Source organism: Euphorbia lathyris, chromosome 5, assembly GCF_963576675.1.
Source record: "Euphorbia lathyris chromosome 5, ddEupLath1.1, whole genome shotgun sequence".
Classification (NCBI taxonomy): domain Eukaryota; kingdom Viridiplantae; phylum Streptophyta; class Magnoliopsida; order Malpighiales; family Euphorbiaceae; genus Euphorbia; species Euphorbia lathyris.
The window spans coordinates 30846193-30918281 of record NC_088914.1 but is presented as its reverse complement, the minus strand read 5'-3'; the positions used below and the strand labels follow the sequence as shown (position 1 = coordinate 30918281).

Below are 72089 nucleotides of genomic sequence, written 5' to 3'. Positions count from 1 at the left end.
CTCAGACTCCAGGACTAACAAATGGAGCAGGCCATGGAATGGCGGAGGTGATCGAAATTACTCCTCGTCCGGAAGCGAAAGACGGCCGTGGAACGCCAACAACTCTGAACGTCGACCCTACCTGGGGAACTACTCAGAAAGGAGGAATCCTCCACTTAGGACAACAAGTCCCTACTCACAGACCCAAGGAAGCCTTCCACAAAGGAACCAGTCATATACACCGAGGCCGATGTCATGCTTCCTCTGCACAGGATCGCACAAGGCAGCAGATTGCCCAAAGAGATCATCTCTGGCCTCACTACTTACGATCCAGGAAGAAGGGAGCATCGTAAGGGAAAGGCAACGGGAACCTTCTGAACCCTCGGTAATGGGATCCCTTCGATTCATGGGAGCTCTGGAAAAACAAATAAAGGAGACAGGAGACAGTTCAGAGAAGGGACTCATGTATGTAGAGATGATAATCAATGGCAAGAACACGAGAGCCATGATCGACACCGGAGCGACAGACAACTTCATAACAGACTCCGAAGCCTCCCGCTTAGGACTCCATGTGTTGAGGGAGACAGGAATGATTAAGGCTGTGAACTCACCTGCTCAGTCGATTAGCGGAACAGCCCAACATGTACCTTGCAAGTTGGGACCCTGGACAGGGACGATCGGGTTCACAATAGCACCCATGGATGACTTTGATGTCGTATTGGGGTTGGAGTTTCTGAAACAGAGTTTCGCAGTACCCATGGCGTCAGCAGGTTGTCTTTTGTTCTTGAACCAGGATCCGTGCATGGTCCCGATAACGTTAAGCACAGTCCGAGGGAAGAAATGCATTTCAGCAATACAGTTCAAGAAAGGTATAAAGAGGGGGGAACAATCATATATAGTTGTCCCTAAAGGTGACGACTCAGAAGGTAGTGTCATCGTCCCTCGGATATTGGAAGGGGTGATGAGGGAGTTCCAAGATGTTATGCCAGAGACATTGCCACAGACATTACCTCCACAACGAGATGTTGACCATGCTATTGATCTGCTGCCAGGCACGAAGGCCCCAGCAAAAGCACCATATCGAATGGCTCCCCCTGAGTTGGCAGAGTTGAGGAAACAACTAGATGAGTTGCTGGAGGCAGGTTTCATCCGGCCATCGAAGGCCCCATATGGCACCCCGGTACTGTTCCAGAAGAAAGCAGATGGAAGTCTGCGGCTGTGTGTTGATTATCGAGCACTCAATAAGATTACGGTGCGCAACAAATACCCCATTCCTATGATATCTGACTTGTTTGATCAACTCAGTGGAGCCAAATACTTCACTAAGCTTGACCTACGCTCCGGGTATTACCAAGTCAGAGTAAGGGAGGAGGATGTTCCAAAAACTGCTTGCGTAACTCGGTATGGGTCCTTCGAATATCTTGTTATGCCCTTTGGACTAACAAACGCTCCCGCGACTTTTTGTACTTTAATGAACCAGGTATTCAGGGACTATCTTGACAAATTTGTGGTGGTCTACCTAGACGACATCGTCATATATAGTTCCACCCTCAAGGAGCATCAGGAGCACTTACGTCTAGTTTTTCAGAAACTGCGGGAGAATCAACTTTTCCTCAAGTTATCCAAATGTGCATTTGGTCAGACGAGCATCAAATTCCTTGGCCACATTATTGAGGAAGGGAGGATAAGCATGGACAAGAGTAAAGTACGGGCTATAGTTGATTGGAAGGTCCCTATGAATACAACAGAACTGCGATCCTTCTTGGGATTGGCTAACTACTATCGGAAGTTCATCAGAAGCTACTCAGAGAGAGTTGTCGACCTTACGGATCTGCTGAAGAAAGACAACAAGTGGGAGTGGACAGACCAATGTCAAAAATCCTTCGAAAACTTAAAACAAGCTGTCATTGCAGACCCTGTGTTAGCCATCCCGGATATGAGCAAGCCATTCGAAGTTCACACAGACGCATCCGATTTTGCCTTAGGAGGAGTCATAATGCAAGAGGGTCGAGCAATAGCTTTTGAAAGCAGGAAGCTCAACAATGCAGAGCGACGATATTCCACACATGAGAAAGAGTTACTAGCAGTCGTACATTGCCTGCGGGTATGGCGCCACTATCTGTTGGGATCCAGGTTCATAGTAAAGACAGACAACACAGCGGTTAGTCATTTCCTGACTCAACAGGAATTGACATCCAAACAGGCCCGATGGCAAAGCTTGTTAGCAGAATTTGACTTTGTACTGGAGTATCACTTAGGGAAAATTAATCAAGTGGCAGATGCATTAAGTCGGAAGTCAGAATTAGCAGAGTTGACAAGAATAGCCTCTTTGTCCAACAGTCAACTATCATCCCCATTGCGACAACAGATCCGGGACAACCTACAGAAAGACCCCCAGGCAACTGCTATCATCAACCTGGCAAAGCAAGGGAAAACCAGACAGTTCTGGATGAGCGATGACTTGTTAATAACAATCAAGGAAAGAGTATATGTACCAACCGCAGCTAATCTGAGGAAGACACTGATGAAGGAATGTCACGACACACTATGGGCAGGCCATCCGGGGTGGCACCGCATGCTAGCTCTCCTCCAGCGAAACTATTACTGGCCAAGGATGGAAGATGATGTGAGAGAATATACAAAAACGTGTCTAATCTGCCAACAAGACAAGGCCGAAAGAAAGAAACCTGCAGGGCTGCTGCAGCCACTGCCAGTACCAGACCGACCATGGGAAAGTGTCTCCCTCGACTTCATCTCCAGCCTCCCCCGAGTGGGCGACTTCGATTCCATCTTGGTGGTGGTTGACAGGTTTTCCAAATATGGAACTTTCATTCCGATGCCAAAATATTCAACTGCGGAAGTGACGGCACAGGCTTTCTTCAAGCAGGTGGTCAAGTATTGGGGAATCCCAAAGAGTATTGTCAGCGACAGAGATGGTCGGTTTGTGGGAACCTTTTGGGCCGAATTATTTCGACTCTTGGGGTCGAACCTCGATATGTCCACTAGTTATCACCCTCAGACTGATGGTCAGACAGAGCGATTTAACAGCATGTTGGAAGAGTACCTTCGGCACTTTGTCAATGCCAGTCAACGAAATTGGCCTTCCTTGTTGGATGTGGCGCAATTCTGCTTTAATAGCCAGAAAAGTTCTGCTACTAATAAATCACCTTTTGAAATTGTTACAGGTCAACAGCCGCTGGTGCCTCATTCAGTTGACATTCCATACACAGGCAAAAATCCAAAAGCGTACCTATTCACCAAAGAGTGGAAACAGAACGAGGAGATCGCGAAGGCACATTTGACAAAGGCATCAAGGAGGATGAAGAAATGGGCGGACACAAGCCGACGTCCACAAGAGTTCCAAGTGGGAGACATGGTCCTGCTCAAACTTCGACCTGAACAACTTCGCTGCCTACGGAACAGAGATAGACGACTTGTCAGGAAGTACGAGGGACCCCTCCCAGTCCTAGCTAAAGTGGGACCCGTAGCCTACAAACTGGGTCTCCCACAGTGGATGTCATTCCACCCAGTGTTCCATGTCAGCAACTTGAAGGAGTACCACCCAGACACAGTAGACGATCAGCGCAACAAATCAAAGCGACCTCCAATTACAAAGAAAGCACCTGCGAGCAAAGAAGTGGAAGAAATCCTTGCAGAACGCACAGCAACGGCATGTCACCGCCGCCCGCACACAGAATACCTTGTCAAGTGGAAAGCTCAAGGAATAGAAGAAACAAGCTGGGAGAAAGCAACCGACCTCCAACCTTTCCAAAACAAGATTGAAGACTTCATCAAGACCCGTTCGACAGGGACGTCGAACCTCTGAGTGGGGGAGAGTGTAAGGGGGGATTATCTTTGTAATCAAACTATGTAACAATGGGGAGAGACTTACTCTATTGTGTTATATGGAGCTTTGTAATAGCCATTGTCAGTAGGACTCAAGTTGGTATAAGAAACACTATAGGGGGGAGTGACCTGTCATACTGGACAGTCACTCGGTTGTTGATAGTCTACCATCTCTAGTAGTTGCCCCCCTACTACTATGAGATGGGACCCGTGGTGTAACACTGTTGCTTATCTATGAATAACATCATCCGCGTATTGTTCCTTCTTGAGTGTCCTATATGTTATCCATGTGTGTGTGCCTGATTGAGATGCTTGTCCTTATGTGGCTATCGTATGTATGCTATTATATTCACTACATGTGGTTCCTACCTAACCCTTGCATGTGATCTTTGCAGCTAGAGTGATCTAGTTCCCTTGGCTGGCTTACTTCGGGGGAGACAAGTAAGCGCCGCACGGGTCCGGACGGTAGGCCCCGTGACACATAGCACTAACTATGTCTTGATTCTTAACTTGTAAGAAGTGGGATAGTCCATTTGTAAGCCCCAATAGAAATCCCATCAACTTTCCAACCAACACAAATTCAAAATCCTATATTTTCTTAGCCAAACTATCAGCAGTACCTCGACTTTGTTTATCAGTACCATCATTTGATACTGCTGAAAGCACTTCTATCACTGAATCCCACATGTCAAAAAGACGATTTATCATTCTATAGTGAGAATCCCAACGTGTATCACCTGGGCGAGTTAAATTTATTTATTGATTCTTGCCCTTTCCTATAGAAATTTCATTGTTTTCTATTCGTTGTACTACTTTCTCATGATGCAATTGTAGAAGAGCATCCTTTCTTTTACATGAAACACCAACAATATTCACAATAATAGGAACATAATAAAAAAAGTCACTCACTGGTCGACAATCCCTTGTAGCAGCAACAACAACTAATTGAAGTTGGTGAGCATAACAGTGAATATAATGTGCATGTTTGTTTTCATTTAAAATGAGTGCTTTTAATCCATGAAACTGACCAGACATATTAGAAGCCCCATCATACCCTTGACCTCTAGCCCCCATAATTGATAATCTATTCACAGCAAAGAATGCATCAAACGCTTTTTTCAAACATTGAGCAGATGTCTCACGAACATGCACTAATCCAAGAAACCGTTCAATCACTTCTCCATGATCATTTACAAATCAAAATCACTAAATTAAATCCTCAAATCAAAATCACCAAATTAAAGAATCTAAATTAATTCTACAAATTAAAAACACTAAATCAATAATCCAAAATCAAAACCCCTAAATTAAAGTAAAGTAACCTAAATTGAAAACCCAAAATCATAACCTCTAAGTTAAAGAAGAACCTAAAATAAATTCCATAAACTATAAAAACCCTAAACTAAAATTCTTAAATCAAAACCCTTAAATTAAAGTAAAGTAACCTAAATTAATAAGTTTAAATCACTAAATTAATTCAATAAATTATAAATTAAAAGCCCTAAATTAAAAACCTAAATGAAAATAAATATAATTTCATGGAAGAAATTACATACCTTAGAAAATTTGGAGGCTGGCCGGAATAATTAGAGGAAGGAAGTGGAGGAAAATGAAAAGAAAATGGAAGGGGGTGATGAAATAGGAAATTTGGGGAGGAGAGCAGCTTCTTCGTAAGAAGAAGCTGCTGTGAAAATGCAAAGTGGCTTTTAAAGCCACTTCCCCCCCCCCCCCCCCAACCCAATCCTTGTTTTTTTTTTATTAATTGACCCCGATCTCTTCTATTTTTTTTAATTTGGCCCTAACCCAAAATGATGTCATTTTGTGAGGGCCAAATTATTAAAAAAAAAATAGCCCAGTCCAAGTGGGTTTGGCTGTATCTTTGCTACATCTCCTTCTCCACAGAGAAGGAGATGTAGGGCGGGCGGTGCCCTAAATCCCTCAAGGATGGCGATGACTGGCTGGGGCGGCTAATATTTAGCACTCCCTAAATCCTCCATGGCAGCGCCGGCGCCGTGGGGGCTGGAGCCTCCACGGACGCCGAGCTACCTTCGCCTCTGTATACATGGCCCCAAATTTAACGGTGCCTGATTTTTTATTATTATATAATATCTAATTAAATTATTTTTAATATTTATTATGTAAGAATTTAAGTGAATGTTAACTTATCCATAAAATATTGAGAGTCTAACCGTATTAAGAGGCCCAATTTATATTTTTATTATATAATATCTAATTAAATATTATATTATTATGTCAAAAATCATGTTAAAGTATTTTGATATTTCATTTTATAAAATCATTATTGTTTTATTAAAGTATTAATTGTGTTTAATGAATAAGACCTAATTTTTCATTCAACACAAAGCTTTAAAAAAAATGGTTAAGACGGCCTTGACTATTGGAGCCCTTTATAAGATCTATATATTAGATTAATTAGTGCATTTTTCTCTTTAAAAAAATTCGTGCATTTCCTAGAGTAAGCTTTTTTCTTCATTTTGTAATGCATATTTATGTTGATTCTCTCTCATCCACTCACGATTTTCATCATCATTATAAAAAAAAATAGAATAGATTAGGATGATCAGTACTGATTTCGACCACTCAAATAATGTCACGTCAACTCAATTACTGATATGACATTATCTGGGCGATTGAGACCAGTGTTGATTATCGTCCACAATTGAATTTCTACATAATTATAGTCTATATTAACATCAAAATATGAAGTTAGAATTCCCTTAATTTACATCAAAATATTTGGATCTAATATGTCCAATATTTTTCGGGAGTAAAATGCTATGATTATTTTTCCTTCCATTTTGTTCTTACGATTGTTGCAAGCTTAAGAGACATATGCTCTTAAAGGAACATGCTTACACAAATTTGAGGTCAATTGCTTTTTATCTTATAGATGCATCAGAAAAATTACAAGTTTTTCTATATTGTCTAGGGATGTACAACTTGTGGATCCAGAAATTTCTTAAAGGAGTGACATTTTTAGGGTAAATTACACTTATGGCCACTGAACTTTATCCACTTTAATATTATGGTCACTCAACTTCAATTCTTAACGGTATGACCACTAAACTTTACATGTTTTAACATCGGTGGCCACTCAATGTCTCAAAACGACTGTTGACGGTCTCAAAATAAAAAAAATTAAGAGTTAATAATATTCTAAGAAATTCTTGAAAATCTTTGTTTTGAGGTCATTTGGATGTTGTTTGGTAAGGAAACAGAGAGTGAATTTTTAGAGGGAGAAAGCTCCCAAACAGTGATTTTGGAAAATAAAAAATGTGGTTTCATGGTAAATATCGTTTTGAACAACTTTAATTCTTGAATATTTTTATTTTGAGGTCGTTAACAGTCATTCTGAGAAGTTACTTAAAGTTTGATACGGGGCATCTCCTTGGAGGATCGGGTCCGGACGAGGGAAGTCGGAAGAAGAACCAAGCACGAGCAACAAGCGAGTAAAGAGGCTAAAACAGTTCCACACATCAGGTCAGCAGCTCAGGCACGCTCCGCGTGAAGGAAGGTTTGATCCGAAGAAAGTCCAGCAGCCAATCCACACCCCGCTTGGATTTGGGCACGCTCCGCTTGGATTGGGCATGCTCCGCTTGAGGGAAAGCACGCTCCGCGTCAATGAAGGATTAATCCGGAGAAAAGTTCAGAGACCAATCCACACGGAGCTTCGAATTAGGCACGTTCCGTGTGGATTCATTTTAATGAACTTGTTCCTTACTCGAGCTTCCTTCTTAATTACAATCCTGTCACTCCTTATTTACACCTTTGCCACTCCCTAATTACAACTCTATCACTCCTATATTTACACCTATGCCACCTTCTTATTATTACCTCATTTTACCCCTAACCTTACTCTTTAATTAATTATGTAAGTTAGCCTTTTATGTAATTTTGTTTTAGGGTTTGAGATGGTATAAATACATCTCTTTCTTGTAACTATTCTTTAACTTTTTATCAATCAAATTTATCATCTTCTTCAAGAAGCTTTTGTTAAGTTTTTCACCTTCAACAATGGGGATTTCACTATTCGTATAGATATTTAGTCCATAAAACTGGGATTAACTCCTTCAAGTTTATCTTGAGAAGAAACATCTTTGTTAGTTTACGATTAAAACTAACACGTCCCGAAACCGATCCGTATCATTTGGTATCAGAACCGATCATTTTCCTTAACGGAGACTTCTTTCGACTATGGATCAACCAAGTTCATCTCTACCATCCAAACAAACCGCCAACAAGGGATTTGAAAATCTCAAAGCCACCGTGAGAAGGTATGAAGCGACTTCTAGGGAGGATTTCCGGGTGCTAAACGAGCTAATGAGGAAGTTTATGGCATCTTAGGAGAGTCTCAAGCAAGGATACTGAAATGGTTCCCAACTAACCATAGAAGTTCCTCCTAAAGATCCATCACCAATTTTTTCTCCTTTACATATTGAAGAGGTAAATCCTAAACTTCCAATTTTTCATATTGAAGTTGTGGATAGTCCTATTGCTAGGAAGAGATTGGATGTTTGTGATGTTGTTTGTAATGTTGAAGTGGATTTAGATTCTCATTATGGGTTATTTGATAATGTTGTTGTGAATGAGAATGTGGATTTATGTGTGGATGAGGAGGAAGGAGTGTTGGTAGGTGAGAATATTGAGGAAACCCGTATAGCAAGTAATGCTCCCCAAGTGTTTGATAAAATACCTCTTAAGCATAACGTTGTATGTATGTTTGAGGAAAGTGAAGGCATTAACCTTGAGGAAGGGGAGAGTGACTTTGGGCTTGTTAATCTCTTTAAGGAGCATGACGAAATTAGTCTATGTGTGGAGATTGATGGCTATGGTGATGAGAGAGATGTTGGGGGGGGGGGGGGGGGGGGAGGTTCAACTATAGTTGGGTGTAACATGTCGTTTGGGTCGAGTAGCTATTCAAATGGTTTAGTCGGCTTGAACTATAGGGAGAAGTGGAAGGAAACGAGAGGTCATGGGAAAAGATGGTTCGTGGACGAAGAGGGAAATGGATTTGAGTATGAACATAAAGAAGAGGAGTTAGAAGAGGAGAACCAATCCGATAATGAGCTATAAAGAAATGAGGAATGTGATTATTGTGAAGGCGAATTCGAGGATGAGATTGAAGAGAGAGAGCACGCCTCCGAAGATGACATATGTGAGGATGGTGAACTTTGTCATAGTGCATATGAATTTGGTTATGATGAAGATGGTAGAGTTTACCATGAGGATGTGTTGGAAATTAGGCTAAGGTATAGCAGCGGAAATATAAAAACTTTAACCTATTTCCATTTAACCATAAGATCCGTTAACCGTTATTTCATATAAAGAAGGATAAGAAGAAATACATTTTAGAAGTTCTATCTACCGTTGCAAACGAAGTGCCCACAACTTCAAAAGAGATAGAAACTGTCTACCAATCTTCCTCTATCCGAAACAGACCTTCTAGATATTCGAACGACAATCCCTTCGGTGTAAACGTGGAAGAATATGTCTAGAAGCTCCTGTCCAAAAATCACGACGATCCGACGGTTCAATCTCCGGGAATACGTGAAATCGTGAACTGACCTGATGTAGGAGTAGTAAAACGAATTTCTCCCTTTTGTTTGTTTTTCTTCTTCGAGTTCCCAAACACGAAATAAAACACGGGAAGATTAATTTAGAATCAACCATTGAATAGCAACCAAAGTAGATTGCCTCTAATTAATCAACACAAGATTAAGGATAAAAGAAATAGATGAAAATCAATTGATCAAACGAAGCCGTAGAGAAATCTCGTCCTCGAACTAGGGGTGTCGAATTTTCTCTCTCTTGGACTAGGTGAATTTTGAAAATCACAAGTAGGGTATGGATTGCTTGGATTTCGAAAATCTCAAGGGAAGAGGTATTTATAATCTCTTGTATCTAATCCCTAGTTAGATAGAATTAGGTTACTGAATAGGAATTCCATTCGGAATAGAATTCCTAATTATTATCTCACTATATATCTAATATATTATGGATAATAATAATAACCTTATTGGATAATAATAGGAGTATATTAATCTAATTAAAACTCCTAACTTAATTATCTCTTAATTAATTTAATTCATATTCCTAATCTAATTAGGATTAACAAAATCAAATTAATTATTCATGTATATCACTACATGAATTTCGACCCCCTTATGTCCATGGGCCTTATTGGGCTCAATTGGGCTTCTATTAATTAATTAACATCTATCTCTCTTTTAGGTTCCAAGTCTTATGTGTGATCCATTAGGTTCCTATTGCTTCTAGCCGTATGCAACGTTATTAAATTAATTTTCAAAGAATTATATTTAATCTTTGCATAACGGAATGATGTACAGAGTATGTGATTAGCAAGTCCGTAATCATTCCCCCAGAGCTATAAGAAGACAGGTTGATTCTGCCGTTAACCTTTCCATATTAGTTACAGTATAATTCGATCCTTTATCAACTACATCCTTGAACTGAAGCTTATGACTATGGGTGATGTCAAGTCACATATAGTGAGACGTCCGTTTTACTTGTACAGGCCGAGTCAACTCAAAAAGATAGGTTAAGTGAAATCTGTATTTCTTACTCTTAAGCTATCACCTTGCAAGGATTTAGAGTCGAGTCTTCCACAAGCGATCCATGGATGTATCTCCCATTTATCGGGAGTGATAAATGCTCAATCCAATATATAACGACTCCGCAATTACTTCATATGATACCCAATGTCTACTGTTCACACCCCAGAGTCATCTCTGTTAAGGATCGTGTTACACCAGAGTCAAAGCATCACATTCCGTAATCCAGAATACCAATTAATATTCCTTTGAGTCTGAGGATTAGTTATACCTATTAATACCAATGAGATGAATAGGTGACAAGGATGAATCTACCCATCCTGTTATCTCAAATCGGATCCCCAATCCTAATGAACAACGTTTCATCGGATCTATGTAACTGTCCAGATATCTGTATATATGAAGCTTGTGAGATCAGCTTTCTGTCGGACAGAAGACATTGTTACATACAAGTCTCAATAGTGATATGTCAATCCCAAACATATCACTTGACTTGGGGTGGTTTTAAGTTTATCAGTTTACTATAAAGTTTTGTCTCACTTCATGCTTGTATGAACACTTTATAATCACTTTAAATAAACTTACGGATTTCCTTTTATTAGACTTTATTTAGTGCTTAAAAGGGATTGCCTTTATATAGTTATAAAACATATATCTCATTAAACAAATAATATAAAGAACAATTCATTTACATTAAGTTTGTATCCTAGAACAATTGTCTATAGGACACTAAACCCCAACATACTCCCACTTGGACTAAAGCCAATTGTTTCTAAAACTTATCCCAGTAGAAGTTAAATGACGATCATGTATTCTCCGGGTTAAAGGCTTTGTCAACGGATCTGCAACGTTGTCCTCTGTAGGTACTCTTTCTATTCTCACATCTCCTCTAGCCACAATCTCTCTAATGATGTGGTATCGCTTAAGGTAGCGCTTGGATGCATTATGAGACCGTGGTTCCTTTGCTTGCGCAATGGCTCCTTTGTTATCACAGTACAGTGTAATGGGATTGATAATGTCAGGCACCACACCTAGTTCTATAATGAACTTTCTAATCTAAATCGCTTCCTTTGCTGCTTCCGCAGCTGTGATATACTCTGACTCGGTCATAGAGAAAGCTACGCTTCCCTGCTTGGAACTCTTCCAACTGACCACGCCCCCATTCAAGATAAACAGGTATCCTGATTGGGATTTATAATCATTCTCATCTGTGAGATGACTTGCGTCTGAAAATCCTTCTATTTTCAGATCACCTTCTCCGTACACTAGGAACATATCTTTAGTTCTTCTCAAGTACTTAAGAATGTTCTTGACGGCAATCCAATGCTCGTCTCCCGGATTCCCTTGGTAACGACTCGTTATAGATAACGCGAACGCTACGTCAGGTCTAGTGCATATCATAGCATACATAATCGAACCGATTGCGCTGGCGTATGGGACTACAGCCATGCGTCGTTTATCATCATCGGTTTTAGGACATTGATGATTGTTTAACTTTACTCCATATAACATGGGTAAGTTACCTCGTTTCGATTCAAGCATGCTAAACCGATTTAGCACCTTTTCAATGTATGTAGCCTGTGAAAGACCAAGCAGTCTTCTCGATCTATCTCTATAGATCTTTATACCAAGTATATAAGCTGCTTCACCAAGGTCTTTCATTGAGAAGTTACTAGATAACCATACTTTCACTGACTGTAAGAGAGCAACGGCATTTCCTATTAATAATATATCGTCCACATATAGTATGAGAAATGCTATAGAGCTCCCACTTGCTTTCTTGTAAATGCAAGCTTCTTCGCAATTTTGTTCAAAACCAAATTGTTTTATGGTTTCGTCAAAACACTTATTCCAGCTTCTAGATGCTTGGTTGAGTCCATAAATGGATCTCTGAAGTTTGCAAACTTTATTTGCATCCTTCGATATGAAACCTTCAGGCTGCATCATATATACATCCTCAAGCAGGTTTCCGTTTAGGAAAGCTGTTTTCACATCTATTTGCCAAATCTCATAATCGTAGTGAGCGGCAATTGCAAGCATGATTCTGATTGATTTGGACATAGCCACAGGAGAGAAAGTTTCGTCATAATCAATTCCTTGCTTCTGACGATATCCTTTCGCTACTAACCTAGCTTTGTAGGTGCTAACCTTTCCATCCATGTCTGTCTTCTTTTTGAAGATCCACCTGCACCCAATGGGTATTATCCCTTCGGGTGGATCAACCAAAGTCCACAATTGGTTAGTATACATGGAATCCATTTCAGAATCCATGGCCTCAAGCCATGCTTTAGAATATGGACTAGTAAGAGCCTCTTCGTAGTTTTCGGGTTCGTCGTCTAACACGGGAACCTCATTATCATCTCCCACTAGAAAACCATATCTAACTGGGAGTTCACGAACTCTTTGTGATCTACGAATAGGTGGCACTGGAGTCTCATCTAATGGGACTCCTTCGGGTACCTCAACCGCCTCTGTTGTTTCAGTCGGTGTTTCTTCTTCTTGAACTTCGTCAAGTTCAATCATGCTTCCCTTTTGTGTTTCTTCGAGAAACTCTTTCTCTAAGAAGGTTGTGTGCTTGGATACGATTACTTTCTGATCATCTGGATGATAGAAGTAATATCCCATAGTTTCCTTAGGGTATCCAATGAAGAAACATTTATCAGATTTCGAATCTAGTTTGTCGGACGCAATGCGTTTGACAAAGGCTGAACAACCCCATACTCTCATAAATGAAAACACGGGTTTCCTACCAACGAACAATTCATATGGTGTGGAACTAGCGGATTTAGTTGGTACTCGATTTAGGGTGAAGAGGGCAGTTTCTAAGGCATAGCCCCAGAACATCTTTGAAAGTAAGGCCATGCTCATCATGGATCGTACCATATCTAATAGGGTACGGTTTCTCCTCTCAGACACACCATTGTGTTGTGGTGTATAGGGAGGTGTCCATTGTGAGCATATCCCACATTCAGTTAGATAATTCAGAAAATCATCTGAAAGATATTCGCCACCTCGATCAGATCGAAGCATCTTTATTTTCTTTCCTAATTGATTTTCTACTTCATTCTTGAAGCATTTGAATTTCTCAAAAGCTTCTGACTTGTACTTCATCAAGTAGATGTAACCATATCGGGTATGGTCATCTATGAAGCTTATGAAGAATCTGAATCCTCCTCTTGCTTGGACTGACATAGGACCACATACATCTGAATGAATGAGTCCTAGAGTGTCTGATACACGCTCACCTTTATTGCTAAAGGGTGTCTTTGTCATTTTACCTTTTAAACATGATTCGCATGTTTCCAATGATTCGGGATCGATTGGATCTATAAGCCCATCTGAATGTAGCTTTAGCATGCGTCTCTTGTTTATATGGCCTAAACGATAATGCCACAAGTAAGTTGAATTATCTAGCTTATGTCTTTTGGTATCAATTGCAAAAGCAGGAATTTTGTTATCTAACACATAAATCCCATTTTGTGAAATTCCTGAAAAATAAAAGATCGAATCTTTATAAAAATTGCAACTCTTGTCTTTTATTGAAATATGAAAACCGTCGTCAACAAGACGGCTAATAGAAATAATGTTGCGAGACATTTGAGGAACGTATAAACAATTCCTTAATTCTATTACAAGCCTAGAGGGCAAATTTAAAACATAATCTCCAATTGCGAGGGCGGCAACTCTTGCTCCATTTCCTACTCGCAAGCTTATGCTTTCTTTCTTTAGTTCCCTAGTCTGATTTAGCTCCTGCATATTTGTACAAATATGAGATCCACATCCGGTATCTAATACCCAAGATTCAGACAGTGAAACTGTATTTATTTCAATATAAAACATACCAGATGTTGAAGCACCGCCATTTCCCTTCTTGAGGGAGGCTAGGTACTCCTTGCAGTTCCTCTTCCAATGCCCGTCTTTACCACAGAAGTGGCACTCTCCTTTGGGCTTCTTCACTTCCTTTCCCTTAGCTTTGTAGGGCACGACTTTCTTACCTTTCTTGGGATAATTAGGATTGGGATAGCTCCCTTTCCTTTTCTTTAATCCCTCAATGACAAGAGCTGGTATGGCTTTGTCTTTCTTCATATTGGGCTCAACTGACTTGAGCATATTTGCAAGCTCTTCAAGAGAGGTTTGCAAGTCATTCATCTGATAGTTCATAATGAACTGTGAATAACTTTCTGGGAGGGATTGAAGAATTAAGTCTATACTTAATTCGTTATCCATCGCAAATCCAATACTAGAAAGTTTGGTAATGTAGCCAATCATCTTGACACAATGTGTCATGACAGATGTGCCCTCTTGCATCCTACTACGATATAACAAATTGGATATCTCGTAGCGTTGGCACCTGGTTTGTTTCCCAAACAATTCCTTTAGGTGCATGATGATGGAATAGGCATCCATTTCCTCATGTTGCCTTTGTAATTCCGGTGTCATCGATGCAAGTATGATGCATCCGACATGATCATCATCAGCCTTATGCTTCTAGTAAGCATCAATTTCCTCAATGGGAGCATCATCAGCAGGGAGAGGGGGTATCGATGTATCAAGTACATACCCTATTTTATCGAACTTCAAAACAATTTTGAGGTTAAGAAACCAGTCGATGAAGTTTGAACCATTCAATTTGTTATCGGTAAGAATGTTTTGCAGATTGGTTTTAGTCATGATTATAAGAGTGGGTTTAATTAAACCTGAGAGTGAGAAAAAGTAAACGTATGTCATTCATTTGCTTAAAGTATATCAATCTAAAATTATAGGCCTTTTAGTTTATTTTAGATTGCTCCCACTATTTTGCCAAATTAATAGCCCTCCATATTAATTCGAAGAATTTCACAAATCCTTTAGTGAGTTAGGATCCTAACTCCTGAGATTTCGCCTTGAGTTTACTCAACAAACTAGTCTCATTCATTAGGTAGATTCATGTAATCAATCACATCTTTAATGTGATTCCTAGGTTATTGGGTTACTAACCACATTAGTAACTAATATGCTATTCATATTAATCCCAACCGTCTTGCCCATTAGTTTATGACAACATGAGTTTACTCATCCAATTATCATAATCTAATTTAAGTATTACCCCATATTCATGAAAAATGATTTTCGATAATTCAGGTGTTACCGAAAGGACCCCGAGCTTGAGTTTACTCAACAACCCAAAGGCCCTCAGCACTGCCGGCTGAATTATAATATTAGGGAGGGGCAACCGATTTTAATAACTTGTTTATTTACTTAACTTTTTAATGAGGGATTTTATTTTAGGTCTCATAATCTAACTTAGTCTTGATTTGCTTTAGCATACATCAGACACATACATTCACATACATTGGCGTTATGGACATATTATCTAAATTATTCCGTCGAGCCAGAGACGGAATAAAAGGGCAAACCTAAGGAAATACTAACTATTACATATTTCTCTTTAGGTCCTCCGTCTTCTCCATGGCACCTTGAAATTACATATTAATTTCTATACTACTAAAGAAAACTTCAATTGAATTGAAGGAGAAATTACAATAGATAGTAGAAAGGCAGGACTCGCAAGCCCTATTTCAAAAATACCAAAAGACTAAAGAGGGTCCAAATATGTCCATAACTCCAAACATGCATAGACTCAATTAAATAAATTTAATTGGTTGATTACATAACTATCTTATGTAATATTTATGTTAATCACATTAACATATCAAATTAACTTTCATCCAATTTTACTTCTAATAGTTTCGTATCTTTTATATTAATCTTTAGATTAATATAACTATACAAAACTTTAATTATGCACGTCCCAATTATTTTGATTTTAATTCATTTAACGTTTTGATTTACAAATTGGTAAAACAAACTTTTAAACAAATTTTCATTCGATAATCAAAACAGAAAACTATCAATTTCTGAAACATATATATTTAAATATAAAAACGATTTTAAATATATATATATCAGTTCTAAAACGGTTTTAAAACGATTTTCAGAAAATAGGAAAAACTACTATCGATTTCCGTTTTATCTTTAGAATTAATAAAACTGATTTTATCAATCTAACTATAAAACTAATAGATTTCGTTATAATGATTATCAACAAAATAATTAGGAACATACGCATAATCTATTTTAATTAACAATTAATTAAAACTTATTTATCTTTAGAATCAATTAATCAAAACAATTTGTTAATTAATCCTAACTATAAATATTTATTCAATCCTATTGAAAAACTTCTAAATTTTCATATATGAAATAACGGATTTAACGATGGCTCTGATACCACTGTTGGAAATTAGGCTAAGGTATAGCAGCGGAAATATAAAAATTTTAACCTATTTCCATTTAACCACAAGATCCGTTAACCGTTATTTCATATAAAGAAGAATAAGAAGAAATACCTTTTAGAAGTTCTATCTACCGTTGCAAACGAAGTGCCCACAACTTCAAAAGAGATAGAAACTGTCTACCAATCTTCCCCTATCCGAAACAGACCTTTCAGACCTCCGAACGACAATCCCTTCGGTGGAAACGTGGAAGAATATGTCTAGAAGCTCCTGTCCAAATATCGCGACGATCCGACGGTTCAATCTCCGGGAATACGCGAAATCGTGAACTGACCTGATGTAGGAGTAGTAAAACGAATTTCTCCCTTTTGTTTGTTTTTCTTCTTCGAGTTCCCAAACATGAAATAAAACACGGGAAGATTAATTTAGAATCAATCGTTGAATAGCAACCAAAGTAGATTGCCTCAAATTAATCAACACAAGATCAAGGATAAAAGAAATAGATGAAAATCAATTGATCAAACGAAGCCGTAGAGAAATCTCGTCCTCGAACTAGGGGTGTCAAATTTTCTCTCTCTTGGACTAGGTGAATTTCGAAAATCACAAGTAGGGTATGGCTTGCTTGGATTTCGAAAATCTCAAGGGAATGGGTATTTATAATCTCTTGTATCTAATCCCTAGTTAGATAGAATTAGGTTACTGAATAGGAATTCCATTCGGAATAGAATTCCTAATTATTATCTCACTATATATCTAATATATTAAGGATAATAATAATAACCTTATTGGATAATAATAGGAGTATATTAATCTAATTAAAACTCCTAACTTAATTATCTCTTAATTAATTTAATTCATATTCCTAATCTAATTAGGATTAACAAAATCAAATTAATTATTCATGTATATCACTACATGAATTTCGACCCCCTTATGTCCATGGGCCTTATTGGGCTCAATTGGGCTTCTATCAATTAATTAACATCTATCTCTCTTTTAGGTTCCAAGTCTTATGTGTGATCCATTAGGTTCTTATTGCTTCTAGCCGTATGCAACGTTATTAAATTAATTTTCAAAGAATTATATTTAATCTTTGCATAACGGAATGATGTACAGAGTATGTCATTAGCAAGTCCGTAATCATTCCCCCAGAGCTATAAGAAGATAGGTTGATTCTGTCCTTAACCTTTCCGTATTAGTTACACTATAATTCGATCCTTTATCAACTACATCCTTGAACTGAATCTTATGACTATAGGTGATGTCAAGTCACATATAGCGAGACGTTCATTTTACTTGTACAGGCCGAGTCAACTCAAAAAGATATGTTAAGTGAAATCTGTATTTCTTACTCTTAAGCTATCACCTTGCAAGGATTTAGAGTCGAGTCTTCCACAAGCGATCCATGGATGTATCTCCCATTTATCGGGAGTGATAAATGCTCAATCCAATATATAACGACTCCGCAATTACTTCATGTGATACCCAACGTCTACTGTTCACACCCCAGAGTCATCTCTGTTAAGGATCGTGTTACACCAGAGTCAAAGCATCACATTCCGTAATCCAGAATACCAATTAATATTCCTTTGAGTCTGAGGATTAGTTATACCTATTAATACCAATGAGATGAACAGGTGACAAGGATGAATCTACCCATCCTGTTATCTCAAATCGGATCCCCAATCCTAATGAACAACGTTTCATCGGATCTATGTAACTGTCCAGATATCTGTATATATGAAGCTTGTGAGATCAGCTTTCTGTCGGACAGAAGACATTGTTACATACAAGTCTCAACAGTGATATGTCAATCCCAAACATATCACTTGACTTGGGGTGGTTTTAAGTTTATCAGTTTACTATAAAGTTTTGTCTCACTTCATGCTTGTATGAACACTTTATAATCACTTTAAATAAACTTACGGATTTCCTTTTATTAGACTTTATTTAGTGCTTAAAAGGGATTGCCTTTATATAGTTATAAAACATATATCTCATTAAACAAATGATATAAAGAACAATTCATTTACATTAAGTTTGTATCCTAGAACAATTGTCTATAGGACACTAAACCCCAACAAGATGAACATCAAAGAGTTGAGTGGAACCGGTATGGGGCCGCTTGTGATGAAGAAGAAAATGGGGTCTACTATGATGAGAGTGAGCATTGATGTGTTAAGTGAGATCGACACGGGGCTCCGTATGAAGATGATGAAGGTAGATTCCATTGTGATGATGAGTTGGATGATGTTGAACGGTCCTATAATGAAGGTATTTATGAGTATGATGGAGGTAGAGTCCATTATGACGATGAGTCGGGAAATGTTGGGTAGAACCGAGACGAAGATTCTTATGATAGTGAAGAAGATCGGTTCCAAGGTAAAGATGAGTCGGGAAGTGTTGAGTGGAGCCACGATGTGGATACTTGTGAAGGTGATGATGATGGCGGTGAGCATAATGTGTATTTGGTGACAAGGGTGCCAATGCCTAGTGAAGGTGAGTATAGCCAACGTCATCGATTATTTAGAACTTGATGCTTAATTCTTGGGAAAAAGTGTGAGATGGTGATCGACGGAGGAAGCCAAGTGAATATCATTAGTTAGTCCGCCATGAGTAAGTTTGGGTTGGTTCCTGAGCCACGTCCTAGACCTTACCGCCTTGGTTGGGTCAACAAGGTGGAAAAACTTCAAGTTACTCATTGGTGTAAAGTTCCTTTCACTATTGGAGCTTATGGGGATGAGGCTATGTGTGATGTTGTGGAGATGGGTGCTTGTGATGTGCTACTTGGTAGGCCATGGAAATTTGATTGTGATGCCTCATATATGGGGAGAAGCAACACCTACACCATACACAAAGAAGGAATCTGATATGTCCTTACACCTTTGAAGAGTTCTCCTAGTAAGAAAATGGAGACCACTTTGGAAGATTGTCCAACTCGGGAGTTGAATGTAAATGGGTGCATTGGTGGAACGGGTGAGACATTGAATCATCTTGACTTGGGTTCCATATGTGAGTTAGCTAGCCACTCTCCTAATGAAGTCAAATCCAAAGAGGAGAATGAAGTTGATAAAGGGGAGAGCAAAGTTGAAAGTGAAGAAGTTGAGTCGATGTCCGAGGGTGACAAGCACATGTCTTTCAACAAGCCACATAAAGGGCTTCCTAAAGGGCTTCCCCTTTCGAGAAATCTACCACGAGACATAGCATGGGATTCAGGAGATAGTGCACCTAGTCCTACATATGGTGAGTTGAGCTCTAAAGAGGAGGATGAAGGTTACGCTATGGGGCCTATTGATAGCACCGATATGCCTCACACATGCCACACGCAAAAGGATCAAGTCACTCACTTAGTAAAATCTCAACTTATTCTTTTGTGTTTTGTTGAAATATATGTGTTGGAATCTTGGATGTATATGTTGAGGGAGAACCTTTCCTATGATGAGTCCATGAGGGGTGAATTTGTTGTGAAGGATGTTTAGCTTGATTGAATATTTGTTGATGGGGAGGAAGTCAAGACTTGGTAAATTTGGAACTCCTTATTTTGTGCTTTATTGACATGCATGTGTGGGGTATATGTGGTGCTTGTTGAGGAAGCATTAACCCTATGAGGAATCAATGGGAAGCTATCTTGTGGTGAAGAGAGTGGGTTTTATGAAGTCTTTAATGAATGGGGATAACCGCCCGAGAGATATTGAGAAGATAGAAGAAATTCAAGACTTGGGGAGTGATGGCCAAGTTAGTAAGGTGGCAAGTCTTAAAGTTCCGGGATTGTTAACCCAAGGTGAGGGAGGAGCTAATCTAAGTGGGCTTGAGTTCACTATGAAGTGGGTCTACAAGTGTTGGCGGGATATTCCATTTGATTTGGGCCATGGGCAAGTCGAGGTGGAACATGATAGCTGAGTTAGTGAAGTGAGTGAAAGCAAAGGCCGAGCATATTCAACTCAAAACCATGTTTGGGTTGTGAAGAGTACTCAAGGGGTCGCTCCAATTTGGGTTGATATATGGTGCCGGTACATGCCATTTGAGGCCGGCTATGAGCAAGTGGAGGTTAAAGATAGCATCCGAGTTGATGGCATGAGGTATATTGGGGTCCGAGCATATTCGACTCAAGGCCGTGTTGGGGTTTTGAAGAGTATTTATGGGATTGAGCCTAATTGGGTTGATACGTGTCGTCGGGACATTCTATTCGAGGTAGGCCATGGGCGGAAGAAGGTTGTGTTGATTCCTCAAGTTCGTGATGGGGAGATCAAGAGAATCCAAGGGTGGTTCGTTCAACGAGATGAGGGGCGTTGGAAGGCCATCCAAGCATTTGTGGGGAAGTGGTTTGACAAGCTTCGCCAAGACATTCCATTCGCTGTTGGTAGAGATTGGGAGATGAGTAACACGGAAGATGAAGTCTGGGGTGAGGCATTAGTTGAAATATGGGGAGAAGCTCGTAAGGAGATGGTGAATCCGGCAATATATGGAGTGGACTTCTTGAATTCATCTCGAACAACACCTTAGTTCGATTTGAGGGCTTGGGTCTGCTCAAAGCGAACACGTCTCATTAATATGTGGCAAGAAACTTGGGGTCAAGTTCTTTTTAAGAGAGAGTGTATGATGCGGGGCATCTCCTTAGAGGATCGGGTCCGGACGAGGGAAGTCGGAGGAAGAACCAAGCACGATCAACAATCGAGTAAAGAGGCTAAAACAGTGCCACACAATAGGTCAGCAGCTCAGGCACGCTCCGCGTGAAGGAATGTTTGATCCAGAGAAATTCCAGCAGTCAATCCACGCTCCGCTTGGATTTGGGCACGCTCCGCTTGAGGGAAAGCACGCTCCGCGTGAATGAAGGATTGATCCGGAGAAAAGTCCAGAGACCAATCCACGCGGAGCTTGGAATTAGGCACGCTCCGCGTGGATTTATTTTAATGAACTTGTTCCTTACTCCAACTTCCTCCTTAATTACAATCATGCCACTCCTTATTTACACCTTTGCCACTCTCTAATTACAACTCTATCACTCCTATATTTACACCTATGCCACCTCCTTATTATTACCCCATTTTACCCCTAACCTTACTCTTTAATTAATTATGTAAGTTAACCTTTTATGTAATTTTGTTTTAGGGTTTGAGATGGTATAAATACATCTCTTTCTCATAATTGTTCTTTAACTTTTTATCAATCAAATTTATCATCTTCTTCAAGAAGCTTTTGTTAAGGTTTTCACCTTCAACAATGAGGATTTTACTATTCCTATGGATTTAGTCCATAAAACCGGGACTAACTCCTTCAAGTTTAGCTTGAGAAGAAACATCTTTATTAGTTTACGATTAAAACTAACATGTCCCGAAACCGATTTGTATCAAAGTTGAGTGGCCAGTGGTGTTAAAAAAGTGTAAAATTCAGTAGTCTTACCGTTAAGAATTGAAGTTTAGTGGATAAAATGTTAAAATGGGTAAAGTTCAGTGACCATAGGTGTAATTTGCCTAACATTTTTACTATAAAAAACATTTTTATATTTTTTATAAAGTGTTTTAAAATCGTCAATTAGGTATACTTTAATTGGAGTTGTTTCGTAATTGAAATAAAATTTAGTTCGCTTATTTATATTTTTAGTTCAATTTAGATTGATAGTTTATGATATTTTAAGTTTCGGATATAATTCAGTATTAATAAAAAAAAAATTGTTTATCAGTTATCAATTCATTTCATTGTTAGCCTGTATATCATAAAATATTTTAGGTTTCAGATATAAATCAAAACCCATTGAAAGTATAAAACAATTGAACCAATAACTTAAACTTAAAATATCATAAATTACTAATAAATCAAACCGAAAAATATATAAAAAGATGAACCAAAATTTTATTTGAATTGAGAAAATGAATATTTGTTGAGTATCTAATTAATGAATTTATAAGGTTATGAATCTATTCCTTTACAATATAAATTGATTATCTGTTCCTTTACAAACTGAAGGAGCTAATTGAATTTTAAGCCAAAATTAACAACATAATTTTTAATTTTTAAGAATTTAGAGCAATGGAGGGCAGCTGCCCCCTCTTCCTCCACCTCACTGGTGAGTAGTAGCCAAATCAATATCGAAATGTAACCTAATAATTCTAATAGTTTTTCATCTCTAATTCAAGTTCCATTTGGAGTTGTATTTAAATTTTGACCAAATAATCAACATTCTAAGCTTAATAGAGCACCAAAATTACCCACATTATGGCCAGACAGGTCGAATTTTAAGTAAAGGCATTAAGGATATTCTACCTCTATTCAAAATAAATTGGGTAAATTGCAAAATTGACTCAATTTATAGATCTATTTATATATTTAGACCCATTACATTACCTTTCACTAAATTAAACACTTTCAAATTAGACTTTCCCAAAATATCTTGGGTAAATAATTATAAAGTCTCTGTGTTTTTACCTAATATACTACTTAGTCCTTGTGTTTTTAGAAATAATTATGCAATCCTCAAGTTTTTGTTTTTGTTAACTCCTTAGTCCTTATACTTGAGTCAATGGTCAAACTATACTAAATAAAATTTAAAATACCAAAATTAACCTTTACTTTATGTTTTAATAATAAAACATCTATTTTTTCTATTTTCTATTTTTTTTCTCTTTTTTCCTACATAATCACAATCTCTTCAATATAAAGTAATTGATTTAATAAATTTTTATATAATTATAAAACTTTAATTTAATAACGTAAAATTTATTAACTAAAAAATAAATGAAAAATATTTAAAAAATTATTAAAATAGGAGTAAGATTATCATTGTAAAAAATTTTTACAATTCTAATAAATTTTACGAATCAAGAAAAAAATATATGATTTTTAAAAAATTATAATAATATTTAATGTTAGTTTAAAGATATTATATTAAAAAAATAATTACAATTTAAGAAAATTAATAATATATTTTTTCAAGTATATTAATTTCAATGTATATATACTTCAAAAACTTCATTAAAATTAATTAGATTCAATTTGAAACTAAAAGATAAATTTTTTTATATATATACCTAGGGGCAATTTTGGACTTTCATTTAAAAAATAAATGGAAGGACTAAATAATTGATTAAGTTAAAACTTAAGGACCTTATAATAATATGATGGACTTACTAGTGTGTTAAGTAAAAACATAAGGACTTTATAATTATTTATCCAAATATCTTTAGTATATGTATTATAACTTAACCAATGTTTTCACTCCAACCCGATAGATACGCAGTGGAATCAACTGCTAATTAGCTGCCACTGCTAATTAGCAGTTAAACTTCACAGTGGAGTCAACTGCTAATTAACAATCACTGCTAATTAGCAGTTGATGCCAACTGCTAATGCGAAGCAAAATCGTGACCTGTTAATCGTAAACTTGGAAAAGATATTGAGTAGCAGCTCTGTCATGTCAAGAGATGAATGGATTGGCTAATCATTTTCAAATTCCCAAGCAATTTACATGGGCACAAAGCATGACTGGATTGCAAGAAAAAAACTGGGGAAGAATGGAAGAAGAAATAGAAAAAATGTTCTATTGGGTTATTAGATGAAATGCAAAGGATGGAAAAATTGGGGTAAAGTTTAATTGAATTTGCAGAGGGGTTTCAATTTCCGATGGAGACGGAAAAGATGGATGAAGTAACGGCACACAGGTGACAGAACTGGTAGAGATTACCTGAAGAATGGAAGAAGGATTGGTGCCATTACAGATTCAGGTAAGAGCTAAAATAAAATATGGATTTTATTGATAAATGAAAATCTCAAGCACCCAACACATAATTAGAGTCAACAAGATTTAAGCATGTATAAGAACAAATAAGAGAAAGGATTTTTTGCCCTTAACTACCACTAGCTTTGACTATAATGTTGTTGGTAAAATAATATATAAGGTTTATTCATATGGGGAAATGGAGATGGAGGAAGCTTTAAAGTTTTAGCTTTGATGGCGATAACAACTATGGGGTAAGGGAATACAAGTGAATAAGGGTGGTTATTAGGGAGAGTAAATACTCATTTTTTTAAGCGAATTTAAATAGAAAAGCTCAAGCCTCTAGGGAGAAAACACAAGTACAAAAAAAAATCTTAAATCGATGCAGAATGTGGGCTCGACGTGCTATGTTGGGTACATCGAGTTAGAACCATGGACTAAAGATTAAAGGAACTGGCCAAGTTTTGGGCTCATCGTGCTAGCGCTGGACCCATCGATCCTGACAGTTAATTTGCCCATGAATGTGCATTTTAACTCGGCTCGATGTTCTAAATGTCTGTGCCCGTCAAGTCAGATTAAAGAATAGGCGACATAATATGTTGAATGGTCTGATCGAGTTGGGAATAACATAATTCCTCAACAATAGATTGCATGATGTAGGCTCGAGATGGTGCATGAGCACGTCGAGCCCGAAATCCTTATACAGTTTAAAACAAGCAAGTCTAAATGGTCTTTTAAACTTGTAGAAGCATTAGTTGAATGTCAATATGAGAAATGTCCTTTTGATCACTCTCTTTTTAGTAAAAGAATAGAAAATAGTATTGCTTTGTTATTAGTTTATGTGGATGATATTATCTTAGTAGGTAATAATTTAGATAAAATACAAAATGTAAAAGCTTTCTTGGATAACAAATTCAAGATTAAGGATCTTGGAACTTTGAAATTCTTCTTAGGTCTTGAAATAGCAAGAAATAAAATAGGAACAACAATCTGCCAACGCAAATATGTTTTAGATTTACTTGCAAAAACAGGATTCTTATCTTGTAAACCAGCACCAACTCCCATGTATACTTCTATTAAGTTATCAAGAACTAATAGAGTACCTCTTCAAGACTCTACTACTTATAGAAAGTTGGTGGGAAAACTGATTTACTTAGCAAACACTGGGCCAAACATATCCCTTTCTGTTAATTATTTAAGTCAATTACTTGATTGTCCTACAAATATTCATTTACAGGCGGTGCATCAGATTTTAAGATGTTTAAAACAATCATTAGCTCAATGGCTATTTTATCCAAGTAATACACAGATTTAGCTCCAAGCTTTCAGTGATTTATATTGGGGGAGATGTGTTGATACAAGACATGTGACTGCTTTCACGGTTTTCTTAGAGAATTCTCTAATCACTTAAAAAAGTAAAAAGCAACCAACAGTTGCTCGCAGTTCCAGTGAAGCAGAGTATAGAGTATTGGCTCTCACAACTCCAATGGTTTTGATACATGTTAGATTATATTGGAATTAGACAATCAGTTGGTTATCTACATAACCAATAATCCAACCTTTCACAAGAGGACAAAACACATAGCATTAGATTGTCATTTTATAAGTGAGAAAATCAAGGTGGGGTGGTTCATTTATTATTTGTTACTACTCAACAACTTGCAGGTTTACTTACAAAACCTTTCCCAAAAAAGGCACAAGTTTGGTCTTTATTTTATATGTAGTCTAACTTGAGAGGGATGTTAACATATAATGAGTTTGGGGTTATTTTGTAATTAAATCCTTCAATAAAGGATTAAGTTAGTAAGTTGTATATTCTATTAGTGAGTTAGAGAGAATAAACAGCAGTTTTAGTTTCTATATAAGTTAGATAGGTTATTGTATTATTTTAACCTTTTGTATTATCTTTCTACAAATCAATAAGATTTCATTCTTCGTTTTCTTCAAGATCAATTGGATCTTACATTTTCCAGATTCTTGGTTCTATTTGATAAAGGTAGGGAGCCAATTGATTTTTCTAACCAAATTTAGAGACTCTGATGTATTACGCCTAATTATTATATATGATTTACATCACGATGGTATAAGATAACTATACTGATCATATAATAATTAATATTCATAAGAAAATTATGAAGAAAATAACCTTAATATAATTCAGTTTGGACATATCGAATCAAAATGTAATTCGTTTTTATTCTATTTAATTTTCTTTGAGTTGATTTTTAAATTTAAAAGTAATTTTCTGGATGATCTGAAAGAGAGAAACAACATGTCAGAAAAGGGTAAAGGTCTGACGAACTTGCTTCGTATTAAAATTAGTAAAGATTTTAGGAGGTTGAAGATAATTAATGATAATTGATATAACATATCTCTTTAGGGTGCTTCACATTTCTATATATAGTAGAATTAAAGATAAGTTCACTACGCCAAAACCCCCTTCAGACGACGGTTAAAAACCGTCGTCCCGCGAGATATAAATCTGTCACAGGGCTCGCTGCCGTCTATTGCACCTTCAGACGACGGTTAGGTTCTGTCATTTGAAGATACTATACATGACATCAGCCTAGTCTCGTACTGTCATATGAACATTGTTACGATGTATCTTTTTATTTATTAACGTCACTTTTAATGTCATCACATGACATACTAATAATTAAAAATGTCTTCGCTATATGGGAAATTGGCATATTGGTATTCGCGGTGACAGTTTTTATAATAATTTCTGTCGTAGTAACTTGTATCAGATGGCATAGGTCTTAATCAATCATGTCAAGAGATTTGTTTTAGATGACAGATTCTTTTAATTTAATGTCTTTTTTATTGTCGTTTAGATGATATTTTTTAAACGTAAATGTCACTCCTTGCCTTCTTCTTCGAATGATTATGGAAATGAACAAGAATTTCTGTATATCAATGATTTTAAGTTTACTGGAGACTAATGCTCATAATCTGGTTACATTTGAACTACACAAAATAACTGAATGAATGGCTGATGACAAAAAAAAACAATTAATGTACATCTCCAAATCTGTATATATAGTCAGAGGCGTGGTGGTGTTGATTGGAAAGCCAAATCCAACTTGAATTGAAGCATATCTAAGTCATCATATCCTAGAATCCTCAAAGTCTTGGTATCTGCAAAACCAATTGATGATGCTCATTAATTACACACCGTATACAGATAGACCTAATTAATCTCAATTTACCCTTTCTCCATTCCGAGACCCTTCACTTACCCACCCACGTTATAAATAGGAAGCGTTTACCAATTCTCAATAGTCACCCAGGGCAACGTAACACTATACTTAAAGATTGTTATGTCGAGCAGGAATAGAAGGAACCTCTATCGTAATGTTGGGTTTCAGATTGAACAACTCCGATATGAGGCACCTAGGTGGCTTGTCAATATACATGGTCCTGACCGGCAGCAATGGACTGCCGTGATGAATGGCCCTCCAAACACCCCTTATGAAGGAGGTGTATTCATAGTCCAAATGGACTTCCCTGTCGATTTCCCCTCCACACCTCCAGTTGTAAGAACATGCATAAACTTGTTAACACATATAAATCAGTTCATATCTTTGTAAATACACTCATGATATTACTATTGTTCACAGGTAATATTCAGGACCAAAATTTACCATCCTAATATCGGTCCCTTGGGGCATGTTTTTATGCCCCAGCTACTTGATCGCCATGCCCATAGTATTGCCACGGTAAGATGTAAATCTATGTATTTTTTACCCGTAAATTTATCTATTCATGTTTGGGGTCTAGTTTATCTACTCATGTTTGGGGTCTAATTTAATTTATCTATGCATTTTATAGCTGTTGTGGAATATTTATGGACTGCTGGTAGAGCCCTTCATTGATAGGCCATTTCCTGGCCGAGAGCGAATTGTTGAACGATACATCAGCAACAGGGCAAGTTATGTAGCAACTGCTAGGAAATGGACTGAAGTGCATGCAATGGATATATGATGTGAAAATAGCAAGCAAGGGGGGGCATTATGATGTGATGTGTGAATAGTGTACAAGGGGGGCGTGATGTGCGAATAGCAAGGAAATTTGGATGCTGGGCAACCATTGAGTTAGATGGTGTCGACTACTGGATGGGCATAGAGCCAATCTTGAAGAACAGAATGATTACTGATTACAAATGTACTTGGTAATCAATCTGATCTTCAATGTTGGCTCCATGCCCCTCCAGTATTCGACGCCATTTAACTCTGATGGTTCCCCATCATCCTGATATCCTTGTTTACCATTTGCACATTCTTGAAGCAAGGAGATTTTGATGCTAAAGAAACACTGGAGCTGGATGGTGTGGACTACTGGATGGGCATAGAGCCAATCTTGAAGAACAGAATGATTACTGATTACAAATGTACTTGGTAATCAATCTAATCTTCAATGTTGGCTCCATGCCCCTCCAGTACTCCACTCCATCCATCCAGCTCCAGTGTTTCTTTAGCATCAAAATCTCCTTTCTAATCGCGCATCACGCCCCCCCCCCCCCCCCCCTTGTACGCTATTCGCACGTCACATCATAATGCCCCCCTTGCACGCTATCCTTTTTTGATAGGCAATACAAAGTAGACAACTTATTCAAGTAGACATATATATGTATATTCAAGTGGATGATAACATGCTATAACAAAGTAGTCAACTTATTCGTTTATGTCTATTAAATTGAATCAGTTCTACTTCGTAACACATAACATGATAAATTGATATGAAACATATGTCTATTCTTGAATCAAGAAGGTAATCGGGTTGCTGATGCTTTAGCACGCTTTGGCGTCTCCTCCTCCTTCGACATTACGTGGTGGCAATCGGCTCCGCACTTCTGCTACTCACTGCTTTTTGATGATATTGGTAATGTTGGTCACTTTAGATTTTGCCGATTTCTTTGTTTTTTGTTATTTTATTTTGTTACTTTATTTTTCCGTGTTTTTTGTTACATTATTTTATTGTATTTTTAATATTATCGGGTTTTCAGTGTGTGCTCTTGGGGTGCCAACCTAGTTGGGATTCCAGGATCATTGCTACTGTATCGTCCCAGCTTCTATAAAAAAAAATTAACGACTTAACTTAACGTATATATACATAACATAAAACAAGCCAACATATGTCTCATCAGCATAACTCATGTTAAAATAGAAAAGAATCAGGCAAGTTCATCATTTTCAGCTTTAAGAGTATGCATGATCAGCTACCTTCCTAAGCATAATATCAAGTTCATAACTTATGCTGATAGCATCGAAAACCCATCAACATCCTGAATGGTTTCAATCAGATAACAAGCCAAGTGGAAGGTATATCGTAAACTTATCTCATCACCATCCTGAATGGTTTCATAACATTTTCAGCTTTAAGAGTATGCCTAACATATTATAACAAATAGAAAACTTATTCGTGCATATCTAAAACTTGTTCTCATAGCATCATAAAGCCACCACTACGTACCTGCCACTTGGATTGTACAGTTCATGATGAAGTTAGCATGGTGATGAAGTGTATGATACTGTCACCACAAGCTTAGTCATAAACTTGTGTTGTTAGAATCATACAACTTCATCACCATGTTAAACACTTTTCCATAAGCATAACAAGCCAAGTGACATGATACATAGTAATGGAGATTTAGGAGTATGCCTAACATGTTATAACAAGTAGACAACTTATTCAAGTGAACATGCTATAACAAGCATACAACTTATTCCTTACTTATCATCATAGGTCATGTTCAAATAAAAAAGAGAATGGTGATATCAATTAGCCTAAATTTACCTTTTAATACATGCTTCATACATGCTCAATGACCCTTTTACAATGTTCCTCTAATACTTGATGCATGATTTATAAGCTACATACTCATACAGAACCTCAAACATAAACATCAACAGAACATCATAAATAAACATGTTTCATACACATACACATACTCAATCACTTCTAGCAGTATAACTCATAGGTGTAAGAGTAGTGCCAATCACAGTGAACATTCAAAGCTTTAGAGTATGCCTAATCAGCCACATGCTCAATGACCCTTTTACAATGTTCCTCTAATACTTGATGCATGATTAATAAGCTACATGCCCAAATGAACAATCGTACACATACTCATACAGAACCTCAAACATAAACATCAACAGAACATCATACATAAACATGTTTCATACACATACACATACTCAATCACTTCTAGCAGTATAACTCATAGGTGTAAGAGTAGTGCCAATCTCAAAGAACATTCAAAGCTTTAGAGTATGCCTAATCAGGCACATGCTTAATGATCATTTATACATGAACTCTATGAGTCCTAGGTTCCAAAACAGTACATCAAACAATATATATACTAAATCAGGCTAGTTTCCTAAATCAATGAGTTCTAGGTTCCAAAACAGTACATCAAACATACACAAGCACTTCTAAAGGCATGACCAATCAATTCAAACCAACTTAACATTAATATATATTCAGTAAGTTAAAGAAATCTCCCCATATGCTAAAGGCATGAACCGATTGACAATCTCTTCAGTCAGCCTTCGCATGTAGCATTCTTACTATCCCTGCAAATATTATGTTCAAATAAAAAGAAATCAGAACATCTTCAGCAACCGGCAATTTATTACCCTAGGTTAAAAAAGATAATGACCCAAGAATTTCGTCGGTGAATCTAACAATGAATACAATAAAATCAGTATCTAAGCGAGAGATCTAACCCTTTAAATCGTATCTTTGAAAATCAATAGATCCTTATTCCAGCTGCTGAAATCGACATACACAAAAGTAAATCGGATGAGGAAAAGAGAGAGTAAGGACCAATGCCAATCAATCGATACTTACCAGTACTGTGTTTATAGCTCACCCAGTGATTGCATGTCCAAATCAGCTATGGCGATAGAGAGGGATGAGAGGGATGAAGCTCTTGCGTAACCTAAAATGGGGTTTGGGATTAGATAGAGGTTTATATATTAGCTGAAAATTTCAGTCAAACAAGAGCGCCTAAAATTTGGGGATTGACCGCGTAAGTGAAATTTCATTTGCCGCTTTTTTGTTTTCGGCAAACAATGACATTCATTTATTATAAGTGTCATCTGTTGAGTAAATGAAATTTAACGAAAACGCGCGTTTTCTTTGGATGACAGGATTATGTAATCGTAATGTCATCTGAGAATCGAGCGCATTTTTTATTTCGCTTTCAGATGACATACAGTTAAAATACTGTCACGAAAAATATTTAGACGACACGAAAACAAATGTCTGTCATGTATCTTGTGTCATGTGAAAGGGAAAATGGCATAGTGGTTGTTGTAATTTTGAAAAATATATGTCTTAGCAATTCATCAGACATGTGTCATCTTTCGATTAGTAATGAGATCCCTAAATATAGCAGGTGTCCTTTGTCTAACCGTCTCACAGGATCCAAGAGACTTCCTCCATTGTACTGATTCTGGACCAAACGTGGATATTGATCCATATGGTCGGATGGCTTTAGGAGATATTTTTTAATTTCGATAGTCTCTATGAGTTATCCGAATCATAAGGAAGGTACCGATCTAGCAGGATACTCTATGAATAGGCTAGAGAATATCTATTATATATATATATAATAAAGTACTATCATTTTATACAAGAAAGGAATATATGGTAAACGTTTTCTGATATATAAAATTAAAAAGGAAAATCTTTCATTGATTGTTTTTTCTAAAATAAAAGTTGTAATATTAAAATTATAATTAGCAAATTTATTGTAAGGGTTGAAATTAAAATATTAATCATAATATATAGTTTATAGCTTTTAAAAAATATTTATTATAATATATCTGAAGTGTATAATTAACTTCACTTTCTATTCCTTTCAACAAAAGAAAAAAAAAAGGAAAAAAAAAACTTCACTTTTTATTTAAAATTTTAAGATAATGTCTTTATCAAAAAAAAAAAAACAAAAGATAATGTGGAGCATAACTTGATCATATAGTCCCCACGCGCCAAAGCAAGGAACAGACGTCCAATTGTTCTCCGTGATTGGCGCGTGAAAATGAGATATCTACGATTATAATTTATAACCTCCCTAAACTGCACATGTCCTGTCCTGTCTGAATACTCTCTCTCTCTCTTCAACTTGCGATCTAAAAAATGATCGCTTGAAATCACACCTACTGTTTCATCACCGTCTACACAATATCAAACGATTACGATTCGTTTAACAACAGATTTCTAATAGAAAGAAAAACACCCGAAGAAGAACAGCATAAATGAGACAAATCAACGTCTCCTCTAAATTGGTTAATATCGCTTTCTATATTTAGCTTAACCCTTTCATCTCGCATTCATCGCCGGCAGGGATCTCATAAACAAAACTAAATTACTTTTTAAAAAAAAAAATTTAAATCGGTTTTGTTTATCTTTACATTTCTTATGAGTCCATCACAAAATCAAGAATTTCAGGAATGGTGGAACAAACAGCGCGAATTTCTAGACAACTCCGACAATGCCTTGCTCACCGTCGAGATCCGGAGCCCTTCGGCTCCCGATCCAACCGTTCAGAAAGGCCATACTCGTAGCGCTCGCCAGCTTTCCTGGCTATGGCGTCTCAAATTTCACCAGCTCGCTTCCTCTCTCGGCTCAGTTACCAATTCGTTGTTTTATCTATTCCGCACTGCCAATCGTAGGATTGCTACTTCTGATTCTCCTTCTGATTCCTCCTCCTCTCGCCTTTATAAAATCATTAGAGTGTTCTTGGTTCTCGTTATTTTGCTGCTGGTTTTCGAATTACTCGCCTATTTTAAGGGATGGCATTTTAGTCCGCCGTCGGTGGAGTCTGCGGAGGCTTTGGTAGAGACAGTATACGCTAATTGGTTGGATGTCAGAGCGAATTACTTGGCGCCACCGCTCCAGAGCTTAGCCAATGTCTGCATCGTTTTGTTCTTGATACAGTCGGTGGATCGCGCGGTGTTGGTGTTAGGGTGTTTTTGGATCAAAATTAGGAAATTGAAGCCGGTTGCTTCTGTGGAGTATGGACCCGTGAATGCTGAGAATGTTGAGGATTTCCCGATGGTTCTGGTGCAGATCCCTATGTGCAATGAGAGGGAGGTAAGCAGATGTAGGTTTCTTATCCCTTTGATTTTATCTTATTAGGGTTTCGTATTTAGTACATTTATGGTATATGCGTGAGCTATTAGGAATTCACAAAGTTAGGATTTAATTGGTAATGTGTTTATTATCAATCAGTTTAAATAACCTGGCAACATTTATTAAATGTAATAGGTATTTTCTGTTGAAACTCTTGGTTTGCAATAATACTTTCGAATCTAAGATGAATGAATTATGAAATCCCATTTTGGAAGGATAACAGTTTTAGTTATGTATTCTTTTTCCTCAAATAGTAGTTAGCAGTTTCTTTTACCAATGTGCTTTTTCCCTTGTTTCTACATTGTTTTAGTTATGGATAATCATTGAGCGTCATGCAGGTTTATCAACAATCTATTGCAGCAGTTTGTATCCAGGACTGGCCAAAGGAGAGAATGCTTGTGCAGATCTTAGACGATTCTGATGAGTTAGACGTTCAACTGCTTATTAAGGCAGAAGTACACAAATGGCAACAAAAGGGTGCACCGATTTTGTATAGACATCGTCTCATTCGCACAGGCTACAAGGCAGGAAATCTTAAATCTGCAATGAGCTGTGATTATGTGAAAGACTATGAATTTGTCGCAATCTTCGATTCAGATTTTCAGCCAGCACCTGATTTCTTGAAGAAAACTATTCCTTACTTCAAGGTATTTTTGCCATCCACACCTAGTTTAACATTCTGCTGGTTTTAGTTTAGAATTATTTTGTGCATATGCCAAAAGAAGGCATTTAAATAGTTTTAATGTGATCAACATGAAGCTACATAGCTGTCAACTTCAATGTTTGGACCATTAAAATTTGTGCAGTTCTTTCAATAAGCACATAGCTATAATTTGAAACCAAATCTATTTTCTGGATAAGAAGTTGTTATTCACCTTTGTCATCCTTCATTCTGAAGGGTAATGATGACTTAGCATTGGTCCAAACAAGGTGGAGCTTTGTAAACAAGGATGAGAATTTGCTTACTAGACTGCAGAACGTAAACTTGGCATTCCACTTTGAGGTTGAGCAACAGGTCAATGGTGTTTTCATGAACTTTTTTGGTTTTAATGGAACTGCCGGTGTATGGAGGACTAAAGCCCTTGAAGATTGTGGTGGGTGGATGGAGCGGACAACTGTTGAAGATATGGATATTGCTGTCCGTGCTCATCTTTGCGGATGGAAGTTCATATATCTGAATGATGTTAAGGTTTGCTCTTTGTATTCACCATGCCTTCATGATATACATACTATATGAAGAGAATGGTGAATCTAATTGAAGCCTGTTTTTCAGTGCCTTTGTGAACTTCCCGAGTCCTATGAAGCATACAAGAAACAGCAGCATCGCTGGCATTCAGGTCCAATGCAGCTCTTCCGCTTGTGCTTCTTCGACGTACTTCGCTCAAAGGTAATACATAAGATAGGGGATATGTGCCCAGCTCTCTTTTTTACATAAGTTATTGGCCTCTATCCCATTCTTTTGGTAGGCATGGCTGAATTACATCAGCCAATAATACTTAGAAGTTTTAGGGTTAAGCATATTTGTTAAAGGCGCAGGGGCGCGCCTGAGAGACATAAGGCGCACTAAAGAAAAATAATATATAAAATAATAAATATCAACAATCAACATTTCTTCCTACCAAAAAAAAAAAATCCTACCAAAAAAAAAACAATCAACATTTCTAAAACGCAACAAATAGTCAAATGCTAAATCATATCCAATTATCCATTGTCTTAATCATAAAATGCATGAAATAAATTTCAATTTAACTACTAACTCTTCCATAATTATAATTCATAATAAAATTCTAATCTAAAGACTAAAGTTCAACTAAATCCTAAGTTTATTAACTATTAGTCTAATAACTACTTTTATATCAAGACTAAAGTCTTCATTTGTGATATTTCTGAACTTTTCAAAGTGGAGCAGCCTTTTTTTGTTCGTTGTGATATTTTTGCTGTCAAAATCTCTTTCCTAAGCACCGATGCGGATACTCTTATGGGTACGGAAAACAAAACTTTAAGAAATATGAGATAGGGTACGGCGAGACACGCCAAATTATATACATATATTTGTGATGAAAAATTTAAAAGCTACTATATAAATATATAAACCATCGAATAGGTTTGAATTGGAACCCAGTTGTTAATCATTGTTGAATGTTGTGTCTGGTAAGGGTTTTTGATTTTAATGTGCGATTTGGGTTGTAGATTTGTCCTTAGTAGCTAAAATAGTGGCTGGTTTGAGTTTTATGTTTTGCTATCTTAATCAAAGACTCTGATTTGGTTAGGGTTTTAACTTTAGATTTTGTTTTTTATTTTTACAAATAAAAGGTCAAGGCTACTAGTCGTTTTATTATTATTATTATTATTATTATTATTATTATTATTTCTATTAGGGTTTTATTTTATTTATTTTATATATCAGCCCCTGTTTTTGTAAATTATTAAAAAAGAACCCTATATTTTACCTAATTAACTCAGAAACCGTGTGCCCCCGTGTCCCCTATATTTTACCTATTATATTCTAATATAGTTTTAGCCGTAATCAGATAGATAGGAACGGCTGAGATTAAGACATCCTATTTTTAATTTGGAACCCTAAAATACACTGTGTAGCTTCTGAATTTGCACCTAGGATGCTCTGGCAAGTTGCTGAGCTACAGAAGGCGCCTGCCTCTTGAACAGAGCCCGCCTTTTGGCTTCTCAGGCGATATTGCCTAGAGCCTTTTGAGCTTAAGCGCGCCTAAGGTGCACCTTTGATAATTGTGGGGTTAAGTTTCACTGTAGTTACATGACTTGTAAATAGATTCAAGTGTGTTAAGTAAACTTTACTTAATTGCTGAAAAATCTATATCAATTTTGGTTTCCATATGATCATGTGAACATACAAAGTAGTAGTTGCAGCTAATTTGTCAAGCATTAATTTGCCTGCTCTTTCCATGGTATTTCATCCTAATATATCTACTTTCCTTTTTAAAAATGCCAGGTGAGTGTGGGAAAGAAGGCAAATATGATATTTCTCTTCTTCCTATTGCGGAAGCTTATTCTACCTTTTTATTCCTTCACGCTTTTCTGCATCATTCTACCACTTACCATGTTCCTGCCGGAAGCTCAGTTACCAGCTTGGGTTGTTTGCTATGTCCCCGGCATCATGTCCATCTTAAATATCCTTCCAGCACCACGGTCATTTCCATTTATAGTCCCTTACCTTTTGTTTGAAAACACAATGTCCGTGACCAAATTCAATGCCACGATATCTGGATTATTTAAATTTGGAAGTTCTTACGAGTGGATAGTTACAAAGAAGTTGGGGAGATCATCAGAGGCGGACTTAGTTGCTTATGGTGAGAAGGAATCAGATCCTCTGGTTGACACAAGTGGTCTTCAGAGATCATCCTCAGAATCAGGTTTAAATGAGCTGAACAAGCTGGAATCAACCAAGAAAACCGCAAAAAAGAGGAAGAATCGTTTGTACAGGAAGGAACTTTTGCTGGCATTGATATTGTTAACAGCCTCGCTTAGAAGCTTGTTATCTGCTCAAGGAATTCACTTTTACTTCCTACTATTTCAGGGGATCAGTTTTCTAGTTGTTGGACTTGATTTGATTGGAGAACAGATTAGTTAACAATGAAAAGATCCCTATATTGTAGCATTGTAGAAAGCAAACTCTCTTTGAGGGATTTGGCCTGTACTTGGAAATGCAGTCGCTGCCGATATGATATGCGTCCCAAAGTCATACAGGGATATGATTGTGGTTGTCAATACACAAAGTTGTTGGTTGATCTCGCAACATTGGAGATGGAGGCAAGGTCGAAATTGGTGGTGAACGTTGTTTTTCCAATTGTTTGGGTGAGTCCGATAGTCTAGCAAAAGAACTGTACAATTTACATGCCAAGTGAAATTGAGGCATGAATATTACATCATTACATTACGTTACATATTGTGATTCTCATTCTTTTAAGTATGTGTTATTGAGAGAAATGTAAAACTCTTAATGATTTTTTAGTGTTGACACATATAGTGAACAACTAGTTGCTTCATAAACATGGAAGTCGTTAAATAATTATTCTGAAAGTTGTAGAACCCAATTCATCATTTATGAGTATAATATCTTTTTCAAGGGAAGAAATAGGTTCCATTCACTAAATATTCGTCAATTGTCCTCACACACACGACACGCCCATATTTTACATCAATTGGAAGTTAAATCCAAAAATATTATGTACCAACAACAAAAGGAAGGGTTTCATAACCGTTTTGTTTGTTTCTAAATGCAAGCAATGCTAAGATTTACTTCAATATATACTAAAATTATTTTTAATAATAGGAAATTTGATACATCAAAAGAAACCAGTTCTTTGTGGCTCAATTTTTTTGGATAAATTACATCTATGGCCACCAACTTTTTCCATTTTTACATAAAAGTGACTGAACCTTAATAATAACCACTATGGCGGATGACTCGGCTTTAAGACCTTGGACTCCCTTTGACTCACAATTTAACAGGTTAAACTTCTATCTCTTCTAATTCCTATTTGACTTTAAAAACTTCATCTCTTTGTCTCTTTTCATCTCTTTAGGCACAGATTTCAGTGCATCAAAAGGAATAAAAGAGCAGACCCATCAGAATTCAAATATAAAGAGATGAAAAGAGAGAAGGAGATGAAGCTCATACAGTGAAAGCAGAAGGGAATCAAAGGTAAAATAGGAATAGGGAGAAAAATTAATCTGTTAAATTGGGCATAAAAGGCCTTAAAACTGCACCAACAAGCACAGTGGCCATACCGTGACCTGGACAAAATTTAATGGTTATGAGTTTACCCCCGCAATTTTGATATATGATATACAGATGTTAGTGTTTGTTTGTACTAGCTTATGATTTAGTAATTTACACTAAATTGAGCAAAATGTGTCTTTTACCAAAAAAATATAATAAGTTTACTTTTGCCACTTGTTTTGTAAAACTTTCGAACAAATTGGTTCACATATAAAATATAAAATGTGATATTAAAAGTAACTGTTATCAAAGCAAAGATACAAGTGCAAACAACAATTATTTGATTTAAGCTAAAATTGACATAGCAGTTCTTGCAAGCTCAACATAACCAAGAACGTAATGTTGCAATTCCATGTTTTCAACTTTTAATTATTTGTCCAATTAGTATTTTGAAGACTTGAGATGAATTCAAAGAGCAAAAGCAATACAATATTTTCAAATTTTATGATCCACGTTTTAAAACATTTAGAGATTCAGAAAAAAATACAAAACAATGTCATCAAATTTTATAACACTCCAAACATAAACACCTATTGAAATGCAGGTTAAGCACATCTCAAAATGTAAGAATTAAAACTAACCAATCTCAACCAAAAGAAATTTTTAACAGCTATGCATTATTGGATAATAATAAACGGCAAACCAAATAGATACCAAGGGTTGAAAAGATCACCAAAACAAAATAACCACCTAAAAAAGAAAGTACTTTGAAATAAAATATTTGCAATGCCAAATAAAATCTAACTGCAAAACAAGGATGAAATTATAATAGAAAAAAGAAAATTGCACCAAGTTTGTAGCTAAGGTATGGCATCATATTCAAAATGCAGAAAAGAAAAGCTAAGAGTCAAAATTTTTGTTATCAAGCAGCACCAGCACCCTTGCCCTTCTTCTTCTGAAGCTTCTTCATATAGAATTCCAATTCCTTACCTTCTAATATGTACCTATAACCAACAATCATTGTCAATACATAACATTTCTAGTGAAAAGAGAACTACCAATTTTATATAAATTTCAACTCACCCGTCAGCTCTGCCACATTGTCCGGGACGGGATGAGATGCAGGCCATCAATCTACCACCGCTAAACTGCTCTTCAATATGAGCATCCAGCTTTCGATCCTTTTGGCGTTTCTCAAGCTTCCTGGCAACATGGTTGCTCTTCTTAGTTTCCTCTGCTGGAGCAACAGCAGCAGCACCATCCCCTTCCTGCTAACATCAATAAATACAAATAACACTCTTTTAGATATTCATAATATACAATTCAAAAACACATAAATATAAAAACTTGAAGAGTTTCAAACTGATTGCGTACAGCAACACATTAAAACAGCATAAAACATATTAGATTTCTATGCGTACAAGTAATTTTGATCATGAGCAATTTATTGCTGTCGAAAAGCCAAATCTTCATTGGATTCGAAAATCTTTAATTGAACAAAAGGGTAGAAAACAATTATCAAAATACCAAATAAAAACAGATTACTAATTAAAACATCTGTGCAGTTAACCAGAGCTTAATGACCATGTAGTATTTGGTCATTCACTGTTAGATCTAGGCTTATTATAATCTCAGGGTGGGGATTCAAATCATTCCAGGGCTTAGATTTAATAAGCCTAGATCTAATGGTGAATGACCAAGTTCAGATAAGCCAACAACAATTTTTGAAAAGTAAATATCATGATGAAACCAATCTTAGCAGGCATCAAAAGTTGATAATTTAATAATTTCTCAAACTAAAATCACCTCAGTGGTTTCCTTCTTAGCTACAGCCTTCTTCTTCCTACCAATATCAACACCATAGTGTTGAAGATACCATTGCTTAAATGGAGCTGCATCCACCTGAACAATTGCACTCTTCACCAAAGTCTGTGTCCTGACAAGTTCATTGTTCGAGGCGTTGTAAACAACATCAAGGAGACGAGTCTTACGGGTGACAGCCTCACTACCCCAAGAAAAATTTCCTGTGTCCAATCTCAGTGCTCTCCACTTGACATTACCTCCTCTAACACGAATTCTTCTAACAGTCTTATTGCTTGAGAGCTTGGTATTTGCAGGCTGACGACCAAGCTCGTACCTTAACAAATCAGCCAGAGACAGGAAATTAAAATGTTAAGCCACTTCCAACCAACCCACACATCTCAACATCTCGACAGCAATCCAAAATAAGGGGTAAAACAAAATCAAGCAAGCAAAATTATTTCTGTTTGCCAATCGACAAACTATTTCACATCAAAAACCTTATTGATAGTAAACAGATGGAAAATCATTAAAAAAGCTTTTACTAGTACAGAACTGTCTAGGTTCTTAATCCTGATATATGAGATCTATACCTTTCATGTATTCCTAAACATCAAAATCAGTAGACATGAAGATTTCTTATTCCTAATTACATATGTAAATCATGTGCAAAGTAATTTCACAATTAGAGCAGAAGAAAACTAGATAACGAAAGAAAAAGAAATTTTCATACTTTCGCTTCTTCCTCCATGCCTTCTTTTTGCCACCAGTGGCACGCCTCTTGTGCATAGAATCTCTGGAGATACCTACAAAAAGCCATAAGAAACAATGTGAGGAACTTTCGAAAGGAGAATCAAGGTTTAATCTTTAAATCGTGGAAATCGTAAAGGAATAGTACCCATCCTGGCTGATCGTGGATGCTGCTGCTGCTGCTACTGCTGCTGCTCGCCTTCTCGTACTCCCTAACTTGTGCTGCTCAAAAACCCTAGCTGAATCGTTTATCTATACCTGTATCAAAAATAGTGCAAGCGACTATTTTGTCCTTCGAGAAACAATTATATTACAATCTTGTCCTTATTTAGGTTTTAACTTTTAGTCCTTGAGTTTGGGTATATCACACTAGTTAGCAGAGCCGGCCATGGGCCCTAATCTGGAGGAGACCCAAAAAAACTTTTTTTACATCTATATATATATAGAATATTCTTTTTATATACATATATTAATATATTTAGGTTTTAAAAGTCTAAATAATTGACATTTTAGACTTTAAAATAGCATAATTAATTTTTTTAATATAGGTTAAGAGTTAATTTAAAAATATTGTGAAACATTTTTGTGATTTTAGATAAATAGAAGTATATTTTGGCGGACGTAATAATACGTACCGTACAATTATTAATTTATTAAAATATATTTTAAATTTTTACATACAATTTTTCATCAAGGGTCCATAAATTGTCAGGATCGGTCCTGTTAGTTAGTCCTTCTATGTTTTAATATCCCTAAGTTTTCATAAAACTAACTACTTTAGTCCATTCATCCATTAATTTTATATAGAATGACAAGTTTACCCTTTTATCACTGATTAACTTTCATATATATTTAATTAAGTTTTATATAATTTTATTTATTATATTAATTCAAGAATGAAAAATAACATTTATAATAAAATTATATTATTATATAGTGTGTTTTTAATTAAAAATAGATAATCAATTTTATAACAATTTAGTATTTTAATTTAAATATATTGTTCATATAATATCTATTAAAGTCTCTCTAAACAACCATAATTGATTTTTCTAACCTCTAAGAGATAAGTAACGAACATGGATCTATCAATAAATGAATCAACAGACTAAGGCTTACCTTTTGTAGTGCAGATCCATTGAACAGCAACGGAAATAATCAACATTGGTTCTGTATCACTAATCTAAAAGGTTACTACAGAAGGGGGCGGCGACTAGGGAGAGAGAGCCGAGTGAAAATTGTCTTGTGCAGTATCTCTGAGTACTGTGTTATTATGGTGTTAGGTTTAGCCTTCATAGCTATCTATTTATAGCTAGGTTAAACCTAAAGGTGTAACCCTAACCGATTAGGTTATGGGCGGAATCAGTAAATAGATCAGGACACCTTTACTCCCTTTATTCATACATCTCTCACTCGCACATAACGGAAACATATTTCATCACTCTATCTCGTTCACACTCGCAAATAGTTCATGTGACCGACATACAATCGAGAACTCAAACGTTGTATACTCGTTAGAGCTATACAACCTCTCGAATTACATGTGTAATTAATAAATAGTATGCTTTATCCTAGGCTTCATATCACATCCACTGTAATAATTATTATCTCAACAGTTCATCTATATTCACAAGCGTGCACATATTCACAACTATCTGGATTCGCGAAATATAGGACTACAAGATGTGAACTTCATAAAGTCTTTCCCTCTTAGTATGTTCTTTCCATAATAATTCATTTTACTTGCTCAGTTGGCCACTGTCTGAGCTGAATTAGTACCTAAATCTTGAGAGCATCCTTCCAAAGTAACCAAAATAAATTACACTTCTTGAACTAGTTAATGGTATCGATGATAACGTTTTGAGAAAAAACATGTTTTTCACGAAGAGAGTCTCACACTAGAAAAAATGTGAGACTGTCATTTTTCCATCTCTAGCTCACAAAGCACACATAGTATGAAAAACATGTGCTATGGTGTTCAAATCCTTCCATCTGAAGGAAGTGCGTGTCTATGCTCAAAACAACATCATACGAAGGTTTCAGTTTCGATGTGCCATACCATCTAACCTTAGTCTCTCTCTCATTATAGGACTAGCTTCGGCTATCTTAGATAGAAGATTTCATTCAAACAACTATGATTGAAATCTCAAATTATAAATAATCTTTTGTATAAATACTTATCCACTTATATGTATATTTATATCTTGCAAACTAATGAACCTAGATCCATTATTACTGCAAGACGGTGTCAATTATTGAGCAAGTTCTCGTTTACTTAAAAATCCGCCTCATCCTTATATTTGTCACCGTAATTAACAAAATGAGGGTAAGCGCTCGTATGAGTGGGCTACTTCTTTGTCTGACATGCTCAATTTCAAGCATTAACATATAATATTTACATATACGTGTATTATAAGTGATTCAAAATTATACTTTATTGAATTCAAAGTACATGTTACTAAAATTACATATAATAGAAATATGTTTAGATCCTAAGTAATCCCTAGGACCTAATATGTTTTACAAAAATATCTCACTTGACAAGTTTCATTAGAGGGTCAACAACCATGTCTTGAGTCAAAACGTATTTCATACAGACTTCTTTGCGTGCAACTAAATCTCTAACAAAGTGATACTTAATCTCAATATGCTTTTCTTTACTATGAATTTGATCCTTAGAGAAAGCAATAGAAGATTGACTATCATTGTTAATTATTACTGTAGATCTTGTAGTAACAACGTTTAGGTGATCTATGAATCTATTCGACCAAACGGCCTCCTGTGCTACAAATGAGTAAGACACACACTCAACTTATATGGTGGATAACGCTATACATGTCTGTTTTTTACTACTCGAGAAGATTGCCCTATTTCCGAGTAAAAGGACGTAACCAGAAGTTGATTTTCTTTCATCAAAATCTCTTGCCCAGTCTGCATCTCTATAACCTTTAAGTAGAAGATTCTTTCCTTGGTAACATAAAGAGTATTCTGTCGTTCCTTTGAGATATCTGAGTATTCTCTTTACATCAGACCAATGAGCTTGACATGGGTTGGATTGATATCTTCTTACCATCCTAATAGCATGGCAGATATCAGGCCTATTGCATTACATTGCATAACGCTACCAACCACATTTGTATAAGGAACATTTTCCATTTTCTGGATTTCTAGTTGTGTTTTGGGGCACATCTTTGAGCTTAGAACAAAAGACCTAGTAAGGCTATAATCACCATTTAATTGTAATGTTCGACTTTGATTAACTAAATAACATCCATAAGGAACACTTATTAAGCAAATATCATGTTCAACAAAGTTCTTGAGCAATTCAATATGCGAAATGGATGTATGGTCATACGAGAAAGGATCGGGTGAATAATGAAATAATTAGGACAAAAGTAGGGGCTACATCTATTGAGAATAAAATGAAAAAAAACCGACTAATGTGGTTTGGCCATGTAAGATGAAAAGCGCTTGATGCGCCGGTTAGGAGGACTGAAGAGTGGCAAAGGGATGTAGGGGTGAGAGGTAGGGGAAGACCTAAACAAACTTGGAAGAAGGTGATCGAGAGTGATATGAGTTTATTGGGGATTGAGGAAAATATGATAGTGGATAGAACAAAGTGGAGGGAGAGAATTTGTGTCGCTAACACGACTTGATTTCACGGTTTTATATGATGGTTCATGTTAGCTGATCCCTAATCATTTCGAGACTAAGACTTTGTTGTTGTTGTTGTTGTAGGGTTAGAGGAGTATAAATGCATTTTATTCTAAGTTGTAAAGACCTTTTTATCATTAATCAAATTTTAAAATTTCTGTTTGAGAGTTAAGGCTTAAGGTTTTTCAATTCCTTTAAGTTGAGCTTGAGAATTTCTTTGTTGATTTATAGTTCAACCTCCATTATTTCTTTCTCTCGATCCTTCTCTGCATCAGCTGGTATCAGAGCCCTAACCATCTTTTAATCTGAGACTTCTTTGAACACTTGATTCTATCAAAATTTGGAAGAACATCAAATGATTTGGATAGAAAATATAGTGATTTTTAAACAAGTGATGAGACTTATTGAAGAATCAAATCTAGCTTTTAGGGAAGAAATGAGGACTTTAATGAAACAAATGAGGGTGGAGTTTCAACAAGCTTTGAATGGAACAAAAAAAGAAAAGAAAGTTCTCTTATTGTATAAAGAAGGCTCATTTGTTTTTCCAATTAATTATCATTAAATCCTCTTCACAGTGGGGTTAGATCACTATCTCAAACATGGAGTATCCCAGGTGAGTCGTAAGCGAACTGTTGGAGTAAAGAAGAAGGTAGGGTTGGAGTATTTGTAGTAGTTTCAAGTTTGTCAATTTAAAACCATAGAGGTAAACTTGATTTGTGAAACTCTTATTTTAAAGATATGGGTATTGAAATTGTTAGTGAAAATTTGAATGTTTATGTTGATAAAGATTATTTAAGTGCTCATTTTGAGTTTATGGCTAATGGGATTGTAAATGGAGATTTGAATCTTTTTGTAAATGAGGAGGAAGGATTTTTAGTAGGTAAGGGTATTGGGAGGTTGATTTTGTGTGTGGTAAATTGGAGAAGTTCATGTTGGAATATGTAATTGAGAAAATGCCTTTTAGAAACAACTTTACTAATATGCTTGAAAAAAATTGGATATTGATATTAAAGTAGAGAAAGTGAAATGATGTTTGTACTTACTATGAGAAGAGAGAAATCAATTTATGTGTAGGTGTTGAAATATACGGTGATGCAAGGGATGTCAATGGTGCGGGACGGGGACGGATATGCATTTACCACTCCTCCCCAAATGTTTACTGGACGGTTTCGGAAAATCCCCATTAAATGGTTCGGGAATTTTTTCATCCCCATCCCCTCTCCATACAGTTTCGGTACGGTTTCAGGGAATCCTCATGCCAAATACATTAATAATATTAATTTTTCCGTCCTCATCTCCATCCTTGTCGGTTCGGATACCCACGATTTTTGGATAATGTCTTCCCCATTGCCACCCCTATATGAGAGATATTAGTGGATCAAATATAACATGTTACCTAGAACATTGAAATACTCAACTTGAGCATGAGGAGGGTTACATTAGATAAGTTAAAAATGTGGAGTGTTATGTGACTAATGTGTTAAGGAAGTTATAACATGAAGTTATAACATGCTTAAAGAGATAAGATCTTAAGTTAACTTGTATTTGATTGAGAAATAGAAAACAAGTTTGAAAGTGCGAAGAAGGATGAGAAAAACGAGTTTAAAATGAAGAGTTTGATGTTTTTGTAGCATGTGGTAAATATAAATGGTATCCAAAATAGTGAAGAGAAGAAACCCGATGTTGGTATATGCGACGTGGGTGCTATAAAAATGTTCATGAGATTGTTAAGTTTCATCAACATTCTATTCAATCTTGGTAAAAAGTAAAAAGTAGAATAAATATTATCAATTGGTTGGTTTTCATTCAAAATGGGTGAACTTAGAGTCAAACTCTTTTTAAGGGAGAATGTACATATTAATAAAAAAAAAACAAAACAAACCATGTGAATCCATCAAAGTGAAGGGGACCAAACCAAAGTGTCGAAGGGTAAAATAGAAACCAACGAAGCCAAAACAAACACTAACTCGTTGAGTCAAGCACTTGACTGACCGAGTCATAACAAAAAGAAAAATAGAACTAGATTATTAAACGCTAATTTTCATATTCGACACTCCTGCATTTTAGGAATAACTTCTCTTTTAAGAATAACTTCTTTCACACGAACTCAAAAATGCAATTCAAGTTACTGCAGAAAGTTAAAATATAAAACATTAAGGCCCATTTTGGTACGCTGTAATGGACATCGTAATGGAATGACGATTACAATAGAGATTCATTACCATGTTTGGCTAGTCATATCATTTTTGTCGTAATGGAATCACCATTACATCATTCAATTTTTCTTCACAAATTTATGTAATGAGCCTTACAAAAAAATAGACATGAATCTCCATTACGATATGAAAACATAAAAACCGAAAAATGCGAAAATGTGAAAATGTGAAAAACCCAAAAACGAGAAAAAATATGAAAAACATGGAAATGGTAAAACGAAAAAAAAACAAAAAATGTAAAAAAAATGAAAAAACACAAAACGAGAAAAAATATAAAAAACATGAAAATGGTAAAACGAGAAAAAACATGAAAAATGTGAAATGAAAAAAGGAAAAAAACAAAAATGAGAAAAACAACAAAAAATGAAAAAAAAAATTGAAAAAAAACATGAAAATTATATTTAACTAATATATGTATTAATATAAATGTATGTATTGTAATGATAATTACAATATCAATTTTATTAAAATGATTTCATTCCATTACACATACCAAATAGACCCCAACTTCTATATTTTGCATTTTTCGAGATTAGAACCTTAGCATGATGAAAATCTGGATTTGAATGATCTATCATCTGTCTATGTTTAACCTTATCTTTTAAGGTCATTCATTCGTCTTGGACAATGCAATTTTACCCTAAATTCATCTCATTCTAAAAGCTTATACCTAAATTTTCAACTCCTTTTTTATTATTATTATTGTAGGGTTACAACTTTCATTATCCCTCTGTGCATCAAAGACTAGAAAGCCTTTTTATACGAGCAGCATTCAAACAATAAAACCCTTTCAAATATTGCACATTGATTATGAAAGGCCATACGTAATGGGACAGAGCTTGTTGTAATACCCTATTTTGCAGTAGTAGGTTGTTACTGCCAGAGCTCTATTTAAACAAGCATGTACAAAATTTAGGAAGTTTTAGTGCATGATGCTATGTCATTGCTCAACATTTCACCAACTAGAGCGTTAAATTGGCTATCATCAATTGCTTTTTCTGTCCTTTTCTCCATACGGCAAGTGTATGTTAATTTTCCTTTCCATATTATTAACATTCTTAATATCAATGGAATAGTATGCAAAGATAGGAAGAACATATCAACTTGCTAATAAAAATGGATTCCAAACTAGAAAAGAAACGAAACAAAAAACAAAAAAAAGGGAAATTTGTTAGATTTGCCAAATCAGTTCGTTCCAATACATTCTGCATGCCAAATAAGGAAGTTCCCCACAACGCTAAAATGCCAAACCAAAAAAAAAAAAAATAGAAAAACACAGCCTTCTAGTCCTAGTCGCTTTATTTATGCCTTGCTGTCTATGCTCATTTGCTCCGCCTCCTTTGTTTCAGATTTCTGCACATACAAACCAAATTAAGTTGATTGATTGTAGAAATATTTAACACACGGCTAACGAATTTGTACTAATACTACATTGACTCACGTTAGAATCAAGGGGCCCCAACTTAGTCATCTTGGCGAACATGTTTCCATAAAACTTAGCTTCCTTCTTATTGAACTCCCTCATCTTTTCTTTCAGTGTCTTGTACTCTATCTTCACATCCCTGTTCACATGTTTACTTTAGGTTACATACAGACCACCGCATGTTTGAAAGCAATTGATATTTGGTTAGAAATGTCACTACCTATTCTCAGGGTCAATCTCAAGGGCCTTTTTGACGTCAAGCTCCGCCAAATCTAAATCTGCTAACTGGATATATGCTTGCGCTCTCCTATAAAGTGCTTTTACATTTCTGCTATCTGCTTCTAGCACCTGCAAAAACCGATCCCCAGAGTTTCAGCCAAATATATAGCATACTAACTTAAGAAACAAAAAATTAAAAACTAAAAAGATGGTGAGAAAGATCCCAGTTTTCTTACTTTAGTGCACAACTTTTCTGCTTCCTTATACTCCTTTAATTTTAGCTTGCAGGCAGCATTATTTAAGTTACAGGCCACCTTTAATGCCTTAGCCTGCTTCTTTTCCTCATCACTGAAAGAAGTATCATATTCTATGTACTTAACAGCCTGTTGAGACAGCCAAAGAAATTTCTAAGCAACTATAACAAACTGAGTCATCAGAAACAGTTAAAACCCATATACAGAAGTTACCTTCTCATATCTCTTGGCGGCCCTTGCATACTTGCCTGCCTTAAACAAGGCGTTGCCTTCTTCTTTCTTCTTACCAGCTGCTTCTATTTTTTCCTCAGTGTTCATGTCCCATGATTCCTTATCCTTGACAAAGGAGACCAGCTCAATTTCATAATATACAGTAGAGTTAGGAGGAACAACAGCAAGCTCCTGCTTTGACTCGGATGAACCAAATGCATACTCTGGCGCAATTGTTAACAGGGCCACCTCACCCTTCTTCATTGAGATCACAGCTTTATCAAGCCCATCAATTACTTGCTCTATATTAAGAAAGAAAATCAGTATCACACGCACATTCACCAGAGAAAAGCAGGGCAACAGGATAATAGAATACAACTTTACCTTCATCTGTCTTGAACTCGAACAGCTCATCCTCATTATCGTGGCCTTTCCTCGTAAATATTGTACCATCTTGTAGCTTCCCAATCAATTTCACTGCATACAAAGATAAAGAAGTCAATATAGCTGTTAAAGGATATGCACATTTTCAATTGCAATCGGGTGAGTAAACACCAACCTTTCACTGTTGAACCATCATTTGGCCTCTCATATCCCTCACCCTCTTTTAGGATTTTCTTTATGACCTTCTTGTCATCCGTCACCTCGGACACAGTCTTCCATGAAACCAACTCCAAAGTTACTTCAAGTGCAGCATTTGGTGGAACAGCACCTTCAGAACCAGATGCAGGCTTACCTTTCTCCCCAAATCCGTCTACATGAAACAAAATATAAAAATAAGAAAATGCAGTTTACATGTCCTTTTTAAATTTGATCATCTGCAAAATAAGACAACTTACATTGTGGCTTCACTGTCAGAAGAACCTTCTCCCCCTTCTTCATTGTTTTCACAGCCTTTGACAATGCAGGGCAGAAGTGACCTATAATAATAGACTGTGTATTAGCAAACTAAAAGAATTAATTTCTTAAAACCATCATCATACAAAAAGGCATCAAATACTAACCCTCCTTGACAGTGAACTCCACTCCATCGGACTTGGCAACAACTGTGCCATCCTCAAGTCTTGCCTCATAGTTAACTGCATTCATCATTTAGATAACACGGCATAAAATTAGTTAGTTATTATGAGAACCTTTCTTTCTTTTTCTTTTTCTTTTTTTTTTTTTGCGGAAAAAAAACCCTGCATAGTTGGAATATTAGTAGTCTAGTATTACCTAAAACTTCATCAAGGTCCTTGGGATTCTCCCATTTGTCTCCTGCTACAAGGATCTTCTTAAAAATTCCACCATCCTTGCAGATATCTTTGACACTAGTCCAGGAGAGCAATTCAACATCAAACTGAAGTGTTGCATCGGGAGGAATTGTTGGTGGCGAACCAGAAGCACCATAAGCAAGCTCAGCGGGAATTGTGAAAATAGCATTTTCACCTTTCTTCATTGTCTTGATACCTAGGTCCCAGCCTTTAATCACTTGTCCTGCAGGAGAACATCAATCATGAGATACAACATTCTAGTCGTTCTGAAGCAGTCATTTATTAAAAAAAAAAAAAAGGTAATACCCATTCTTAATTGACCTTTCCAGCTGAAAGGTTTGTATGGTAAACAGGAGGAATCACATTAGTTGTACTGCCTCATACATCATATATATTTGAGAGCCCATGATGGACCATTCTGCTAGATATGCATTTTATGAACTAAAAATGCCTGTCACCTCAAGAAGTACTTATATTTCCTTACAAGATCAAGTAATCCCCATAATGGAGATAAGCTAGCCAATCACTAGAACTAGACAAACCAATCCTTCATGAATATGTGAGCAACAGAGTGTACACTAAGTCACCAATTACCTAGATATCTAGAAACTCCTAAAGCCTATCTAGGTAAAATAAATTTCTCATTACAATGTTGTGCTTAGAATTTCAGTTTAGCTTTTCATTACATTCTAACCTCAGCACAGAGCAATTATTTAAACAGCCTGTGCAAGTGCAACAATCCAAAAACATGAAAGGGGCATCTTTAAAACAAACTGTAAAAGATCTAAGACAAGCGCACTCGATTCAAGATAGAAAATGTTATTCCAGAAGTGATGATTGCTCTTTCATTGGTGCATTTCACAGATTTAGCATGAAAAGAATAACACATGTCCAAGGCACTCCCTCCGGTTTTTAATAGATGTCGTTTTAGGATTGTCAGTTTTGTTCTTTTTTATATGAGGTTTTATATTATAAATGCAATCCTGACAATTTGTCCTCAAATTGGGTTAATATTAATTCGAATAATTCTAATTAAGGCATAATATTTAAGAAGAAAGAGATTTTTTGCATAGGATGTGGAGTTTTATAGACAAGTAGTGAGGGTAATTAGTTATTTAATAGTTTAGTAAATATTTTCTTGGTTTTGGTGAAAAACTTAAATCACTATTGCAGAGAGACCTGAGGGAGTGATAGAAGTATTGCAATTTTTGCCAATGCATTGAACAAAAATTACAGCGACAGGAATTAAACTCTACAATCCACGTCCTCCCTAATATGCCCAAAAAATATTAAATTATATAAGAAGAAGCTCCAATCCAGTCAAATTGACATAATAAGTATATTCCAGGATCATTTTGCCCCTTTTTGGTTCCATTGAAAGTTTCCATAACCACATAAGCAATAAACTCTGGTAGGACAGATTAATATAAGGTATTGTTGTACTTATAAAACCTAAAAATAACGCTATTGTTTCAGGACAAACTAAAGAACAAGGTTTTACATATCAACCAATAGCTAAATGCATAACATAAATGCCACTAAGGGAATATTGAAATTTACGTTTTCCATTTTTCTCATCGTTTACAGTCAAACTAGCTACAAAACCAACTAATATTTCGACAGAAGCTAAATGCTAACAAGTCAAGATATCACACAGAAAATGTTAATGCCGGAATAGACATTAAATGCTAATTCTAAGATATTTACCTTGACCAAGTGTGAACTTGAAGGGATCGCCCCTATCTCTACTGGAATCGAACTGAGTCCCATCCAGCAAAGTCCCAGTGTAATGAACTGAAAGAAACAAAGTATCCTCATAAGAGTTTGAAAATGAATTATTTAAGCAATGAAATAGTGAAGAAGAAGCAGCAATTAGTATTACCTTCAACTTCATCGCCGTTATCAGGCGTGTCCCATCCTTCACCTTCCTTTAAAAGCTTCTTCTTCAAACCTTGCTTCCCGATCTCCTTCTCTTCCCCAACCTTCAAAACGGGGCTCTCGTCCGGGAGATCAAGGTCGTTCATCATCTCGTCTCCAGCTGGAATATCAAAATCCTCATCCATGTGGAACAATTGAAAGTTGATCTGAGCAGAAAGATGAAATAAGAATGTAGAGAGATAAAGAGAAGGTTCTGGTTAGAGGTAGATAGGGGGAAATGAAGAAGGATATAAAGTGTTGGAACTCGGAAGCGAGAGAAGAGAGATATTGGGGTTCTAGAGAGTTCCACAAGGGTTAAGGGTTTAAAAAGGGATCACGAATTTTCCAGAGGGATGGGTTGGGTGCTCCTAGCCGCTTCACGAAGCAATCATTATATTAATCCAACGGCTGAGATTGTAGGAGTTCTATTTTTATGCTCGAAATTGTTCATCTCGAATTTTCGAAAATTGACTTCCGTCTTTAATACAAAAAAAATTGGAGTAATAGTTAATAAATGTGACATTAAATTAAAGTTAATAAACAAAAGTTCAATAATCGGCCTACATACTTGTCCACGTTACTCCAAGGGATGGCAACAGGTAGTGTATCCGCGGGTACCCAGTACTACCCGACTCTAATGGGACTACCTGTACCCTGTATAAAAGGGTATGGGACGGGTATGGGATCAAAATTATTACCTGTTAGGGTAATGGGACGGGTATGGGAATACTCCCTAGGGTACCCGGTACCCGTTACCCGTCATAAAAAAAATTTATATTAATAAATATCATTGTTTTTTAGATATAAGACATGAAATTTAAACCCCAACCATTTATTTTTCAACAATTGAGTGATACCACTAAGCTACTTTATTCTTATTAATTAAGGTTCAATTTATTCAATTTTTAGATTGATGATTTATTAAATTTATAGTTTGTTAAATTTGTAATTTTATTTTTTTATTTATTGATTCTTAACGGGTAAGGGTACCCGCGGGTATCCGCGAATTAAATGGGAAGGGTATGGGATGCAAAAAGTATACCTGTTAGGGTAATGGGATGGGTACGGGTAATTGAAAAATAAAAGGGTAAGGGTTTGGGAATGGCATTACCCGCGGGTACCCTACCCGTTGCCATCCCTAATTACTCCATTTTTGAGTTACTTCATTTTTTATAGGCCTAAACCATACGTGACCCTCTGAATTTGTCCACTTTAGTCATTTTGCCCCCTGAACTTAAAGGACGTCCTATTAACCCTCTCAACTTAATAAAAGTGATATCATTGGCCCCGTATTTGCTGACATGTCATGTGTTGTTGTAACAGTACAACATAGGCGCGTGAAGCAAGCTAAGTGTCACGAGGCTATTTTTCCAACCCGCGCGGCACTTAGTCGTTTGCTGTCAAAGTCAGCTAAGTAAGCCTATTTGATGAGTTATGGGAGTTATATCCGAAAGCACTTGGGAAAATAAAGAGGATTGGGAGAATGATGCTTTATATTAAACAAGCAAATAAGCTTTACAACCAAATGCAACGAACTTGACAAAGTGTTGCAGTTGCTAGAACTCTCTCATGCACACTTGAAAGCTTTTGGGATTTCAAGACATGCTCAAATGAATGGCCTTGGCACCGACTTAGGAAGATTCTAGATCATTTACAACATGTGGCTAATATTACAAGCCTAGAAGATTCTAGTTTAGGCGTTGCCCAAGATGTTGGGGCAGCTTCTAGAAGTTTCTGGGCGCTTCTCGGGCTGGCTAGCACGTTCTGACAGGCACTGGGCTTGTCTCTCGCAATTCAGAGGTTAAGTGCTCATGTCTCTCGCAGCTCCTTGAAGATTCTAGAAGGTTCTGGTATGTTTCCTCGCCTTCCGCTCGCCCATCTTGAGGTTCGCTGGGCCTCGCGCCCAGCCTGTCTTACTGTCGGGCCCGTTGGGCTTCAGCATGGGCCCGTGGACTATGTCCACGCCAATTCTCCCAAATTGGGCAACTTTCCTCGCACGATCCAAAGGCTATAGGCCCAATATAATCCATAAAGGACCTGCATAAAATATGAGGATCAATGGGAACCTCTAACCATACCTTTGGAAAATCTGTGGTGTATGGAGCTTGTGCATGTCCACTGGCAGAGTGTCTCGACTTGGTATACGACACACTATAGGGGGGACTGTCTCTTGCCCAAATTCCTCCCCGGCAGGCACGGGCCCGTTGCCCGCCTGCTTAGGGCTCAATGGCATTCCACGATGCCTAGATGACTTCCGGGATGGCCAACGACATTGTGGACAGTAAAATGACGGAAATGCCCTTGGTGGCATTTCTTGCCCATATGGTGCACTTGTCACGGGCAGTCTCTTGCTAGACTTTCTACGGACCGTGACATCCTCCCCCACTTGATTCGGCGACGTCCTCGTAGCCGTCTATGGAAATTTCTTCGGTTGTTGCCTCCGGTTGCGTCTCCTTCGGCAGTATTTCTTCTTGTTGGCCTGTTTCTCCACGGAACTTGCTCCTTGTCTCGCTGACTCGGAGCTTCATCGGTCATTCTCGACCTTCTTCGACCTTTGCCGTGCTGGCTTCCTAGTCTTTATGGGCAGCTTGTCCTGGCTCTTGGCTTGCGGACTCTTCGACACCTCGTTGGTCTTTGCTGCCGCTGGTTTTCATGTCTTGGGGCTTGCTACGTGCTTGCCCCTGCCATCATTGGTTGTCGATGGCAGCTGTCCTCGGCATTCTGCCTGCGGACTTTTGGTCACCTCCTGGACGCTTGCTGCTGATTCTTTTGATTGCTTGGGGCCCGCTGCTCGCTTACCCCGTCTGTTCTTCGATGTTGGCAGCTGGCCTTCTCCTGTCGCTTGCGGACTCCTTGGCTCCTTCGCTGCCGATGTCGGCTGTCCCTGGCTCCTTGCCTTCGAGCATTGCGGCTCCTTCTTTGCCTTTCTTGCCGATGATTGGGAGGAAGCTGCTGCTTCTCCCTTGCTTGATTTGGCCTTGCCCTTGTCTTTGGGCTTGCTGGCCTTTTCTGATTTCTTCGGCACCCGTTGCTCCTCCTTAGGTGGAAACTCTGGCTGTGCCTTCGGTTGCTCGTCCTCCTACTTGTCGAGGACTTCAGTGTCGCTTTGCGGAAGCATTTTGTTTGGTCGCACGCTCGATGGTGCTGGACCACTAGATTCCTTGGTGCACTTGCTGAACGTCAAGGCACCGATCTGCTGCATGGAGCCCATCTGTTCGGACTCCGTTGAGCCATTGCCTTTGATATTCTTAAGGATGGCCTTTTTGTTTGGGCAATCGCGGGTATAGTGACTCGTCTGGTCACATATATAACATGGCCTTAGTGCCTTAGAGAATTTACCTTGATGGGCATCGCCGTTCTTCGACTTCCCATTCCCCTTCTTGCTTCGGTTGTCCCGCTTGCCGTCTCGATCTTCGTCCCGCTTCTGGAGACTTCTGGAATTTTCTCCCCCACTCTTTTCCGAGTCGGGCTTTGATGATTTGGAGAGATCTATGAGATTCTCCACAATTGCTATGGCATCGTCCAACGTTTGGGCTTTGCCATGATTCACTTCGAGTTTTGCCCACTCCTTCAAATCGTCTTTGAAGTAAAATAGGGCATCCTTGCTAGAAATATCTTCGACCTCTAGCAAGATTGTAGTAAACTCCTTCACGTAATCGGAGATACTACCCACTTGTCGTAGCCTACGGAGCCTCGTTTTTGCTTCGTCACTCGCATTTTGAGGCACGAACTGTTTCCGTAGCTCTGCCTTGAATTGATCCCATGTGTCGAGAATACACTCGCCTCTCTCCACATCTGTCCGCTTCCTACGCCACCATAACTGTGTGGTGTCGCGAAGGAATGTTGATGCGTTGACGATCTTTGCATCGTCGTCGCAGATTCCTGTGGCTTTAAAGAACTGCTCCATCCCGAACAGAAAATTTTCCACCGTTGTGGCATTTCAAACCCCATTGAATGTACTTGGCTTCTGGACATTCTGCCCCGCCAAAAGCGTTGCGCTTGACGTGCTAGCACCGTTGGTTCCATTGTTGCAATGATGTGTCCGCCATCTCTGCTGAAGTTCTTCTAACTCTGCACGGATGTCGCCTAGTTCCCTCTCCATCTTCGCCTCTAAGGTTGAGAGATTGCCTAGAGCTGCTGTCGAAGTCTCTCGTACATGCCTCGTGCTGCTTCAGAGATTGCGCTTATTTCCTGCATGAGATTGTCGTACTGGTCGGACAGGTCACCTATGGTTTCCCTTGCCTCCGCCATGTCGCCTTCCAGACTTAAGACACGAGCTTCCAACCTACCACCATCATTTGGGGTCTTGGACTTGTCGCGCTTACTCTTGCGTGTAGCATCCTCGCCACGTCCGCATGTCTGGTCCTTGTGTGTGGCATCCTCGCCACGGTTGCTTGCTTCATCATGCTGCGCTCCTGCAGCAGCGAGTTTCTCCACCTCGTTCGCCATCTGTGCTCACAACTCTATCGATATCGTCGCTTCGATACCTCGTTACTTTGGCTGTTCAACGATTGATTACCTTCGCTTCTTGGAAGGACCAAATGTAACGCTTCTGTGTGATCATTGCGAATTCACCACCTTCGTGTGTGTTCGAAGTAGGCTTTTGATATCACCTTTGCGTGGTTGCAGTAGGCTTCTGATATCACCTTCGTGTGGTTGATTTCCGAGTACCGATTGGCTCTGATACCATCTGTCACGGGGCTATTTTTCCAACCCGCGCGTCACTTAGTCGCTTGCTGTCAAAGTCAGCTAAGTAAGCCTATTTGATGAGTTCTGGGAGTTATATCCGAAAGCACTTGGGAAAATAAAGAGGATTGGGAGAATGATGCTTTGTATTAAACAAGCAAATAAGCTTTACAACCTAATGCAACGAACTTGACAAAGTGTTGCAGTTGCTAGAACTCTCTCATGCACACTTGAAAGCTTTTGGGATTTCAAGACATGCTCAAATGAATGGCCTTGGCACCTATTTATAGGCCTTGGCACCGACCTAGGAAGATTCTAGATCATTTACAACATGTGGCTAATATTACAAGCCTAGAAGATTCTAGTTTAGGCGCTGCCCAAGCTGTTGGGGCAGCTTCTAGAAGTTTCTGGGCGCTTCTCAGACTGGTTAGCATGTTCTGGCAGGCACTGGGCTTGTCTCTCTCAATTCAGAGGTTAAGTGCCTATGTCTCTCGCAGCTCATCGAAGATTTTAGAAGGTTCAGGCATGTTTCCTCGCCTTCCGCTCGCCCATCTTGAGGTTCGCTGGGACTGGCGCCCAGCCTGTCTTGCTGTCGGGCCCGTTGGGCTTCAGCACGGGCCCGTGGACTATGTCCACGCCAATTCTCCCAAATTAGGCAACTTTCCCCGCACGATCCAAAGGCTATAGGCCCAATATAATCCATAAAGGACCTGCATAAAATATGAGGATCAATGGGAACCTCTAACCATACCTTTGGAAAATCTGTGGTGTATGGAGCTTGTGCATGTCCACTGGCAGAGTGTCTCGACTTGGTATAAGACACACTATAGGGGGGACTGTCTCTTGCCCAAATTCCTCCCCGGCAGGCACGGGCCCGTTGCCCGACTGCTTAGGGCTCAATGGCATTCCACGATGCCTAGATGACTTCCGGGATGGCCAACGACATTGTGGACAGTAAAATGATGGAAATGCCCTTGGTGGCATTTCTTGCCCATATGGTGCACTTGTCACGGGCAGTCTCTTGCTAGACTTTCTACGGACCGTGACATAAGACCCAAAAAGAAAAAAGGACAACATTCGTATTTTGTTCATTTATCATCAACTGAAATCCCTTAAATATCAAAATCCTCATTCTTCTCTCTGTGATTCCCACTTCATCTTCTTCCTCCTGCTCATGCGGGTTTAATTTCTTCTTCTTACCCATTACCTTCTTCTCAATCTTCCAAAGTCATCTTCATCGTATTCCCTAGAAAAAGGAATCGTGCGATTTGAATTAGAGAATCCACGGTGTTTGATCGCTACGTTTTCGTGCTCATTTGTTCGATTCCGTGTTCTTGCGTTCGTCTATTCTTAGGGAAGAAAGTGGGAATCATCTTCTTTGATTTCGTGCTCCTGCGTTCGATTGACTGTATTTCGATACTCTGTTTTTATGTTGGCCGGTGTTATGGACAAAATGGAAGTTTGCCGTTGTGGGGGGAGTGTCGTGGTGAAAATTTCATGGAAACCTGCAAATCCCAGAAGACGATTTTATGGTTGCCATAACTATGGGGTAAGTCAACATTGCTGGTTTTAACTGGTATTGATCTATTTGTACATATTGGTGGAAAAAAATGTAATCATGTTATGTTTGATGCATGGGCCATATTATTGTGGATGTCTGAAATGGTTTGATGATCCAGTTAGTGAACACAATAAGAATGTCATCACGGGGCTGTTAAAGAAGTTGAAAGAGAATGAAAAATCGAGTGTCTGTCAAAGCCTAAGTACGAAGATTGTTGAGTCCAAAAGCAATATAGGATGGATGAAATGCGTAATATGTTTCATTTGGGGTTTGTATTAGGAGTGTGTGTGAGTAGTTAATGTACATGTTTCACACATTTTGGGTTGTATTTAGGGATAAATTTTGTGTTTCTAATCAATGATGTATTTTGGTACGGATTAATTTAAAGGAATAGTTACGAGTTTGTAATCATATTTCTCATTTGCATAAATTGTGTAAATAGTATACAATGTTGTAATAGTATAAAACAAAGCCCGGATTTGAAAACAAATAGACGTTTATGTCATTGATAAACCAATGCAAATTCACACTTGCGTTCTTACAACAAACCAAAATATGCACCCAATTGGTCATAACAAACCAAAATATATACCAACATTGCAGAAATAGTACATTGGCATAAACATTTGCCAAAAAATAACCTAAAATGGGCAAAAAGGTACCATGTACCAAAGTATTTGCCATAAACTGTCAACTGCCACAAAAAATTCCCAAAAAAAGGTGCATATAACCTAAACCGAAAGCTAAGGCATCCACCAAACTATAGTAGCCTGCGAGTTAGAATTGGATGTAGCTTATGTGCTTGCGGGAGGCATCCTTGGTGATCTTCGTACTGGTTGAAGTTTTTGAGCCTTTCCTGCCCCATGATGTCCCTGTTTTGCTTGAGTTTGTGCTTGGCTTGCTTGACTATGTGCCTGGCTAACTGCATGTTGTCCCTGGCTTGCTTGAGTTTGTGATTGGCTTGCTTGAGTGAGTGCCTGGTTAAATGCAGTTTGTGCCTGCCTTGCATGAGGTTGTGACTGGCTTGTTGCTGTTGATGTTCTTTCTGATGCTGATCTAGCCCTGACTTGTCTGCCCTTGTTCACTTTCTGTTGCTGCAATTGTTTTGAAGTCATTGCTTCTTTCCCTTTCCACTTTAGCTTACTAGGTTCAAATCCTATATCACATGTAACTTCGGCTGAATTCTTCAACTTATGCGACCCAGTAGAAATCACGATTCTTTTAACCATGAGGTTCTAAACATGAAAACAACAGGAAAGTTACAGCTAGATAATATAACAATAATAGATACTAACATAAGTTGGGATCTTTACCTGAGCACATGTCCAACCAGTCCGCTCACTGATGAAAACTCCAGCTCCAGCGAACCGTGGCTTCTTGAATGCTTGTTGAGATCCACTCCTTTGATAAACATGTTTTTCCTATACATTAAACAGTAATTCGCTTAAACACAACATTTCTCAACAACAAATTGAAACCATATTCACTCATAATCATGACATGTTACCCTAAACATATAACCAATTGTCTCGTTGCCTGAGTCTTCAGCTTGTGGTTGTCCTGCTTTATTGGCAACCTGTGCATACACAATTATACATGTTATCAACAAATTACAACAAACTGTTAACAACTACTAGTTTTTTTGCCTACTTCAGTTGCCGATTGATCTGCTGCAGCCGAAGTTCCTACATTACTACACCTGCTCATGCTAATAGGAGTGCTTGTACCAGCCTGCATATATGCGGACATGTTAGAATAGTCTTATCTTTTTGCAATAACAACAAATTTGCTGTCGAAACTAACCTGATTTGCAGCATTTTTCAGTTGTGCATATCCTTTCTTGTTATGACCTTGTTGTTTGCAATGTGAACATGTCATGATTGTCCCCTTCCTTGTATACTTACCAATCTTCTTCACTTCACTTTTGTCTCTTCTTCTATTTTTCTTCGGTCTCCCAGGCATGACCTTTATAACTGGAGGCTCTATTGAAGGATGCGTGCTTGAAGACCACATCTTCATGTTGAGTACTGGTTGAATATAGTGGCAATATGTCTTACGATATGTGTCTTTCCTGTACCAATTGCTAACATACTTGATAGGATCTAATTCCTGCCTGTGTAGAGCAGCAATGGCATGAGGGCAGGGTATTCCTTTTAATCCCCACCTCCTACAGGTACAGGTCTCCTTCCTAATATCAACAACATGCCTATACTCTCCATCAATTACCTCGTAACCAGCATTACCATTCCATTCAATTTTACACCTCATTGAAGCACTTGTGTTCTTAGTCAATGTTTCCAATGCCATTGGAGAAATGTCACATATCCACCGCTTAATTAGAAATTCTCTAATATCAATGTGCCTATGCATGCACTGAATTCTAATCTCTTCCAACATTGTGATTATTGTCTTGTGCCTAGCAGCTAGGATCCAACTGTTAAAGGTTTCTGACATGTTGTTGTCCACAACATCACAACTGTTTCCTGTTGGAAAATAAACCCTACAAAACTTTTCCTTATCGTAATTGAGTAAATCCGCAACAATTTTATTACCCCCTAGCTTGCTCAACTCATCTAGATTGTCCTTCAATTCAGCCTCAAAGGTTGATTTACAAACACGCCAAAAACACTGGCTTCTTTCAACCCCCCCCCCCCCCTCCAATCTTTAGCCCAATTTGACAAGATGTGCTTAGCACACATCCTATGTCTGGCCTCTAGCAATACCTCTTGAATTGCAGGAATCAGCCCCTAGTTAAACCACATGTATATCAACACATACACAACATATGCCCAATACATTCAATTAAACACATGAAATCAAAGCATGAACTCAATACATTAAATCAAAGCATGAACTTAACACATTAAATCAAAAGCAATATATCAACACATACTCAACACATGAAAACCATTACATGAAATCAACGTACCTTTTGCATATCAATTACAACTGTGAAGTTTGCTCCTTCACTCATAGCCAAGTCTTCTTGCACCAACTTTATGAACCATTTCCATGTGTCCTTCATTTCACTGTCAACTACTGCCTATGCGATAGGAAACATTTGCGAGTTACCATCTTTTGCAATACAAGACAATAACTGTCCCTTGCATATGCCCTTTAAAAAACACCCATCCATGCCAATATTTCTCCTGCATCCTTTCTTGAAACATTGCTTCATCGCATTAAAACACACATAAAAGCCCCGAAATATATGTCTTTGAGGAATGTCCTTGATATCCACATGCACCACACAAGTAGACCCCGGATTGGACCTAAGAAACTCATCTCTATAGTCATATAGCCTACTAAATTCTTCTCTATAATCCCCCATGAATTGTTGTATGACCTTAAACTTGGCTCTCCTGCAAACTGTTTTCTCCACATAAAGTTCCAGCTTCTCCTTAACCAACTCTTGCAGTCTCCATATTCTAATGCTTGGATTGTCTGTAATTTTCTCTTTAAAGAACTTCGCAATAAACTTTGAGTGACAATGCTTGTTCCTATTTGTCCTTTGACATGTGTGAGTAGGATAGTAAGTCTTCACCATAAAGTTCTTCGTTCTTTTGTCTTCACTAGCGAAGAGTTGCCATGGACATTCCCGACATCGAGCTCTGACCATGTGATAATCATTTGGTTTGAACTTCAGACGTGCACCCCTCTTTACAGCATACTTACCCACTGCCTCTCTAAACTCATAAACACTTTTGAAAACCATCCCGGTCTCAAACACTGGCATCTCAGAATTTGGATCATAACGCACCCTTGTCCTTTTCCTTCTTTTTGGCCCATCCTCATCTTCAGAATTTGAATCAAAGCTATCTACATCAGAGGATCCAATGTAGTCTTCATCTCTTCCTAGAAGGTTATCCTTGTCCTTCTTATGCAAACTAGATTCACCACCATCCACCCATTTATCAGTGCCTAGAGGTCCTAATTGAACTTCAACAGAAGGCTTTGGCCGTTTTCTATTAGATCTGTCCCTCTTCTGTTCCGCAACGCGTTCTCTAACTTGTGCTAGTTCTTCATCACACTCATTGTAATCAGAATCATCAATGTTCTCTTTGTCAAAATCTGGGTCTTCTTCTGAGTCTTCACTTCCATCTGAGCTTCCTTCTGTAGCTGATTCTGAACTCAACTCGAACTCACCATCTTCTTCAGCAGGCTGTTGTATCTCAACTGGATCTGGATGAACAGTTTCATTCAATGGAGTTGCGGTTTCTTCATTAGTATGTTCTAGTGAAGTAGGGCTTGTAATAATGCACATATTTGCTACACTTGCCAGGCTGTCATCTCCCTCCATGTCATCCCCATATTGGGCCCCACATGTTTTGGCATTAACAGTTTTATCAACAAAAACATCTACACTATCAGCTGAGCCCTTACAACTGAACATTGTTAGAAGATCAATGTCATTCAACAACACAAGCAACTCCCCAGTCTTCCCATTTTTGTAATATATTGAACCACATGTCTCGTATCCCAAGCCCCTAATTACCCATAACAAATCAAGCCTACTGAACTTATCCTCATTAACATACTCTTCATCGTGTACAGTACCACCAGAAAATTTCAATCCCAACCCATCCTTTACAACCCTACCACCATGATGCAGTCTAACAGTCACATAACCATCACCCATTTTAATCACTGATAAAAACAGAGCATGCAATAGCAATAAGATTAAAATGGAAAAAAACTTATAAAATACATAAATTGAAAACCAGATGCTCACTAACCTCTTCCGGCGACAAAGAACTTCTAGCAACCCAAAATTTCTTTCGATATAAAGCAGTTGATCATCGTAAACTCTCTAACCACCGGAATTCTCTATCAACTCGTGCAACGAAGTGAGATAAGCTAAAGTTAGCCCTAAATCGTCTACCGTGAACGCAAAGTGCGATCAAAATGCAATCTTGAGTTTTTAACTTACGCCATTTCCTTTCAGCTGTGGATGATCGAAGTAGAAGAAGAATACGAAGAGACTACAAGGGAAGTGAATGATCAGTAAGTTGTTATCAAATATTTTGAGGCTATTTTCGTCTTTTACCACCAACTGCTGACATGGAGGGTGGTTATATCGATCAAAATGTCATGTGTCAGTCAATAAGTCAATCTGCTCGCGCGTGCATTTCACGTAGTCAAGGTTGGTTTCGTTGTGTCTAAATAAGGAGTCAATGATATCACTTTTATTAAGTTGAGGGGGTTAATAGGACATACCTTAAGTCCATAGGGCAAAATAACTAAAGTGGATAAGTTCAGGGGGCCACGTATGATTTAGGCCTTTTTTTTTATATTTCATTAATTTAGTCCATAAAGTCAAATAAAGAGAGGTTTTAGAAAAATTAAAACTTAAAATATTTATTATTTTTTTATAAGAAAAATATTTATTGTTTTAAATAAATTTAAAAAACTAATAAATTATGTAATTATTTCAAAGATTAATAATTCATTTTAAATAAAATTAAAGTCCGCTATAGAAACATTATCATTAAGATTTGCTGTCTAGGATTTCAAAAAAATTCAAGAAATCCCAAACTTTTTTTTAACATCTTTATTGAGTTTACATTTTTCTGTTAATTATTATATATTAATTTAATTTTGAAATGAAAAACTACTTATTAATTTAAAAAAAATCAATGAGACCTCCTTCTGAATATTAGAAAAATTGAATATTAGACATTTAATTTTATATTTAAATATCAATGTACATTGGTTCATATAATTAACATTGATTTTTGTTAAATAAAATCATTAATTATATTTAACATTAATTTTTCTTTTATTAACTATATACGTCTATGTACATTAATTAGATTTTTCTTTTTGATGAAAATTGGAATTTATTAATCAAACCTATGAAAGATGTCATTACAAGCAAGGTCCCAAATAGGATCAGGGACGTCTTAATGAAAACTAGGGGTGAGGATAAAAACGTTGCTCATACTGCTAATGAATGCACAACCTTATTTCCCTCTCTATGAACAAAAAAAAAAAAGAACACGAATTGAAAATCGAACTCCATACTAATACGTCCTCATAAAGAAAAACAGATGCGATTGTGGAAGAAAACCTGTCTTGAGGACATTAATTAGATTAGATTGAGGACATATTGTTTTTTTTTTTATTATTATATAATAATTTATTTTCATTGCTATTGTATCTAAGTCCAGCCCTGGCCTAATGACATACCATTAAAGCTGGGGTCTCATAATTTATAGTTTTTGCCTAGATCCATGATTTATAGGTAAAAAGCATTCCGAAATCCTAATTGGTAATTTTTTTTAGTAAATTAAGTGTAGTCTTTTATTTGAACAACACATTGAACCTGATCTTTTATTTTACGTCATATTAAGCCATTGTTTGTCAATTTAGTTAGTTGTTAATTTGTATTACAATTAAAAAGGTGTTATTAATTTTATCCGAGTTTGAAATTATATTTTTTTACAGTTTTATAATCGCATTACACGTATTAAAAACTGTTTCAAACTGTTAAAAATAAAAATTTCTAATGTTATGTGAAATAAATAATACTTTGCTAATTGAGTTTTATATTAGCTTAATTTGACAAAAAAAAAAAAAAGATCGAATGCTTAATGTGTCCAAATAAAAAATCAGGACTTAATGCACAAAAAAATCAAAGACCTCATAATCTTTTTGCCTAATTTATAAGACCCAGCAATTTTAGAAAGTAAATAGATTATTTTATCAAATTCATTTGATTAATAAGATACCTTTAAAGTTCAAAGGATCATCAAATAATCCGAATAAGTACTAAGGACTCTTGATATATTAAGTCAAAACCAAAAAAATAGGATTTGTCTTTTCTCTTAACCCCTTGTAGCTCTGTTATCCTATACATTGTTTATCATGAGAAAGAAAGATTAAAAAAAAAATCCAAAAATATTGGTTCAAATCATGTGCTAATTGAGTTGCATAAGAGATAATCTCTAATTTCTGGTGGTCTACTGGTGTTGGAGTTGATAGATTTTCATCCAATGTTTTGCATTGCCAATTTGATGAGATTCTGAAGAATACTGAACTTGGTAATGCAGTGGAATTAGAAGCTAGAGAAAACATTGTTGCTAGTAATAACATGATTGTTGTTGAGAATTCTCATTCTGATAGGAATATCTAATTGCAATTACTTAGTGCTGAAAAGTATGAAGATTCCGATTAACAAACAAGAGCCTAGTTTACGAGGCCAGAGAATCATTTCATTTGATATATCAAAATCTAATTGCGAACGTTCTCTGGTTTGTTTATGTTTACTATCCAAAATACTAATGTTTTTGGCAGACCAGCATTAATAAATAAAAAGGACAATAAGTCAATAACCACCAATGTTCAGGACTGGTGACTAAAGCTCACTATCACTTGATGGTTTCCCGTTCACCGCAACAAGCTCTGTGTCGAATATAAGTGTTGCTCCGCCTGAAATTGCCAATGAAAAGTTATGACTTCTGATTATGCTTTTAAAAGACAAACATCAAGTGATGGTTTAACTAGATCAGATCTTTAGATCAAAGGCAATTATATGCAGTTTATGCCATACAAGACTTTGAGTGTGCAGAAAAATAAAAAAATGATGGTTTAACATAAGCAAGTCTCAATGAAAATTTTCATTGAAGCAATTCGATTATTAACTTTTTCCATGAAAATTTTGAATAGAATAAAAACAATCAATTATTTATTTAGATAAAAAAAATATATTTTAGGAAATACAAATTATGTGAAAGTTCAATAAAATATTTTACTGATTTTTTTCCAAACATTTAAATAGTGAAAATTAAGCAGGATCATAAATTTGACAAGGTAAATAAACATGAAAAGTAACAACATGCATCATGTTAACTAGTATAGCCGTATTAATTGAGCAATCCATTTGACATGAAAATAAATTACTAATATTAAAAAAAGTGTATCTAAGCGGCTAATCTTGCTCTTATTTCTGGATTAAGCTTTTCATATTGATATTTCAAATAGACACATTAAACATTTGGTTTTTAATTTTCACACACATTGGGCCCATCTGGCTCAATTTAGAGTTGTTAACGGAGGGCTCAATGTGTGTAAAAATTAAAGTTTGAGAGCATCTCCAAGAGACTCTTAGTCCACTCTCTAAAAAATAATATTGTTTAACAATTGACTCTTAGTGATTGTGAGAGTCACTAATACATATCATCTCCAACAATACTTCTTATATTCACTCATCATTTATTATTTTATCATTACAATTATTAAATATTGTTATATTTACCAATATCGAGAGGAGAAAGACTCATCAATAATATATTATCGATAAAAATTGAAATAAGGAGGGGACTATGAGTGGAGATAGGCCCTTCGCTAATAGAGAGGATCCTCACTAATAGAGATGATGAAGGCTCTGTTGGTGGAGTTTGTTTTTAACTCTCTCTGCTCAAATTTTAACTTAAGAGCCCAACTAAGATGTTGGAGATGTTCTAATGTATATGTTTTAAATAAGAAAAATTGGAAAGGTCAAGGGCTTAAATATGTCTATTTTTTCCTAATAATATTAAAGATACAAAATTCCTATGAAGACACATATCATTAACACATTAATAAAAATGTACCTTAACATGATAATAAGATTGATTAAAAATGTTCAGGCAATGAAAGGAACAATAATTACCAGGTATCTTAGGTGGGGAGCCCTGTTCCCCATAACCGAGTTTAGCAGGTATCTTCAACTTTCGCTTCTCACCTACACACATCCCCAATAGACCCTGGTCCCATCCTGCAAGAAGAATTGTTTTCCCAAATTACGAATGATAATTGGATATACCACTTTGCAAGGACCATAATTGAGTATTAAATTGCATGTATATTGTTCTAAACTTATAAAGAAAACAATAGTTCTCAAAAGCCGGGGAGAACAGTTAGGTTCAGCTTGTACCTTTAATAACTTGACCAGTACCCAGCTCAAATTCAATTGGATCACCCCTTTCAAAGCTGGAATCGAAAACAGTTCCATCAGTGAGTTTTCCCTGTAGAATTAAGAAAACCCACAACTTAAAATGCTATTACATGGAAATAATGCACAACACTGTAAAGTGGAGGTCAGGGTTAAGTTAAAAAATCAATAATATTTAAAAATCCCTTCCGCAATGATCAACAATAATATTCTTTTCAAAAAAAAAAAAAAAAAAACAATAATATTAACACAAAAAGATTTAAACCAAGAACAGGAATTGCACAATTGTTAAGAGAGAAAATATGTAAAATGAAAGATAAGGTCCAGAGATATGTACAATATGCAATAAAAATTCTATGAAGGGGCACAAACTGCGCTCATCTTAGCTTAAGAGCATATAAATGAATTCCAGGCTACTTAGAATCCACAAAAAACACGCAAGCATCTGGCAGATTAAAGAAAAAATAGGCGACAAGACTATAGATAGAGAATGGGTTGGAGATGGGGAGATTCTGGACCAGGATTCAGTTGGGCCAAGGGAATGGAGAGCGTTAGTTTGAAAGAAAAAGAAAGGACATCAGGGTAAAGAAGGAAATTCACCAGCCGTTAGTTATTCATAGTGGCATATGGTGGACAAAGTTAGTTAAGGCCTAGTAGAAAGCTGGATAGTAGCAGGGGATGCGTTTTATATTTGAGAAGGGAGTTTGTTAGGGAGGACGGATAATTCTTACTCTCTTTTCTGCATTTCTTTGCAGGGTTCTATTAATAGAGAGGGAAAAACTTCTCTTCCTGTGGAAGCTGATCCGTATTCACTATTCAGTCTGTTTTCAATCAGTAATTCTGGTTCAATAAAAAGCTAACTATCTTCCCCTAATTTTCATTCTTGTATTCAACAGACAACTCCGACTCCACAGGGTGCAAGCATGTTGTCACCAATTACTGCAATTACTACAGTTGTTTGGGCTAAAATGAATTTTCATTTCGAGAAAGATAGTGTGCCAACCAACAAAATGTCTGACCTACAATTAACACCAATACTTTCGTGAATTATGAACTGAACTGCTATCATGTAATGCAATATGTAAATAGGCATTCATGATACCCAGAACAGAGGCAAACAATGGAAAATTTACAAAAGTCCAATCAAAGCTGTAAGAAATAAAAACCAAATCCAAGTGCAAGAATGGAAAAATTAAAACTCCAAACGAAGCCTCGTAATCCCAATTACCCGATAATGTACTTTGATTCGATCTCCCTTATGAGCCTGGATCTCACAAGATTCGGGTTTATGCTGAAATTATAAAGAGCAGAGCACAAAATATTAGTAACAAAATTCAACGATAAGGCAGAGGAACAAACAAATTGGACTCTACGAGACTATGACTAACCAACTACCAATAAAATGACCCAAAACCTATATATTAACAGAAATCCATAATAAAGACCATAACAATACTCAATTCATAATCAGAAGAAAGAATGGAGCAGAAAAACTGATGCAATTACCTTAACCCCGATCTGCAATTGAGTCACATCGCCTGATTTCTTCGCTATAACTGGGACATCAATGTTAGAAACGAAATCAATATAAACAATGAGTAGATCAAACAAATCAGATTTACAGACTAACTAATAGATTATTACCCAATGAGAACAGCGCCAGGAAGAGGAAAACTGCAATAGTCTTCATTGCACAACCAGTATTCATCTGGGCAGTGAAGGCGTTTGGAGTAAGAGAAAAAGAGAGGGTAGAGTATGAGAAGGAAGGCTGGGTATTATAGTAAATGGAAAAATGAAATTGGACTGTAATAATTAATTGGGTGAAATAGTACAAAATTACAATTAAATCATATCAAAAAAAAATTTTTAATATGTCATTATTCTCTATATATTATGATTTTACACTATAGTTTAAAAATTCTAAATTACAATTCATAAGTCATAAACCCTAAAAAATATATTATAGACTTCTAATTTATAAATTCTAATCCTTAAAATATATTAAAAGTACTGATTTTACTAGTTTGACTTAAGAAAAAATTATGACTTGACATAGTTGTAAATAGTTGTCAAAAGATGAATTTCTGTGTAATTTTCCCTAATTAATTAGGGGTTTCTATGTTGTCCAGGTCCATTTACACAACGCCTCCACATCATGGATCGCCCTTTCCTTTCTCCAAAATTATCATTTTTTCATGGCATAAAGCACATTTGGCATTGAACCATATATATAGCGTGGAAATTAATTAGCCCCTGTTCTACACACATCAGTAAGCAAGCCTTTCAATTATTCGATTTTCAATTCAGCATCTTACACAAACAGAGTTAAAATCTGAAGCTCAATTAGGCAAAAAGATAACATTACATAATTGATATTTTTTTGAAAGACAATTTTATGAATGAGCCTCAAGTAGGCAAAAAGATAACATTACATAGAAAATGAAAATCGGTAAATAATCATAAATAACGGGACAAGTAGAGAAATGAGTAAGAGTCATTTATCGGAGGAGCATCTTGTAATTCTGAATAATTTCATCAAACTCTGAATGATCAATATAAAATGAGTTTGTAGCGCCAGCCACACACTTTCCATCTGTCTCAAACAAAACTTAGTGATAACCTTGAGCCGCAACCCAAGAAACGGCTTCCAAAAGTGCAAGTGCCTCACTTCCTTTAGTGAGAGGGATACCAACCACTACATTAGTCCTGACATCGATAAATTACCTAGAATCATCGTGAAGAACAACAACATACCCAGATTGGTCCGAGGAGACAAAGATCGTGATACGGATCGGGTTTGAAGTGATAGTTTTCAATCATAAACTATCAAAGATATTCTCAAACTAAACTTGAAGGAGCCGTGAAACCCCCAAAATTCACGAGCTAAACCTGTAGGAATTGAAAATCCTCATTGTTAAAAGGGGGACCCTAAAACAACTCTCAAAGAGATAATTTATATTGATTGATAAAAAAGTTTATTCATTACAAGAAAGAGATGAATTTATATCATCTTCTAACTTAATAGTTAAAATTACATAAAAGCCTATTACATAAGTAATTAAAGAGATAAGTTAAGGGATAAAATTGGATAAGTGTAGGGGTGGTAAGCTTATAAATAAGATGAGGGTAGAAGTTATAAATAGGGATGGCAACGAGTACTCTACCCGCGGGTACCCGACACTACCCAACCCTAATGGGACTACCCGTACCCTGTATAAAAGAGTATGGGACGGGTATGAGATCAAAATCATTACCCGTTAGGGTAATGGGACGGGTATGGGAAGACCCCCCAGGGTACCCGGTACCCGTTACCCGTCATAAATTTGTTATATATTAAAAAATATTATTGTGTTTTAGATGTAAGATGTGAGATTTGAATACTAACCTTGTGTTCTTTAACTATTAAGTGATACCACTAAACTATTTTATTTTTATTGATTAAAGTTCAATTTGTTCAATTTTTAAATCGATGATTTGTTAAATTTATACTTTGTTAAATTTATAATATTTTTTATTTATTTATTGATTCTTAAAGGGTAAGGGTACCCGCGGGTACCCGTGAATTAAATGGGAAGGGTATGGGATGCAAAACATATACCCGTTAGGGTAATGGGAAGGGTACGGGTAATTAAAAAATAAAAGGGTAAGGGTTTGGGATTGGCACTACCCGCGGGTACCCTACCCGTTGCCATCCCTAGTTATAAATAAGGAGTGACAAACTTGTAATTAGGAGAAAGCTTGAGAAAGGGGAATGGCTAATTAGCATGGCCTTTTAAAAAGTCCACACGTCGTGCAGACTTCATTTCAAATGTGTTGGTGCCTTTAAAAGCCCACACAGTGTGTGGGTTTCCCATTCAATATGTGAGTATGGTTCTGAAGTGTAAGTTGGTGCCTTTTAAAGTCCACCGGATGTGTGGGCTCTGTTTTTCGCATGAATTTCCTTCTCGTTCTGTGCTCTCTTAATCGTTGCTTAATTATCACAATATATACAAATTATGGGCAAAGGTTTGGGCCGCATAGGAATATCCTCCAAGAAGTTTCATAGCCAGTCGGCTTCTTTTTCTCCTACTTTATGTAAGGCTACAAACTCAGACTCCATAGTGGATCTTATTATAATAGTTTGCCTTGAGGATTTCCAAGATACTGCTCCTCTTGCTAGAGTAAACACATATCCATTTGTGCCTTTGGAATCTTTTATATCAGATATCCAACTTGCATCAAAAAAATCCTTATAACACAACAGGTTCTCTTGTATAGTGCAATCTATAATCACAGGAGTACCGTAAATACCGAAGTATTCTTACAATGGCTTTCTAGTGGATTTCCCCAAGATTACTCGTGTATCTACTTAAACTGCTGACAATAAAATCAATACCAAGCCTTGTACAACTCATGAGATACATTAGACTGCCTATAACTCTTGCGTATTCCACTTGGTCAACGCTTTCACCTTTATTTTTACACAGATGTTGGCTAGTGTTGATTGGAGTTCTAGCGATACCAGAATCACTCTTACTAAACTTGCCAAGAATCTTGTCCACATAGTGTGACTAAGTCAAGATGATACCGTTAGGTGAACGTTGATTTGGATGCCCAAAATCATATATGTGAGTCTCATATCTTTCATATTAAACTGTGAGTTTAACATGTCCTTGGTACTCTTTACCATCTTGTTATTACTTCCAACAATAAATATGTCATCAACATATAAACACAAAATGATATATCCTTCATTTGTAGTTTTGACATAAATACAGTTGCCACCCTCGTTTATTTGATAGCCTTTGCCATCATGACATCATCAAACTTCTTATGCCATTGTTTTGGTACTTGCTTTAATCCATATAAAGACTTCACCCATTTACATACTTTTCTTTCTTGACCTGGAGCTACACAACCTTCAGGTTGTTCCATGTAGATCTCTTCATCAAGATCTTCATTCAATAAAACTGTCTTAACATCCA

The 72089-nt window shown here is 36.9% G+C and overlaps 4 protein-coding genes across 4 annotated transcripts; 1 reads left to right on the top strand and 3 right to left on the bottom strand.

Annotated features, from left to right (window-relative positions):
* The first annotated feature begins 32499 nt into the window (after positions 1 to 32499).
* Positions 32500 to 37596, top strand: LOC136229240 (probable xyloglucan glycosyltransferase 6). The gene is made up of 5 exons (XM_066017891.1): positions 32500 to 33509; positions 33887 to 34195; positions 34447 to 34737; positions 34822 to 34935; positions 36517 to 37596. The coding sequence occupies exons 1-5, from the start codon at positions 32835 to 32837 to the stop codon at positions 37153 to 37155; spliced, it is 2028 nt and encodes a 675-aa protein (XP_065873963.1). The 5' UTR covers positions 32500 to 32834; the 3' UTR covers positions 37156 to 37596.
* Positions 37597 to 38990: 1394 nt separating this feature from the next.
* Positions 38991 to 41093, bottom strand: LOC136230683 (small ribosomal subunit protein eS8). Its single transcript, XM_066019841.1, has 5 exons — positions 40946 to 41093; positions 40781 to 40853; positions 40054 to 40384; positions 39331 to 39515; positions 38991 to 39251 (listed from the first exon to the last, which is right to left on the bottom strand). The coding sequence occupies exons 1-5, from the start codon at positions 40947 to 40949 to the stop codon at positions 39170 to 39172; spliced, it is 675 nt and encodes a 224-aa protein (XP_065875913.1). The 5' UTR covers positions 40950 to 41093; the 3' UTR covers positions 38991 to 39169.
* Positions 41094 to 47814: 6721 nt separating this feature from the next.
* Positions 47815 to 52260, bottom strand: LOC136229503 (peptidyl-prolyl cis-trans isomerase FKBP62-like). Its single transcript, XM_066018339.1, has 12 exons — positions 51909 to 52260; positions 51734 to 51820; positions 49989 to 50249; positions 49778 to 49852; positions 49613 to 49693; positions 49333 to 49527; positions 49158 to 49250; positions 48777 to 49075; positions 48546 to 48692; positions 48311 to 48438; positions 48109 to 48229; positions 47815 to 48020 (listed from the first exon to the last, which is right to left on the bottom strand). The coding sequence occupies exons 1-12, from the start codon at positions 52087 to 52089 to the stop codon at positions 47970 to 47972; spliced, it is 1719 nt and encodes a 572-aa protein (XP_065874411.1). The 5' UTR covers positions 52090 to 52260; the 3' UTR covers positions 47815 to 47969.
* Positions 52261 to 65306: 13046 nt separating this feature from the next.
* Positions 65307 to 68912, bottom strand: LOC136228607 (peptidyl-prolyl cis-trans isomerase FKBP15-1). Its single transcript, XM_066017040.1, has 6 exons — positions 68770 to 68912; positions 68632 to 68681; positions 68354 to 68416; positions 67108 to 67198; positions 66844 to 66948; positions 65307 to 65621 (listed from the first exon to the last, which is right to left on the bottom strand). Exons 1-6 carry the CDS (start codon positions 68831 to 68833, stop codon positions 65548 to 65550), a joined length of 447 nt encoding a protein of 148 aa, XP_065873112.1. The 5' UTR covers positions 68834 to 68912; the 3' UTR covers positions 65307 to 65547.
* Between the last annotated feature and the right edge of the window lie 3177 nt (positions 68913 to 72089).

Excerpts from the sequence above, each read along its gene's own strand:
- LOC136228607 (XM_066017040.1), bottom strand. The coding sequence starts at position 68,833 with ATGAATACTGGTTGTGCAATGAAGACTATTGCAGTTTTCCTCTTCCTG. Across the intron at positions 68,682-68,769 it reads CCTGGCGCTGTTCTCATTGG|TTATAGCGAAGAAATCAGGC; the intron begins GTAATAATCTAT and ends TTGATGTCCCAG. Across the intron at positions 67,199-68,353 it reads GAATCAAAGTACATTATCGG|GGAAAACTCACTGATGGAAC; the intron begins GTAATTGGGATT and ends TTAATTCTACAG.
- LOC136229503 (XM_066018339.1), bottom strand. The coding sequence starts at position 52,089 with ATGGATGAGGATTTTGATATTCCAGCTGGAGACGAGATGATGAACGAC. Across the intron at positions 49,853-49,988 it reads GGACCTTGATGAAGTTTTAG|TTAACTATGAGGCAAGACTT; the intron begins GTAATACTAGAC and ends TGATGAATGCAG. Across the intron at positions 49,528-49,612 it reads TCTGACAGTGAAGCCACAAT|ACGGATTTGGGGAGAAAGGT; the intron begins GTAAGTTGTCTT and ends TGTTTCATGTAG.
- LOC136230683 (XM_066019841.1), bottom strand. Across the intron at positions 39,516-40,053 it reads CTAAGAAGGAAACCACTGAG|GAAGGGGATGGTGCTGCTGC; the intron begins GTGATTTTAGTT and ends TGATGTTAGCAG. Across the intron at positions 39,252-39,330 it reads CAATGTGGCAGAGCTGACGG|GTACATATTAGAAGGTAAGG; the intron begins GTGAGTTGAAAT and ends TGTTGGTTATAG.
- LOC136229240 (XM_066017891.1), top strand. The coding sequence starts at position 32,835 with ATGAGTCCATCACAAAATCAAGAATTTCAGGAATGGTGGAACAAACAG. Across the intron at positions 33,510-33,886 it reads CTATGTGCAATGAGAGGGAG|GTTTATCAACAATCTATTGC; the intron begins GTAAGCAGATGT and ends AGCGTCATGCAG. Across the intron at positions 34,936-36,516 it reads TCGACGTACTTCGCTCAAAG|GTGAGTGTGGGAAAGAAGGC; the intron begins GTAATACATAAG and ends TAAAAATGCCAG.